The 60948-nt window shown below is 34.4% G+C and overlaps 2 protein-coding genes across 7 annotated transcripts; one reads left to right on the top strand and one right to left on the bottom strand.

The window, feature by feature from the left end:
* The first annotated feature begins 12862 nt into the window (after positions 1-12862).
* Positions 12863-18218, top strand: LOC109148848 (probable sucrose-phosphate synthase 4). 2 transcript variants are annotated; one of them, XM_019296599.1, is made up of 14 exons: positions 12863-13291; positions 13731-13820; positions 13960-14189; positions 14294-14357; positions 14473-14672; positions 14752-15232; positions 15398-15526; positions 15676-15807; positions 15885-16061; positions 16267-16320; positions 16396-16458; positions 16593-17432; positions 17508-17635; positions 17733-18218. In XM_019296599.1, the coding sequence occupies exons 1-14, from the start codon at positions 13013-13015 to the stop codon at positions 18004-18006; spliced, it is 3141 nt and encodes a 1046-aa protein (XP_019152144.1). In that variant the 5' UTR covers positions 12863-13012; the 3' UTR covers positions 18007-18218. The 2 variants fall into 2 exon arrangements, with proteins under 2 accessions (XP_019152144.1, XP_019152145.1); XM_019296600.1 differs by lacking the exon at positions 12863-13291 and adding an exon at positions 13315-13549 and having other exon boundaries at positions 13728-13820.
* A 118-nt stretch (positions 18219-18336) lies between these two features.
* LOC109148849 (intraflagellar transport protein 74 homolog) lies at positions 18337-23211 on the bottom strand. Of its 5 annotated transcripts, none has more exons than XM_019296601.1 (12): positions 23197-23211; positions 23052-23139; positions 22770-22856; positions 22048-22181; positions 21146-21204; positions 21018-21072; positions 20889-20939; positions 20654-20693; positions 19697-19806; positions 19376-19423; positions 18855-18974; positions 18337-18722 (listed from the first exon to the last, which is right to left on the bottom strand). In XM_019296601.1, the coding sequence occupies exons 2-12, from the start codon at positions 23098-23100 to the stop codon at positions 18651-18653; spliced, it is 825 nt and encodes a 274-aa protein (XP_019152146.1). In that variant the 5' UTR covers positions 23101-23139; positions 23197-23211; the 3' UTR covers positions 18337-18650. The 5 variants fall into 5 exon arrangements, with proteins under 5 accessions (XP_019152146.1, XP_019152147.1, XP_019152148.1 ...); XM_019296602.1 differs by having other exon boundaries at positions 23052-23114; positions 23197-23205; XM_019296603.1 differs by lacking the exon at positions 23197-23211 and having other exon boundaries at positions 19697-19788; positions 23052-23160.
* Between the last annotated feature and the right edge of the window lie 37737 nt (positions 23212-60948).

The following is a 60948-nucleotide window of genomic DNA, read 5'->3' as shown; positions in this document are numbered from 1 at the left end:
TATAATTTCTTTTCTCAAAAAGCTAATTGAAAAAGTTGCTAGGAGTAGCTTTTTTAATTTTAGCCTTTTGGAGTTACAAAAAGCTAATTAACCAAACATTTATATTGATATTTTAACTAAATCAAACAATTAATAGTGGTAAAATAAGCTAAAATTGACCTATAGGCCAATTTTTTACCAAACAGGGCCTCAATCAATTGCTTTACTATTTGAAGTTAAATAAAATATTTGTATTTTAACAACAAATATGTTGTGATATTTACTTTCTTTCATTTTGAGAGTTATAAATCCATCAAGGATTTTTCAAATAAACGTTAGTGTCTAATGACCCACAATTTTAAGGTCATGACTTTAATAAGCAGCATATCTAAAATTATTATGTCAATTATGTAGCGGAACTTTTAATGATATTCATCATGAGAGAGTATATCTGATTCTGGGTTGCTACGTGAACCCTTGGGCTACAGACTCACTTTATATCACACCACCTTATCATTCTTGTTTTTCCTTCATACAAACACCATTTGAAACCTACAGGGTTAATACCTCAATGGTGTACAAAAAAAGAATATATTTATCAACGAGCTGAGCTTTATATATGCCTTAATTGCTCTTTTTATACGTTAATCAATCTAGGTGTTTCTGACATCTAGCTCTGGATCCAGATTATCATATAATATGAGCGATTTGAAGACAATCGTGTTGTCGACAACTCATAACATTTTCATAATTTTCTCCCATATATAAAAGTAGTTTTCGAAGTTAACCATATTATAACAATTTCCCAATGATATTTCCGCAACCCAGTATTATGATTATTTGGTACACATATAATTTTACTGGGGTTTTCACGTCGTCTAGACGATATCGTCTACTTTTTAAGATTTTCAAGAGCTCTCAGATTTTCAAGAGTGACAACAATTCTTTACTAGATCTAGTTGTTATGGATTCTTATATATTAATGAATCTTATGCACAACCATTACAACCATTATATAATCTATAATAATGTCCACATTGTAAGTGTATAAATGATACACGTAAAAAAAAAAACCCTTAATATAAATTGGCTAATTTAATTATTAAAGAGTTAGAATTATTCAATGTGAAATACTTTATGTTATACTTTTTGGACCATTTTCTATCAACTAATAATTAATTTGAATGGCTACAATTAATTGGTGAAATTAAGATTGAAAATGAAGGAGTCAGAAATGCAGTGTGTGTTATGAAGCATTCAAAATAAAACGAGTGGCTGTGGATTAATGAAGGTTATGGAATGCTGAATATGAGGATCAATGTACAGCATATCTACTACTATAAAAGGGAGCCGTCTAAATGAACAAAGTTGCCATTTTTGAGAATTGATATATTGAGTAAAGGAATTTCTAGAAAGCTACTGCATAAATATCTATTGTTATTTTATTATTTCTTGAGAAATTCTGCCTGAGCTACACAGTCAGTACCTGGTACAGCTGAAGCTTCGCTTGAAGATTGTTATGGCATGCACGGTTCAGTCCTGAATATGTGTTAGGAAGGGTTGTAGTGGTAAAGGCTGAGAGCCATTTGTACTTACCTCTTGTAATACTCCTTGGTGAACATCTATAGTGGATTGGGCAGACGTGGGTTGCCCCGCAGACGTAGGAGAAGCGCTCTGAACTGCGTAACAATTCTCTTGTGTTATTGTTTTATTTTATGCTTTCAATTTTCGTTATTTACATTTGATTAACAAATCTAATTAATGAACGCGATTGTTGCATAACATAAAATCAATTAGAAATATAAGTTAAATCTTGCATTCAAGATTCATGGTGCAATTTCACACATAAATAATATCATTTATAACAATTATATCGTATAAAATTTAACAGATAAATATGAAATAAAATTAAAGAAATGAAATTATAAAATTAACTAAATAAATGTGTGTTCATAGATACTTAAAAAAAATTCTTAAATAAATATATATACGTATGAACTATATTAATCATACAAAATTAAAATGCTAATTTTGTTAATTTCCAAATGTAGTTATTTTAATTATAAATCTAGCAATATAAATTATAATTACGGAAATTATATTATAAAATTTATATATATACATATTAATAAATATTATGTGCATATACAACGTATTATACAATTATATTAAGAAATGCGTCCGATTAGGATTTAAATTTACTCATACTAAATTTAAAATTTACATTTTTTTAAAATTTTTAAATATAATTCTCTTAGTTATTATTTATATTGTTAGAATTATAATATATATGAAATACAATTAGAAATAAATCAATTTAACTATATAATTTTTCTCTATAAATTTATCTAAATATGTACATGATTAGAGACTATATATTTTTTTTTTTTTTGAAAGTTATGGCTCTGTTACATTGTAGAGGCTTGAACTCATAAGCTTTCAAATGGAAGTCCAACCCAGGTACCATTAGACCACATAGTCCTGGTGATTAGAGACTATATTAATCATACACAATTTTAATTTGAATTTAATTTGGTATGATATGAAAATAGTACTTGATAAAAAATATGAAAGTCCAACTATATTATTATATTGTACATTTGAACATCTTTTTATTTTTATTTTTATTTTTTTAAATTTAAATACATAATAACATATTTTTTTTAATGTATCACACATGTAAAACACTAGTTATATTTATAATTTAATAAGTACATCTATTTCTTCCAAATATTCAAAGAAAATGTGGGTGCAGAGCGGGGATACTTTCCCGCACCCGTTCCTATACCCACGCGGGTATACAAAATTTCTCTGTACCCACCCCATTACTTAAATTTTATGGACATTTAATTTTATCATCCGTTGAGGTGGAGATATAGGTAACCCGTTGAGTGCGGATAGAATTGTTATCCCTAAGAATGAAGAGTTTTTTGCAAGTTGCACCACGTACTATAATAGTGGCTTCATAGGTTAGGGATATGATGGTGACACAACAAAACTAGATTGCTAGAAAAATTGAATGGTCATAAAAGTGATAAGAGTCTAAGAGATGTGGATATTCCCACAAATATCCTATATTGTTAACTCTCTCCTTATAATTCAATATAATCCCTAGCCATCCACCCCAACGAGTGCTATCTCAATACATACATCCATATATTCTATATGCTAATGCGATGGATTGATAACGACCATTTATTTTATTTGTTCAAATTGTTTAGGTTTGCCTTTTCCTGTTAGTATAGTAGTTTCTATTGGTGGACGGTCTATAAATTTAATATTAGGGTGTGTTTATTTGAAAATTCTAAAAAATAATTTCTGAAAATCATTTTACGAGTTTTTTATGTTTAGATGTACATAAATATTCAGTCAAAGAAAAGCATTTTCTGTTGATTAAAAATAAAGTTTGGCGGGAAAATGACTTCTGCCAAAATTTGGCGGAAGTCATTTTTCAGACCGCCAAAATTTCTTTTAGGGTGCAATATGTCCTAATCTTGAACTAAAGTTACATCTCTGACCGCCAAAATTTCTTTTAAGGTGCAATATATCCTAACCTTGAACTAAAGTTACATCTTTGTGTGTGTGTGTGTATGTGTGTATATATATATATATATATATATATATATATATATATATATATATATATATATATATATATATATATATATATATATATAGGGTCAGGTTCCTGTGAGGTTAGGTCTTCCCGTGCGGTCAGTGCGGCATACACCATTAGGTATGCATAAATGCACCACACAGTGTTTGTATATACAACAATGTTCGAAAATGTACCAGAATGAAATGCCACAAAATGCACCACACATAATGGTGTATTTTCAGACACTATATGTCGCATTTATACCAACCTAATGGTACATGACCGCACGTCCGTACGGGAAGCACTGTTCACATAGGAACCTGAAATAAATAAATAAATAAATAAATAAATAAATAAATAAATAAATAAATAAATAAATAAATATATATATATATATATATATATATATATATATATATATATATATATATATATATATATATATATTAGCGCTCGTATGCGGCCGGTGCTTACGGTGCGACGGGGGTTCCAGATATACACCAACTGTGTTAACAACATGCACAACAGTGTAAGCAAAACACACCACAATGAAATGCAGTAAAAAACACCAAAAAAATACACAATACAGCCAAAAAAATACACCATATAACTCACTACCCCCAATGGTGTATTTCCGAACACTGTATGGTGCTTTTACTCACACCTAATGGTTTGTGGTGCGTACCTAATCTGTGTGTATTTTTTGTGGTGTATTTACTAACGTTGATGGTGTATAATTGCTCAATTATTGGTGACGCCGCACAGTAAGACACCGCCACACTTGAACCTTACTCTCTCTCTCTCTCTCTCTCTCTCTCTCTATATATATATATATATATATATATATATATATATATATATATATATATATATATATATATATATATATATATATATATATATATATATATAAAATGTTGTATTCAAATACAAACCCCCTTAAAATACAAACTTGTGCTCGTGCACACATTAACGTACTTACGTTCACACAAGGCGCATTGCCAACAATTTTTGGGATTAGTTCGTGCACACATTAACATACTTACATGCACACAGCGCGTAGGAGGAAAAATCACAACCATCCATCAAAGCTCATGCACACATTAACATACTTACATGCACATAGTTTGTGTTTTAAGGGGATTTGTATTTTAAAATAATCCTATATATATATATATATATATATATATATATATATATATATATATATATATGTATATTGATCCTTTTGTTCTTGATGTAACCATTACATCCCCAATGTCCATACAACAATCCCCTTTCTTTAAGCCTTTAATATAATTTTGTTTTGTTGTTCTTTCCATCATATCCCCATGGCCACCTGATCTCCATTGGCCTTTTTCCCCCTTTGACACTCTTTTTTCTATGATTCTTTTCTTGCTTTATTCGCAATTCATTTGTTTTGGCAAAATTTAAAGAGTGTGTAGATGTATCATATCGCTGTCAGCTTGAGAGCATTATTGGACTCCTCATGCATGCTGGTTGATGCCCAAATGCCCAATAGGGGTATCAGATGCCTCATATTAAAATAACATATTCACTATTACATTCATAAGCTTAGGTGATGAGTTAAATTACACAGTTGCCCATTCCATAAACGCGTTTTCCAAAAAAAAAAAAGAAGTGATTTTATGCCTTTCAAAAAAAATCCAATTAATATGATTAAAATATTATCATTTTTCTTTTAAAGTAAAGAAAATATTTTACTTTTGGTCTCTTAATTATTCCCGAGTTATAAATCTAATTCATCTTTCTCAATTATTACAAATCAGGTCCATAACTGATAATTGAATGGTAAATTTAGTCACTTAATTAATTGCATGTAAATAACTATATATAAAGTGCACTTTAACAAAACTATAGTGCTTCCGGTGATAAATCATGAAAATTGGTTGGGTGGGGTTGCTAAAAAAAAGGGAAAAAAGACGGGTCAATTTTATAAATATTATAAACTTGAAAATTGTAATAATTATAAAATTGATCACGTTATTGTTATTAAACTAAAACTCTTGATGAATTTTATGACGGCTAAGGTCAGTCATCACTTTTTATAAGAGTAGTTTGTTCTAATTTAAACTATATATATATATATATATATATATATATATATATATATATATATATATATATATATATATATATATATATATATATATATGGAGGGGTTCTGGTGCGGTAATTTGCTCGGGTGCGAACGTGCGGTTTAATCTGAACCGTTGATCAAATCTAGATCAACGGCTCAAATCAATTAAATTTTTTTTTTAAAAAAAATGCGCCTCTAGAAGGAACCAAGCAACTTAACCTTAAGTATGAAAATAATGCACCTTCAGTACACAAACCACACGTTTCAACAACTCACGCACCTTAAGTATACAAATCACGCACCTTACGAAGGAAATTAAAATCACGTACCTTAAGCTTCAGGTTGACGCACCTTAAGTTTCAACAATTACATACTCACAATCTCACATTAAGCACACAAACCACGCACCTTAAACACAAAAATCATGCACATTAAATTTGACCTAGATGCAAAAATTTCCAAATTGCCACCGCATTTTTTTATTTTTATTTTTAATTTTGTTAATCCTGGACATTGATTTAAGCAAGATCAATGACTCAGATTTAACTGTACAACCGCACGGGACACACCAAATCGCACGAGAACTGAATTATATATATATATATATATATATATATATATATATATATATATATATATATATATATATATATATATATATATATATATATATATATATATATATATATATAGGGAAGGGATCATGTGCGGGATTGGCTTCTCGTGCGGTTGGACGCACATTAAACATTAAATTGACACATTTTAAGTACACAACACACGCACATTAAGCACACAAATAAAACACATTAAGAACACTAATCTCACGCACATTAATCACAAAACTCATGCACCTTAAGCGCAAAACTCACGCACTTTATGCACAAAACTCATGCACCTTAAGTTTCAACACACTACTCACATTAAGTACACACTCACGCACCTTAAGCACAAAACCCATGCACCTTAATCACAAAACTCATGCACCTTAAGCACAAGACTCACCGCACAACCGCACGGGAGACACTCAACCCCAGAGAAACTTAATTATATATATATATATATATATATATATATATATATATATATATATATATATATATATATATATATATATATATATATATAAAATGTTGCTATCTAATGAGTCAATAATTTATTCGACACAACCTGTTTCTATCATCTCAATAATTTTTATTGTCATTTCTCAGAGACTCCGACCATTCAATTTATTCTCATTCGCTGCCCATATGAGCTCACCACTTTTCTTATATGCCCGCGGATGGCTACCGTAAATTTGGAATTAATGAGGTGAATCTGTAAGTTTTTCAAATATTTAAATTTGATGAAAATATTACTTTGAATAAAGTTATAGGGTATCTATATTATATTATAACTACCTTTAGTTCTTAAATTATTAGTGAAGTGAACTATTTATTCCTCAATTAACGAGTTTGTCAAAATTTATTGTTATTTTGTAAAATTCTAATTGATTATTATTACAAATTAAAGTTCACCTCATAATTTTTTTCGGAGTTGCACTCTTACACCATGATTTAGTGATTAAAACCGTAAAACGCTGACTACTATTTAAACTTATCCCATTTTTTTAAAAAGATCAAACTTCATTAGCGTAATGCAAGTTATTAGTTCCCCCCCCCCCCCCCTCCCCCTCCCCCCCTCCCAAAATTTTAGTCACTAAGTTGTGGGGCTGATGTAAAGTTTGAAGAAAAAAAAAACGCGATAAAATTTCATTATTAGCCTTTGAAGCGATAAAATTTCATTATTAGCGACAAAAAAAAAGCGATAAAATATCAATAAGAGTTTTTGAAGAATAACAAGTAAAGTTTGAGAAGCACTATTAAAGAAAGGACTAAAATGTCACTAAAAATTTGGGGACTAAAAGTTGAAACACTTCTAACATAGAAACTTGGGGACCAAAAGTATCCTTTAAATTTGGGGACTAAATTCACTATCACTATAAAACTTGGGGACCTAAAAGTATCCTTTAAATTGTTATTGATGAGTGCAATTTATGAAATACTATTTACAAATAATATACTTACACATTAAATAAAACATTCACAAATCAATTATGATATACATTAGATGATAATGTGCATGGCATATAATAATGATATTTACTTTTGATATTGATGATATTAATATGAATTAACATCAAATAAAAAAGTAAATAGATGAATATGACAAAAAAGTGATTGCACAGAGCAAATCTTCTTTATGATAGATGACTTCAATACAAAGAGAGTCGAGTATCATGTCTATAGGATATTTGGAAGTATGAATATTACAACTTATGACTTATTTATATATATACACATAAGTAGCAAATATCTCTACCAAAAATAATAATAATAATAAGTAGCAAATATAATTGTTAATCGCATGAATAACTTACTAATCAATTAACTCTTAGGGTGTGTTTGGTTCGCACATAAGAATCGAAATCGGAATCGGAATGGGTATCAAATACTTGGTAATGGTAATAGGTTTTGGTGAAAATATTTAACATGTTTGGTAGTAGGGTGGAATGAGAATGGTTACTAATAGTAGTGCTTGAGAATGAATAAGGGAATGAAACCCTTATTGTATTTGGGTACGGGTTTTTCAATTGATGGGGTATTCGAAACCCATAATAGTGTTCTAAAAACCTATCAACCAAACAACAACAATCACTTTCATACCCATTCCTATGGGCAAAACCCACCAACCAAACACAGCCTTAGTATTTCAATTGTAATAAAGCATCTAACAATTAGAGTAGACTAACTACTGATGACTAAGTTTTTTTTTTGGATTGAGTCTTCGAGTTGAACTTAGATCAACGCCAACCGTCTTAATTAACTATGGGAGTTTTATTTCTTTTAGAAGAAATAACAAAATTGAAAAAAAAAAAAAATCAAAAAGGAGGGTGGTGCCAGTTGATGACCACCCTCAACGCACCTAGCGGGCGTTGTGCCGTTGTTAGTGTGCATGCTTTGTTTTTTCCTTTTATTTTTTTATGGGACCCACAAAGCTAAGTTGGAAAAATCTCACATTAGCGCAACATACTATCTCTCTTCTCTCCTACCTTCTCTTCTCTCAATACCTAAAACTCACAAAAAACCTTTTAAAAAAATCTGTTGGGAAAGCCCTTAGACCAACTTTGATTGGCAAATCAAATAATTTTAGACTGACCAAGTAGCTTGTAGCTCAATAGCATATTTGTGGCTCTCCCAAATGGGAGGTCACATATTTTAACCTCAGTGGCACATTAAGGCTCTGTTTGACAAACCTAACTGAAAAACTATAAGCTAGGAGCTGAAAGCTGAAAAGGAGCTGAAAGCTGAAAAGCTATAAGCTCGGAGCTGAAAACTGAAGAGCTGTTAAGCTAGCTGTTATGATTAAAAGTGTTTGGTAAAATTAGTTTTTTGAATAGTAGCTGATAAATGTAAAAAGACTAAAAAGGACATCTTCATAAAATTTAAATTAGTTTGTTTACCTATTAAAATTTAACATTTTGTCTTTAAAAAAATTTAACATTTTAAAATAAAACTATTAGCATAATCATGATCTAACATCTCATAATGAAGTAACAATATTGTTGCAAATCTCATAATAATAATAATAATAATAATAATAATAATAATAATAATAATAATAATAATAATAATAATATAATAATAATAATAATAATAATAATAATAATAATTATTATTATTATTATTATTATTATTATTATTATTATTATTATTATTTGTGGTGAAAGTTGCGGATAAAGGATAAGAGAAAAGAGTTATAATTGGGAAGGATAAATTATACCATTTCTTTAAAATAATAAGGATAAAGATGGAAAAAAAAGTTAGGAAGCTAGGAGTTTATTTTGAAACGCTACCTAAGGTAGCGTTTCAAAATAAGCTCTTATTTTAAGCTAGGAACTTATTTTGGGAACATTACCAAACAGAGCTTATAGCTTATTAGTAGCTTAAAATAAGCTATAAGCTCTGCCAAACAGAGCCTAATTCTTTGTACCTTAATATTTTGATGAGAAAGTATCTCACTGGGGACATCGACTCTTTGTGCTTCAATAGATTGAGAAAGTATATATGAACCGATACTACATTGTAACTCAATAATAATAATAATTTTAGACCGAACCCAATCACTTGAACCATCAATATTTATACCTATAAAAGATATAATTATTTCACATCATTTACATTTAATAATACGCGACGGAGTATATCTTAAATCTTAATAATTAGATACTTTGCATGGTACAACCATGCATGCCGTCCATTCTTTTGTATCTTTAAGGCTGGGTATATGCCAAAAACACTCCCTACCTACCAACACTTTTTCAAGGTATAAGAATAACTAAAGGCTTTAAGAATGGCCAGTTGTTACGTTTTCTTGATTTTTTTTTTCTCTAATTTTGATAAATATTTCACATATATACAAAATTAATTTTTTCAACCAGCTTAGTTGGCATAAGTGGCCGTGCACTCTTATTCCTTTAGAGAGGTTGGGAGTTCGAACCCCCTCTTGTATGACGCAAAAATCAATCTGGACAACACTTTGCCCTTTAATTGGGCTAGCCCAGTGCGAATGGAGATTAGTTTGAGTATGGTACAGGCTTAAAGATGTCCCTACCGTTAGGGACACCTTGTGGTCTAACTCAACAAAAAAAAAATGAAATAAGGGACAAAAGCGTGCGTTTTAGCCCGCCCTGCTTGGGTCACGGGCCTAGGCAGGGCGGGTCAAGCTGGCTATGGGTTTAGCCCGCTACTAAAAATAAAATAAACTTAACTCATTAGTCTAGGCGCATCAAACTTTGAGCTCAATTTTGATATTGTTTTGCTCCGAATATGAAAAAAACTTTGAACATATATAAAAGTTGTAGGACACTCTCTTAGTTTTTCATAGCCACTTGAATCATCTTGATTGGACTTCATATGAAGGAGATATGATCAAAATACTATCAACATGTTGCATGCAGGACAAATTCCTCAAAATGTGTCCAAATATTATGATTTTTTGGTATCAATGCATCTGAAATCTCTCAGAGTATTCAACATTAAAGTTGTAGAAGACTTTCTTATCTTTCCTTTGACACTTGAATCATTTCATTTGGACTTCGTATGGGGGAGGTATGACCAAAATACTCTAGCATGTCAAAAAAATGTTTGACATGCTGACCCGCCCCGCCTGCGGGCTTTAGCTTGACGGGGCAGGCAAACAACCTTCCAAGCCCGCCTCGACCTGTTGGACCATTTTGACGGCTCTAACCACAACCCCATATATATATATATATATATATATATATATATATATATATATATATATATATAATTATATATATAAAATACTCCGTAGTAATAATAATAATAATAATAATAACAATAATAATAATAATAATAATAATAATAATGATAATTTCATTCGTCCATCTAGGATGATCAACATCTCAAAAATAAACCAAGGACCTTATGGTCCACTGGTACCAAGTTGTTCTCTTATGTGAGAGGTGATGAGTTTGAGCCTTGACGGAAGTGCTTATGTAACAATCATTATACCCTGCACTGTGTGCCTCCCGAGACGACGTCGTTTTAGGAGGCGCGGTAGGAATTTTTGTGTATTATGTCAAAAGTTTATGTTATATTATGTGTATTATCTTTTAAAAAAGGGTATGTGTATTTTGTTATATAATTATGTACATTCATGTATACAATTATGTGTATTCTAGTATAACATTATGTACATTTTTGAACATGAGATTTTTTTAAAGGAAAATTAACTGCCAAACACTGGGTAGCGAAATTTCAAAAAAAAAAAAAAAAAAGTAAAATTAAAACGACATCGTTTTGCATCTGGGCGCACAATGCAACGCGCGCCGTGGTGCAGGATATAAATTGCCCTAATGTAGTAGCTTGTATATGTGGATATCCACCTTCCCTTATATAATATAATAAAAAAACATGGGAAAAATAATAAGCTCCAAATTCATGAAAAAAAATTGCAATTAGCTTTATTATTATTATTATTATTATTATTATTATTATTATTATTATTATTATTATTATTATTATTATTATTATATATTCTACTAAGCATTTGACTATCTTGATGTCATGTTTTCTTGATTTTATTTCCTAAAGTGTCGGTTACTATATTTAAAAATAATACATTGTGTTTAAAAAAATTATTTTTTAGATTTTATTTTAATAATTTCAATAATTATTTGACCATCTTGATGCCAGTATGCCATGGAGGCTGTTTTTTGTTTTTTGTTTTTTTTTTTTTTTGTAAAAAAAATTTCAAAATAATTATTTTATTTGAAATTATTAAAATGAAATTTTAAAAATTATTATTTTTAAATATAGTAACCGACATGTTGTAAAAGTGTACTTAAGCCAGTTGCATTATAACATATCGGTGTGAATGCACTTTGAAGTTTTACTTAGTGCACCTACAAATTGTAATAATTATGAAAATCTCACGTCATTTTTCTTATTTTTTCTTATTTTTGAGTTGTTGATCATCCCAAATATATAGATGTGATTATTCTTTTTTTTTTTTTTTTTTTTTTTTTTTTGTTTGTTTAAAAGGAAGTATTGTTCTAATATTATCCCAATCTTTTATATATATATATATATATATATATATATATATATATATATATATATATATATATATATATATATATAATTTAGTATGGAGGGTATTACTTTAAAAAAAATACTTATTTTATTTCTATCATATTCTCTACCTATTTCATTTATTATGAAATAACATTTTTATTCTTCCAAAATCTATTCCGTGAATCAAACATACATATTGTTAAATATTTACTATTATAATTTATAACCATGTCTATGAATAAATTGCACAAGTTAAGCAAGCATTGATTCTCATTTAAAAATAAAATCAAGTACTTAATTTTAAACATTTTAATAACTCGACTCAACTTGTTCTACTGATCGTAAGTTGTAACCTTGTCATCATACATAAAGAATATTGAGGAATATGGATAATTGGCAAATATACGCATAAACCACACAAAAATGCATCCCAAAATGACAGGACGAAAAATATAAAAATAAAAAAGAAAAAAGAGAACCATTAAATATCCAAGAATGAATTTGCATAAAAGGAAAATTAACAACTAACATTCTTTTTCTCCTATAAAAGGCGCCAAGCTTCTCCCTTCCAACTCGGTTTCGAACCACAAAACAATATTCTTTCTTAGTTCCAATTAAGCTTCTTCCCAGTCTTCTGTTTATTTTCTTGCCATCTTTACTATACAAAATCTTAAAACCGGGAAGGAAAAGAGAGAAATGGCGGAAAATGATTGGCTTAACGGGTACTTGGAGGCGATTTTGGACGTGGGAGCGGACAAAAATGGCGGGCGAGGCGGCGAGGAGAGGAGCAGGAAGATGGAGAGCTTCAAGAAAACAATATTCAGCAGCAAGTTTGATGAGAAGTTCATGTCTGAAAAGCTTTTCCAGGCCCAGAAAGAGAAACCAGTATTGCAGCTGTTTAGTCCGACCAAGTACTTTGTTGAAGAGGTTGTTAACAGCTTCGATGAGACTGACCTCCACAGGACATGGATTAAGGTTAGTAAACTTTACCTATGGCTTCTCAAGAACCTCAGTGCTTGCTTAATTACAGTTACAGAAGAATGGTAATAAAGATTAGAGTATAAGCAACAAACAGAACAAAAGATTCTTTCATTATGTTGGGCAGAGGCCGGTAAGGGCCAAGTCCAGCACCGTGTGGTTAGGGATAGTTGGGCGGAGACCAGTAAATGGTCAAATCCAGCACTCCGCCTCTTGAAATTGTGATGACAGTCTGTAAGAAAATAAAATTGCATGCATTAGTTAGTCGCGAATGTGCAACTGTATTTCCTTATATGAGACAAACTCAACAAATTTTCACATTCGTGAATATGGAGAAAAGACATATTTCACATATACCCATGGGTCTAGACAACTATGCTCATCTAACCTCTGGAAACATTCAACAATTTCAAACGATGTTTGAACTTGTCACCAGGTTGTAGCAACAAGGAATTCTCGGGAGCGCAATAACAGGCTCGAGAATATGTGCTGGAGGATTTGGCATCTCTCCCGCAAGAAGAAACAGGTCTGTCTCTCCCATCTTCAACTTTTACCTATTCATCACACTATAACTTTTATGCACAATATGAATTAAAACGGAGAAATGTTGTAGTGTTTGGTGGTCTCAAGAAACTAACATTTGAGTGGCTGTCTGATACACACAGATAGCTTCAGAGGATGCACAAAGGTTGGTGAAAAGGAGGGTTGAGCTCGAGAAAGGTCGTATCGATGCAGCAGAGGATCTTTCTGAACTCTCGGAAGGCGAGAATTGGAAGGAGAAAGGAGGGGAAATGAATCGGATAGATTCCCTTGCTTATATGCCAAGAATTAACTCAGATACACAGATATGGTGTGATGACGATAAGCCAAGACAACTCTACATTGTCCTCATCAGGTAACAAATCTCATTTTTCAAGTAAGTAAGAATCAATCAGATCAGAGATGAAGGAATTGAAGTTTCATGTGATCGATAGATTATGTTTACTGTTGTTTATGTAGTATTCACGGGTTGGTTCGTGGAGAAAACATGGAACTTGGACGGGATTCTGATACTGGTGGTCAGGTACAAATACTCTATAGCTAAACAGGAAACCAGAATTCAAACAGAATAAAGAAAGTTGCAGAAATGTAGAAAGAGAATTAGGTGTGATTTCACTAACCGAGATATATGTTTTCAGGTGAAGTATGTTGTAGAGCTAGCACGAGCACTTTCCAACATGAACGGAGTCCATCGTGTTGATCTTCTCACCCGACAAATCACTTCTCCAGAGGTAGACTTCAGCTATGGTGAACCAATCGAGATGCTATCATGCCCATCTGACGGTTTTGGAAGCTGTGGTGCCTATATAGTCCGAATCCCCTGTGGACCACGGGATAAGTAATACACTAACAAATTCGTTAACTGTTGAATAAAATCATATATATATATATGCAACCATTTTTTTTGTTTGTTACAGATACATTCCAAAAGAATCGCTGTGGCCATATATACCAGAATTCATAGACGGGGCTTTAGGCCACATTGTGAATATGGCAAGAGCTTTAGGAGAACATGTGAACGATGGGAAACCGGTGTGGCCTTATGTGATCCATGGCCATTATGCGGATGCAGCAGAGATAGCAGCACGGCTATCCGGGACCTTAAACGTGCCAATGGTTTTAACAGGCCACTCGCTAGGTAGAAACAAGTTTGAGCAACTACTTAAACAGGGGAGGCTCACCAAGGAGGATATAAACGCCACGTACAAAATACTGAGAAGGATTGAAGCTGAAGAGTTGGCACTCGATGCTGCAGAAATGGTGGTCACTAGCACACGCCAAGAGATTGAAGAGCAATGGGGTTTGTATGATGGTTTCGATGTACAATTGGAGAGGAAGCTTCGAGTTAGGAGACAACGGGGAGTTAGTTGCCTCGGACGATACATGCCTAGGATGGTGGTAACCACTATATTTTCTCTACTATTATAACTCGTCATTAGCTTCTTCTTCTTTTTAAGTACTATTGACTCTGTTACAATGCAGTATCTGTTCATAGTCGTGATTAGCTTTAATTTGCTTGCTTAAATACCAAAACTCAAAGAAACTAACCTTATGAAAATCTAGGTTATACCACCGGGGATGGACTTCAGCAGTGTTAAAGCACAAGATCTAGTCGAATGCGATGCAGACCTCAAGGCCTTAATTGGAACTGATAAAACCCAAAAGAAGCCTATCCCTCATATATGGTCTGAGGTTTGTCATTCTTTTCTTCACTGCTGAAAATTCCAAAAAACAGCAAAGATTAGTGTAAGAGAAACTAAAATGGCTATACAAGATTAGTGAATTTAAGAAAATCATTCACTAGTAGACCTCTTTCAAATACCAAATTTTGATTGATGCAGATTATGAGATTCTTCACAAACCCTCACAAGCCGATGATACTTGCATTGTCCCGTCCCGATCCTAAAAAGAATGTCACCACTTTGCTCAAGGCTTTCGGTGAATGCCAAGCCCTTCAAGAACTAGCCAATATGGTAATGCAGAATCTTTGGTAAATAATTTTATATGTGATGTCAAGCGCCATTAAACAAGAAGTGAATATGCTTTGCAGACACTCATACTAGGCAACCGAGATGACATAGAAGAGATGTCAACTAACAGCTCCGCTGTTCTCACAACAGTACTTAAGCTCATCGACAAGTACAATTTATACGGTCAGGTGGCATATCCGAAGCACCACAAGCAACATGAAGTTCCTGATATATATCGCCTGGCTGCAAAAACCAAGGTAAATCAACCATCAAGAAATCTGCAAAAATATTGTTGGCGATAACCCAATATGCAATCAAAGAATAAATGCTAAAGATCAGATTTTTATTTCATAACCGTATAAAAAGCTACCACTTCCTGCAGAAACAACTTCCCACTATAGTGGCATTTTTTCTTGAAAACGCTAACCAATAACAGCTCTATGGTGAACTTGTATCTTGAAGGGAGTTTTCATCAATCCAGCTCTTGTGGAACCATTTGGTCTCACTCTTATAGAGGTATGTACAATGTAGGAAATTTCGGCCTGTCTAAGCCTTTCTTTAAATTCATAAAACTCCGATCCATTCCTGCAGGCTGCTGCTTATGGATTACCAGTAGTTGCAACCAAAAATGGAGGGCCTGTAGATATAATCAAGGTAAATACTAAACCAAAACCAAATCCTACTTCTTTGAATTAATCAGAATTTCTATTTCTGAGAACTTGATATATAGAGAAACCAAGAAACAATGCCTTCAACCAATAGGTCTAATATGTGAAATTGTTGATCAGGCACTTAATAATGGGCTGCTTGTTGACCCACATGACCAACGAGGAATATCAGATGCTCTCCTAAAGCTTGTTGCTGATAAAAACCGGTGGCTTGAGTGCCGTAAGAATGGTTTAAAAAATATCCACCGCTTCTCCTGGCCAGAGCATTGCCGTAACTACCTCTCCCATGTCGAGCATTGCAGAAACCGCCACCCTGCAAATCGTCTTGAAGTTATCACGCTTACTGATGAACCCATGAGTGAATCGCTATGTGGTGTTGAAGACCTTTCCCTTAAGTTCTCCATGGATGCAGCAGAATTTAAACCTAATGGAGAGCTTGATTTGGCCAACAGACAGCAAGAACTTATCAAGATATTAACACCAAAGGCGACTCTCAATTCCAAATCGAACATTGGTTACTTCCCGGGAAGAAGGCAGGGGCTATATGTTGTCGCTGCAGACTGTTATAACAACATGGGAAATGCTACTGAAATATTATCTCTAATTATCAAGAATGTGAAGCAAATTACAGGTTTAAAGTGCAGCCAAATAGGTTTAGTATTAATGACGGGAATGAGTCTGCAGGAGACAAAAGAAGCAGTAAAGAATAGCCAAGTAAATTTGGAAGATTTTGATGCATTAGTTTGCAACAGTGGAAGTGAAATTTACTATCCATGGAGGGACTTGATAGTGGATGAGGACTATGAAGCCCATATTGGGTATCGGTGGCCAGGCGAGAATGTAAAATCAGCCGTGACTAGGCTGGCCAAAGTAGACGGTGAGATTGAGAGAAATGACATGAAATGCATGAACCCATGCAGCTCTAGATGCTACTCATACAGCATTAATGCAGGAACCAAGGTGAGCTTTCTAAGCAGTAATATACTTGATTTTACAATATTTTTTTTTCTGACTACTTAATGCATTATACTTAAGACTCGGAAAGTGAATGACCTTCGGCAAAGGCTACGCATGAGAGGATTCCGCTGCAATATTCTATACACAAATGCTGGATTAAGGTTGAATGTGATACCATTATGTGCATCAAGAGCCCAAGCAATCAGGTATATCCCTTTACTAACATTGGTGTCTGAATGATTCTGTCTAACATAAGGAAAGCTAATCAAAACCACTAAGTACCCAATTTTGGTTCTTCTATAGGTATCTCTCTATTAAATGGGGTATAGACCTTTCCAGAATAACAGTCTTTGTGGGAGAAAACGGGGACACAGATTATGAAGACCTGCTCGTGGGCCTCCACAAGACCGTTATTCTACAAGGTTGTGTGGAATATGGTAGTGATATGCCTCTTCAGAATGAAGATAGTTTCAAATGGCAAGATGTAGTACCCCAAGATAGCACAACCACAGCCATAGCTGAAAGTTATGAAGCCCACGATATCTCTACTGCCTTGGAGAAGTTAGGCAGCATGTGAGGTTTGTCTTTATTTTACTCTCTTTAGGGTGAAAGAGTAAAGGAAATATTGAAGGGCACTGTGGGTTGTGTCCCTAAATCAATCAAAAGTCATATAGTGGTATACAAGTTCATTGAGAACTAAATGTAGGTAATCACAAGTTAGAACTGAGATGTAATAACGGTACATAATCACATATGGCAATAATTATCAATTTTAGCATTTCCAGTATATATATTGAAGCAACATTTGAGATATGTTCAGTTGAGTGAGAAATCAAAGCTGACTTCAGACTATGGTTGTACATATATACACACACACATGCATACGTTTAAGCAACAGAGGCAAATATTTCCAGTCTAGATTAACAATGTTGTTTCAAATTTTCACAAAGAAAGAGTTACAAATGTTAAAAGACATAATGTTCATTCTAACAGCAATCAGCAGGGAATTGCATGATTCGTAAAAGAAAAAGGATTTTTTTTTATAGGAAACCCTCCATAAAGATGCAGACTCTACTTACACAGACTATGCTTTTATGATAGTACTTTCAAGTTGCAGGTTAGCACCATTTGCTGAGATATTTCTATCCACAAGCAACTCTCCAATAGTCCCATGACTCCTCCAATACGTTCATATCAAAATTTCTTTCTTCACCTCTTTCATCATCGTGCAGAACAATCCATTTCTATCTTGTACTCCTCTCCACAGCAACAATTGATAGTATGTGAAATTCCCTGAGATGTTTGGAACTCAGATTTCAGCACATCATGCACTACTATCATAGTTATGTTGACTTTAGAGGTCAAAAAGTGCTGACTTTTTGACATTGACACGTTTGCCAATAAACAGTAGAGAAATATGCTCACCTTCAATTTCACAATCTGGAATTGTAATGACTGCACATACTCAGTTAGTTCAACTTTGTCTCCTGAAAGTGCTTGATGCTCATCTTCCAAGAATTTTACATCCATTTCCCTCAGCTCTGGCTGTAAACATCAATATTCATCCATATTGTAAGCTGATTCAAGATAAGGAAATTCTTTTATTTGTTATTACATGTAAAAAAAACTTCAATGGAAATGCTTCTTCTGAAATCCCAGTAGGGAGGTTATATATTCTGGTGTGCACATTTTATGCACCAATACATTAATGTCAAATTGTTAATGCATTCTGATAATGAATTGAAATTATTCCACTGTCAGGTGGAAATAAAAATAGTATTATTCAAAAAATAACTCAAGGTGGCTGCATAATGTGAATATTGGAAAAAATTCATCCAATTTGAGTCCATGTAATGTGCCATGAGTATATCAGTAGTTAAATAAATCAAAGTGGTCTTAGAAGATTTACTAAACCGATCCCTGCCGATCATATGTTCATAATTAACCTTAAAATCATTTATCTTCTTCTTCATGAACTCAACAGATTGCATCAACTGCAACAAGCAAACAGAGAAATTCAAACTCAATAAATACTGACCATTTAGAAATCAACTATAAATATCTAAAATATCATCTCACAGAAACTCTGTTTCCTTTCTCTCAGTGGCTCTGCTAAGCTTTGACTTGTGAAAAAAATAGTCATAACACTAAAAAATAATACTCTGTAATATCTAGTAGATAATTCTTCAACTCTTAAGTACAGACTGAAATTTGTACTTGAGACTGAACTACTGTTAAAAGGAAGACTCAGGACTGTATAAGCAAACCTTGGTGTTCTCCAAATCAAGTTCAAACTTCAGTTGTTTCAACTGGCTTAGCTTAGTGTTCGCTGCTTCAAAATTCTTTGATAGGCTTTCAACTGCATTATCCTGATATACTGAAGATCAACCACACTTTATTACGGAGTATTATCTAAAGAAAAAGAATTATATTATACAGGGCCACTTATAGCAGACTCATTTCCATCAAGTGCATCTCAGTTTACGACAGTTGAATAACAGGAAACCATAGTCCTATACTCCTATTCCTAGTAGGAGTGAGCTGGGTTTCCTAATCTTGGCAAGTGTAGGCTTTAGCCAATGTTCCTAAAAATATAGGATCCCTATACAGTTCAATACACATAGAAGACAATTTATTTCCATCAATTATTATAATATATTCTCTCTTTCTTTGGTTTCTCACATCTTGGTGACTATTCACTACCTGCTAGGTCTTGCAATCCCTCAATTTCAACAACGGCAAACAGCCAACAGCCGACTTAAATAGTTATATAGCTGAAACTATGCAAATTATGGCATAGAATCTACAAGGCAAGGTGCAACACAATGGACTTAAGTATATACACCTGAAAGCTAATATTTAGCCAAGTTCTTTTAGGTCAAAGTTTATGCATGTTAGTCAAAATGTAAAGGGACATGATTAAGAAAAATGGACTTTCTATTTTTGCCTACATGTTCGACTTTCTGGATCATAATTGCTAGTAGCAAGCAAGTTCTTGTGTTTTTCCTGCCAAGCATAATGTAGTGGCAATGATATTACCTCTTCACTCTACTACTCTTTTATTAATAGAAACATCATTTTAGGTTACTTGTGTATACCATGTAGTGATTCATTTTATGTTACATATGATCATAACTATGCACAAATCTAGTATGAAGTAATATGTGGTAAGGATCGTTTCTTTACAGTCAGTCAACTGAACTACAGAATTCCCTTACTCATACCTTCAGTTTCACCAGTTTTCTTGAAAATTGTGTCCATTGCCTGCAGGATTTAATGATTAGTCATAGCATAAGAATTATCGTATGAAACATAATCTGGAGTGCCTAAAATCTATGATTCTAAAAATGACTCAAGATCAACTAGAAGAAACTCCAACTCAACTGTGAGCTCAGTTAAATATTTTGATGTTACAGAGAAAAGAAAATACAGTAGATGAAAATTTCAGAATAAAATTACCTGAGAATTCACTCCAATAAATGAGCCACATTTGTGATCATCTATCCAATGCTAGATAGAATAACATCAACTACAAATTAAAAACTGTAAAGTATGAAAAAAGAATGGTGTATACCAAAGATGTCAAACCTGCTGCTCTTTCAAGTGAGTAGTAATATCCTCAGCAACTTTGGAATAATATTTTCTGAAACAATAAATTACATATAAATCTAACATCTTTTGCCAATTGCAATCTTTGACTAATGCTCTTAAATTACCTTTTCTCCAAAAGTTTTGTTGACAAGTTGGTTCTTTCCTGTTGACTGAGCTCCAAAGTCTGGAAAACAAAGATACCAAGATCAGAAAAATAATATTTATATCATTCTCAAGAAAAGAAGGTTAGTTTAGAAAAGAAAAAAAAAACTAATCTATATCTGTTCTTTGATTGGTAAAAATGAAGAAAGAGAAGACAACCCCATCTATTTGAAAGTAAAGACTTCTTGTATAAAAGTGAAAGCACACGGTGGAGACTCTATTTGTAAAAATTTTATGTACAGGTAAATGTAAAAACATAGAGAATAGCATTTGTCTGCCAAATCTGTTTAGCCTATAGAGCAACAGAAATGCTTGCAAAGATGTATAGCTGTGGATACTGGATAGTAGTTTGTGAACAATTTTGCATTAAGTAATTTCTAATTTGAGATCTTAATTTTATAGCCAGTCCACAACAATGAGAGAAGTTAAACATATTTATTTTACTGTTGGTGTTGAGACAGGTGATTACATGTAAAACAAAGATTTCCACTTAAACCTAACCTCCAGCCTAGATATGGATGCTTTGCAATGTCAGTTAAGGTAGAACGATATTCAAATAAATCAAGGAGATAAGCTATAAAATAACCTAGGCCAACCATCAAACTCATACTCATACATAAAAGATGATAGGAAATACAAATACACATCCACAATATCTGTAGCATCTAATTCATTTACTCTGTTCAACCTCCTCTAAGGGATAACTGGATTGCATAATATGCATGAGCCCAGAAAATTGAGAAAGAGAATTTTGACTTATGGTTTCAATTATTTAAATTCTGTTCATTGCAAACAAGAACCAAAAAGCTTTTTCACAACTTCTCTGGTTGCGTTTCAAAATTAGAAATCTAATAAAAATGGGTACCTGATAGAGAGTGGATGAATTTCCTTCCAAAGAAGAAAATTTTCTTCGCTTTTCCAAGATCAGGGAACAGATTTCTCCCTTTGCCTTCACCATTTTATCGATATCCTCCTTGAGCTGAATTGTCTGCCTTTTGACTGCAATTATGTAAGAACTTCATAATTCCTCTTTTAAGCTAAAAACATGTTTTCCATTAGCTGTAAAAATAAAACACTATCCACAATTCAGTACAACTTTTAGTTTACCATTAGATCATCTAGATAGTGTCCTAGCTGTAGAGTCACTACAAAATCATCTCTATGGAAGATCGAGAACAGCACTTATTCAAGAAAGAATTCCACAATTTGCCTAACTAGGTCCTACACATTTAAATGTTCAATCACATAAGTTTTCCACACAAATGTTCATTACTTAGAATGTATCCACATCTATTTTTCACAACAAATTCAAATATTCTTTTTCAATATTTAAAAAATGAGCCCAACTCTTCCTCTTTTTTTTTTTGGGGGGGTGTTACTTTCCATCTTTGCATACTAGCAATACCAGAAAGAGCATCTTCATGATGATTTTATTGATAAACATACAAAATCCGTAGATGCTTGTACTAAATCTGCAAATCAATATACAGAGCAGAATATACACTACTTATTTTAAAAATAATTATTGCAGCCCAGCCGTTGACTGCAATGTAATCCAACATAGAGAGCTTTGAACTGACAGAAAACCTGAATTTAGGTCTGCTTCCAGCGTTTGAAGGGTAGTGAGTTGCATTTGCTCTTCCACTGAAATTTTTGTCGCTTGATCCTCCACATCTAAAGTTACACAAATACGTATCAAAAGGTTTCATCAATTCAGAAGTATACAGTGAACTCATCATATGTTCGTAACATGAACACAAACGCGCGTGTGTATATATACATAAATATAGGTATTATTATTACAACGAGTAATCGAGTAAAATTGTAAGAAAGCTAAAATTGTTAGACAGAGAGCAAGGAATGACAAACCGTTCATCTGAGAGCGCAGAGTCTTCATGCATTGCAAATACTCATCCATTTTTACCGATTTTTCTTTGATTACCTGAATTTCACAAACCTGTGAAGAAAAATCTTGCGATTGAGAGAGAGAGAGAGAGTGATCGGCTCAACTTACTCAGTAAAGTAGCGGCATGTATAGGAGGGCGGTTGCTTGAAGCTACCACTGCGTGCTTGAAAGTAGGAAATGGTACAGAGCGTTGGCTTTCAGTTTCAGATATGGAGGGAAAGGAGAAATGTATGCTAATTTAATGATGGGAAAATGACTGAAATATGAAGGAAGAAGTATGTATTTTTTAAAATGTGACCGGTCATTTTTGTGGACAAAAATATAAAAAAGACATTTGGGACATGTATTTGATGTCGGACCATAAATGCAAGTCTCACTTGCGGTTTTTTTTTTTTTTTTTTAAAGAAATTTGGTCGCCGGTGATCGGTGTCGCCGGCGGACATTTGGGATTATGCTTTTGAGACTGTGGTTTATTTAATTAACAGTATGCCCTCTACTGTGTTAAATAGCTCCAGTCCTCATCTTCTATTGCATAAATCTCCTCCGTCTTATTCTTTTCTTCGTGTCTTTGGTTGTCTATGTTATCCTTACTTGCGTCCCTATAATCGTCACAAAATGTCTTACAGGTCTTCCTCTTGTTTCTTCATTGGCTATCCTGAGTCATTTAGGGGGTATAGGTGCATGTACCTTTAGACTAATAAGATATATGTATGCAGACATGTTCGGTTTGATGAAGGAGTGTTTCCTTTCAGTAAAAATGTTTTGCAGGCACCACCAGTTCAGACGATTCAGCCATGGGCTGAATCAGTGATTGTTCCAATCCAGCCCACGGCTACGGTTCAGATTACTCAACCTGAACCAAGCCTGGCTCTTGCTATCCAGCCGGAACCGGTCCAGGACATACCTGCTGCTCCCACGAAGCTATTGCTGTCGCCAGCCCTTGAGGCCGCCCGTGTGAAACCCCGGAAATTCACTCCTTAAACCCGACCCAAATTCTTAATTAATTCCTTTTGGGCCTTACAATTCTTTTCTTAATTCCCATTGAAATTAGTTAAGGAACCTATTTTGACCAAATCCCTTACCCTTTTTAATTTTGGTCAATGGGTAGACCTTGTGCTTTATTCCTTGTACTCTAGACTTTAATTCCCTCCTAGCCTTTATGTGGAAAGAAGGGGCCATTTTGGTATTTTCACCATTTCTAACCTTAAAACCCTACCCTAGCCAAGACACTCCAAGACATTTCAGAATTTCTCCATCTCTCTGCATCCCCTTCTCTCTTGCCCTCCACTCCTCCTTCTCCTCATGAAACCCTAGGAGTTCATATTCACATTTCTTCAAGAAATCCAAGCTAAGACTTCAACTTTTTAACACTCCAAGACTAGAAGTGGTAAGATCTATCCCCCTACACCTTATCTATTCAAGATTCCTTCCTCTTTCTCTAAATCTTTCTTCTATCTTGTTGGTATTTGAGAGTTTGTAGAAGATTAAGAAGTGGGTGAGTTGTTAGGTTGATCTAGAGGAGCTTGTGGTGTTGCTTGAAGGTGTTTGCTGAGCTAAGAGGTAACCCATGTCCTACAAAATCTATATTATACTTGCTACATATTGATGATTTCTTAACATCTTTGATGCTATTGAGTGATTTTGTGCATATTCTTGTGATTATGCCATGTTAGAGCTTGTATTTAGGGTCCTTTAATGCTATTCTTTGAGCTATTCTATGTATTCAAGTCCCTTATGTTGTTCATGTGAGTATGGAATTGTTTGGACTTGAATTTGTGCATTCTTGGGATTTTTCCCGAAGTGATTTCTTCTTCACAGTCGCGTACCAGCGGGACCCTGGCGGGTGGTTTGCTACCCACCATACCGCCCACTGGTACGTTGTATTTTGGCCTCCATTTTGTTGATCCGTTGTGCACTTGTGTGTCTTCATTGATGTTTCGTAAGTCTAGAACGATGTCTAAGTATCCATGATAGGATTTGTGAGTCTTGAATCATGTATGTGATCCAACTTTGTGATTCGTTGGACTGAAACGAAGTCTATGATGTTCGTTTGAGCATTAATGATTATCCTGTTGATTTGCATGCTAGCTACGTTGTTTGTTGGTACTAGTATGTGCTTTCTTGATGAGGATTGGTAACTTGTGTTCACCAATTGTTGTGGTCCCTTGGTTGAAATCTATCGTTATTGTGGCAATACTTTGAAATGTCTCCTTCATGTTCTTTCTTGAATTCCTTCGATTGAGCCTATCATTGTGAGCTTGTATAAATGTTGTACCTTATCATGATTGTTCCTCGATTAAGATATTGTTGAGCTTATCCGTTGTTGTACACACTTCGTGTGGAATCTATGTTTTGTTGTATCTCTAGATTCCGTGTGTATTGACTCTTGTTGAGAGGTTAGATTTGATATGGTGGAACAGTGGACAGTGTGGGGACTTATGTGTTACTGATATGTGTGGCGAGCCTCTGGCTATGTTTACAATGAGTCATGTTGGTGTGGGAAGCCCTTGACAGGTCGGTGGCGTGGAAAGCCTCGATCAACCATTGTGAACTGATCCGGTAGTGAGTTTAAAGCTCCGGTTTGCCGTTTGAATATTTATGATTTGTGGGCAACTTGGGAAACGTATCCCGGTTGATAGAGATAGTAGCTAACCCGTTGGGCTTGAAATCCCAATAGGGGGTGTATACACTTAAAGTTGCAAGATCTGTTTCCATTGGGTTATGATTCGAGTCGTTGCGATGACTCTATGGCATGTGATTGTGGACTTGGAGCCCTCCACACTGATCCACTATGATTTGAGTCATTGCGATGACTCCGTGGCATGTGATTGTTGACTTGGAGCCCTCCACACTGATCCACTATGATTCGAGTCGTTGCGATGACTCCGTGGCATGTGATTGTTGACTTGGAGCCCTCCACACTGATCCACTATGATTCGAGTCATTGCGATGACTCCGCGGTGAATGACTTTGTTTGACTATGTCCTTTGTGGATTTGGAACCTTGTCGGGAATTGACGAATTGTGATTGATTGATTCTTATGTTGTGAACCATCCTTTGGTTGATGCTTGATTACCTTACCTTTTTGATTATCTTTGAATCCTTATCTTTGTCTCTTCGAATTGCTTCTATTGATTAGCCGTGTGTTAGTCGGTATGATTGAGTGTATCTTTCGATGAGTCTAATGATACTTCTATCTCTCTTGTTTTGAAAGCTAGAGTTATTTAGGAATATATGTATGTATTCCCAAGCCTCAAATGATTTTTCTCTATAAAATATATCTATATTGTACTCAACGCGTAAGAGTGGGTTACTTAGCAATTTTCGCTAACGGTTGTTATACCTTAATGTTTTCAGGTGCTAGTCAGCCCGAGAGCGCGTAATGGAGCCGGTTTAGACTAGATTTATCTTTACTCTAGTTTAGCTGTTATGGCCTGTGTGCCCTTGTTCTTTGACTTGTGGTTAGTAGTTGTTTGTTAAGCCTGTGCATCTAGATAGAAGTTCTAGATGTGGCATAACACCCATTGACTTTGTTAGCTTCCCCTGGAATTCTTTATGTTAATGGATAGTCGTTATCTTTATTTCCTAAGTTAAACTGTTATTGTTGCTTAAAATCGGGGGTGTTACAGCCCGAGGGGGCGGCCTACAGTCTGGATACACACCATGGCGACTCGGAGTCGTTCTGAGGGTCCCCTTTTAGCTCTCTCTACTCTGGTTTATCCTACTGAACCTACTTGTTATACACAGGCAGTCAAACATGATGAGTGGCGCAAGGCAATGAATGATGAGTTTAATGCACTTCTTCATAATGAGACTTGGTGTCTCGCTCCGTCACATTTAGATATGAATGTTATTGGGTGCAAATGGGTTTTTCGCACTAAACGGAAAACTGATGGCTTAATTGAACAATACAAAGCCAGGTTAGTAGCCAAAGGGTTTAATCAAGTTCCTGGACAAGATTTTTTCGACACATTCATCCCAGTACTCAAACCCACCACAGTCGGGTTACTTCTATCTTTGGCTATATCCTCTGGATGGGCTGTTAAGTAGCTTGATGTGCACAATGCTTTTTTGAATGAGAAATTGTCTGAAACTGTTTATATGTTGCAACCACCTGGATATATTGATAAGCAGTTCCCTAATCATGTTTGCCTATAAACGTTCTCTATATGAATTAAAACAAGCTCCTAGAGCTTGGTTTAATCAATTGCATGCGTTTCTGATGACATCAAGGTTTAAAGCTTCGAAAACAGATGTATCTTTATTTTACTACTCGCAAGGTTCGGGCTTCATTTATGTTCTAGTGAATGTTGATGATATTCTTGTAATGGGCAATGATCAAAATCTTGTCAGTACTTTACTGACAGCATTATCCTCTACATTCAAGATTAGGGATCTTGGTGCACCTGATTTTTTTCTTGGGATTGAAACTGTTAAATGTGGTGATGGAATTTTGCTTTCTCAACAACGATACATGACTGATATCTTAAAATGTGCTGGCATGACGGACTATAAACCCTTAACTACTCCTATATCAGCTTCGAAAACCATTGCTTTTAACGCCAATTTATATGATGATGCTACACAGTAGAGGAGTTTGGCTAGAGCTTTACAGTATCTTACGGTTACTCGTCCAGATCTATCCTTTGCAGTCAACCAATTCTGTCCACATGCATGCTCTTACGGTCTCTTATTGGAAGCAATTGAAACGTGTACTGAAGTATGTAAAGGGAACTACTATTTATGGTCCGTGAATACGAAAGTCAGTATCCAGAGAATTACATGCTTTTTCAGATTCTGATTGGCCTGGCTGTCCTGAGGATCGTAAGTCAACTAGTGGGGACGTTGTTTTTCTTGGTTCCAACCTTATATCATGGGTGTGTAAGAAGCAAAAAAATGTTGCTAGATCATCTACTGAGGCTGAATATAAAGCTTTAGCAGATGTCTGTGCTAAGGTAATTTGGATTCTCTCTCTACTGCGTGAAATTGGTGTGACTAGTGTGTCTATTCCCAGGCTATGGTGTGATAATCTTGGTGCTACATACACATGTGCCAATCATATTTTTCATGCTCGTACTAAGCATGTAGAAATTGATTATCACTTTGTTAGAGACAGGGTTGCGAATGGAGATATAGATGTTAATTTTATTTCAACAAAGGATCAACTGGCAGATATCTTTACCAAAGCTCTACATGTTCCTATATTTTCTTTTCTTAGAGACAAGCTACAAGTCACTACTGTACCTTGTGCTTGAGGGGGAGTATTATGACTCTATGTATTTGAGTTAGATTATGACTCCCAATCCAGTCTCCCTAAGACTCTCTTGTTATATATACTTGTAATCTGCACTATTGTAATTATCTCATTCAATACGTACAATTCTATCAGTTCTCATCCATATAACTAGAATGGGTGGTAGGTTTGCTTCTTTCTAGCTTCTGAGGTTGGCTTTTGTCCTTTCCACTATATATGATATTGGAGGAGATGGTGATGTTGTTCTAGACTTTATCGTTCCTAGCCATCCAAATAGACTAACGTATAGTGTGACACCCCGAAAGGATTAATTAAATAAGGGATTAATTAAATAATTAATCCTATTTCAATTGGTAATTTAATTCCTAAAATCCTGAAAATTCAATAGTCGGGGACTAGTAATTGACTAGTCAACCCCAAAGTCAAAGTTGTACCTTGAGCTTTATAGGGAGTTCCCTTGTTCCCTTACACCTCTTCATGTTAGTAAGGGTATTCTTGACTTTTCACCTTGTGTTAGTATTGTAAGCTAACCTAGTAGAACACCCTCATTTATCTCCTTACACTTTCCAAATTCTAGCTCTACATTCTCTCTAAAAAGGTAGATAGCTTTTCTTCCAAGCCAAGTTGAAGCTTTGTCAAAACTTCAAGAGTTGTCTCCAAGATTCTACCTTTCATACATTTGGGCATCTAGGAGGGTAAGATCCATGTTCATCTTGTGTTTTTAGTGTTTTCTAAGGTGTCTTTTCTTAAAGATAGAATCTTTATGATCTTTTGGTGTGTTCTTGAAGTGGGTTTGGAAGGTGAGCTCTGTTAGGAGCTTGGTGAGGTGTTAAGAGAAGGCTTTTGTCTACAAGAGGTAACCCATGCTCTACAAAATCTATTTTGCTTACCTATTTGATGATTTCTTGGATTCTACATGTGTTTTGCTATGAAATGTGAGTGTTTATGCATTGTCTTGTGAAAATGCATATCTAGAGCTTGTGTTTAGGGTTCATGTATGCCATTGCTTGGCTATTCCTTTGATTCAAGTCATTTTGTTGTATTTGGTGAGATTTGGCATGTTTTGGACTTGAATTTGAGTTTGGAGATGAAAATCCCCGAAGGGATTTATTTTGGTACAGGTGTGTACCCGCGGGGTACATGGTGCTTGTGGGTAATGTACCCGCAGGTGGAACCGCGGGTAGGGGCCTACCCGTGGGTCCACCCGCGGGGTACGAAGTATGGTTGTTTGGGGATTTGTTCCCCGTGATTCTTTTGACTCGGTATTTGGTCTTTTGACTTCCCAATGTTCTTTTGTGGGACTATTTGAGTGTCTTCTTGATGTTTCGTATGTCTAGAACTATATGGTAGGGATCCATGTAGGTTTTGGTGTCTTGAATCGTGCTAAGTGTTCAACATTGTGTTTCGTTGAACCGTGATGAGTCTTGTGTGTTCTTCGGAACTACGTTTGGTTTACCCATTTGTTAAGCATGCTAGTTCGGTGTTTAAATGCTAGCGTGTGTGTTGTTTGTACCTTCTTATTGGTTGATGATAACTTGTGTTATTCATCGTTGTTGTTATTGGACTGTGATCCATTCCTTGATTGAGTATGGTTTCATATCTTCGTTGTGATCCGTTGATTGATTCCTGTTGTGGTGTGATGTGTGTGTGGCTTTACCTGGATTGCACGATTAGTGGTATGGGACACTAGTCACCATGGTATTGCAGTGGTCATCGTGGTGTGTTGGTCCCAAAGGGGTGAGGTAAAAGTCTAGAGGGGGGGGGGGGGGGGTGAATAGACTTTTAAACTTTTTCGCGAATACAACAATTGCTAAGGCAACAGAGAGATCAAGACTCTTAACTAGATTGTTAGAGTCTTGTACGCAGCGGAATAACAAAGTAAGTGTGTGTGATGAATGTGTCAAGTATATCCACGTGATAGCAGTAAGTAAATAAAGCAGTAAATGACACAAGGCAATTTATAGTGGTTCGCGAGGTGATGTAATCCTCATACTCCACTTGCTCTTATCATCTAAGAGCAATTCACTATATCCACCACTTCTTGATTCCTAGATACAATGAATTTCCGTGATCTAGTGCTTTGATCACTAAGCCCACACTAATCACACCCAGTGCCTCCAACACTGCTGCTTCGGATTTCACAGCTCCGTGCTACTTTCCAGGATTTCACAGCTCCGTGCTACTTTCCCCCCGTCTTCCACAATCCGGTCGACGTATCCCGTGATCTGGTGCTTTGATCACCAAGCCCACACCAATCACTCCCAGTGTTCTCCAACACTGCTATTTTGGATCTCACAGCTCCGTGTGACAATCCAGGATTTCACAACTCCGTGCTACTTTCCCCCCGTCTTCGACGTATCCCGTGATCTAGTGCTTTGATCACAAAGGCCGCACTAATCACGTCCAGTGTTCTCCAACACTGTTGATTCACTTGTTTGTAGAAAAACAAGTTTCACTGACTTTCCAACTTTTGAGACTTCTTGAATGGATCTTCAATATGCAGCAAGTCTCTCAATGATGAAGAATTAAGCACTCTTGAATATTTTCTCTTTGAGCTCTCTGAGTATTTTTCTCACTTGAATATATTCTCACTTTTGAGTATAGCACTTGTTCGTATGTACTGCTTGTTGCTTTTGTTGGAAGTGAGTTGATCTGCTTCATTCTTCATCCTTTTATAGCTGGTTTTGAGAAGTTGTCTGTTGGAAAAAGACAATCTCAAATTTGAATTGTAGATCTCAAATTTGAATTCTAAATCTCAGATTTGAATTCTTGTAGCCTTTTGCAGAAGATCTGTAGCTTTCTTAGAAGATCATATTAAAAATAATATCTCTGATGTTTTGGTCATTGCTTAGCTCTTGGTCCATGTGAATAGACTTAAAATATTTCTGATGCAGATCTTATCTTCACGTGAAGGGCTTTAAAATAATTCTGATGTAGATCATGCGCCTTCTGGGACTTTCATCTTCTGTGTATTTTATTCTCTCTGCCTTCTGGGACTTTCATCTTCTGTGTATTTTATGAAGAAGTGTTTCGGCCAATGAGATTTCTTGATCTCTCGAAACCTCGATTTTGAAGGTTTCGAAACTGCCTTCCAACTTAGTCTCGAAACCTCTTTTATTTAATTGATTTCGAAAGGTTTCGAAACTGCCTTCCAACTTAGTCTCGAAACCTCTTTTATTTAATTGATTTCGAAACTGCCTTTGAAACCTCTGCTCCAACTTAGTCTCGAAACCTCGATTTTGAAGGTTTCGAAACCTCAGCTCCAACCGCTGCTCTTACCTTGTCTCCAAGTTCTAAGTTCTATTATTTAATTGATTTCGAAACCTCTTCTCCTACTTCATTTCAAAACCTCTTCTCCTACTTCATCTCCTTCTTAGTTTCTTTTCTTCTCCTACTTGATTTCGAAACTCTTCTCCTACTTCATCTCCTTCTTACTTTCTTCTCCTACTTCATCTCCTTCTTAGTTTCTTTTCTTCTCCTACTTGATTTCGAAACCTCTTCTCCTACTTGATTTCGAAACCTCTTCTCCTACTTCATCTCCTTCTTAGTTTCTTACTTTCTTCTCCTACTTCATCTCCTTCTTAGTTTCTTTTCTTCTCCTACTTGATTTCGAAACCTCTTCTCCTACTTGATTTCGAAACCTCTTCTCCTACTTCATCTCCTTCTTAGTTTCTTCTCCTACTTCATCTCCTTCTTAGTTTCGAATTAATTTCGAAACCTCAGCTCCTACTTCATCTCTTGGAACTGATTTAAGGCTTCTTTATAAAATTGTAAGGAATGAGTTTTGAACCTGAAACCTTACAGTTTATACATCAAGCTTTCATCCATTTCAGCTATACAAATTATTAGTTATTATAGCATTCCTCTTGATGTACTTCTTTCTTTCCATAGATGCTTGATCTTCAAGATAACTTCATGAATTTTGGTTTGCTTCTCGTTTCTTCGTATGAGATACATCAGTATGACTTCTTCTTTGAGTTGGGCGTGTGGGCTTATTTTGTATACATATCATACGCATACATCTTCTTCTTCGTATTTTTCCCTTTCTTCATATTTGTTAATTTTCCTTTCATGGTCTATGACACGCCTAGACTTAACAAATAAAATTGGGGATTCTAAAATACAATTTGGCATATCAAAAACTATCACAATATATTCCTAACAATTTCCCCCCATTTGGTAATGCCAAAATCCTATACTCAGTCATTGGCTTTAAGTCTTTTCAAAAAATATTTTTGCTCAATTTTATTTGACAAAGCCATGATGAGTTTAACAAATATGTTCTAGGAAAATAAATTGACTCGTGAATTAATTTTAGACAAGTTCCTAATAAGCATATTGCTTTTTTAATTCTAGTCATTTTTCTCTTTTGTTATGCGTTTTACATGCTTGTCTTTTAATTCACATACTAATTACAAGTGAAGATATCAAAAACAAATATAGACCACTTTAGGAAATTAACATAACTTGTACGATCATAATAAGGGAAAATACTTGATAATTTCGAAACAGTAGTTTTACAAAACAAAAAGTTTCGAAAATCATAGGATTAGATTACCTCTTTTGCCTCTTATCACTTCTTCCATTTTTCAGGACATCTTTGATGTGTTCCCTCATCTTGTACACATCATTCTTGATACATTCACAGAACAGAAGAATTCTTTGTTGACTTGTCCGGCGAGGTAATTTTCATATGTTTCTTTCAAAGTTGTTCCCGGTAGAACTCCAGCTTCGATCCATTCAATGCATTCATTGAAGCTTCTACCGTGGCCAAGAGAATTTCCTGTGGTTCCAGTGAGTTTTTGCAAATCAAACCACATATCCATCTTCTTTCTCTTTCTCTGTTCTTCCTTATTCTTTTCAGTTACCCAGTGAGCTACTTCAGCTGGGGATTGCTTCTTGATCATGGCAGGTGCGTTTTCTTTGGTCCATACGGTAGATGGTATATCAGTTTTGGAGCAATTGAACCAATCATCAGATTTTCCTTTAGATGAACCTGCACCTAAACCATAGTTAGAAAATTGAGCAAAACCCAAACCACTTGGAGATGTTTGGCGTCCACGGCCTCGGCCTCGGCCACTTGGTGGTGTAGCTTGTGGTTGCCCAAAAAAGTATTCTTGTTGTTGAGCTGCCATATGACTGAGATATTCTTCCCCCCTTTTGGCTTTATCAGCAAGGAAATTAAGAACTCGGGTATCTTGGTCTTGGTTGGCTTTCACAATCTTGATTCCTTCACTGGCTACGTCAGAAGTATTCTGCAAGTTTTCCAACTTCTGAATCATAGAGGATAGCTCAATTTCAAGTTGATTGATTCTTCGTTCTTGATCTTGTATGGCCTTCAGTTGCCTTATATGACGTTCATAATTGATCTTCTCGGCTTCCTCTTTCTCTTTCTTTAAATTTTTGATCACTTCAATCAAACTGGCAGTGATGTCAGCCTTCAAACGGCTTTCTATTCTGTCGATCTTGGACTCCAAAGATATGTGCTTTTCAAAGATTTGCGTGAAATTTGACCTTGTGTTGTCAAATTCTTGCATCGCCAAATGTCCTTGATCCTTCAAAGTGGTTCCGATTTTGTGGCAAATTGTATCTCCAGATTCGGATACTTTGGCAAACAAAGTTGTTAGAATATCATCTTCATCTTCTTCAGGCCGGTGGTGTGTTGTCCAGTTTAGATTATGCAAGGATCTGAGAAACTTCATTCTTGAATCTGCTAGAACTGGAGATTCCACAAGTTGTAAGCTTCTTCTTTCGGATGATTCGACCATAGTGGTATTTTCTTGACAACTGGCTCCTTTTTCAAGATTTTCTCCTTCTGTATTGACTTCCTCTTCTCCTTGATAATTATCAATATCTTGAGAGAAACTTGGATTTGAGAGAATAGGGTGCTCAGACAATGGTCTGTCTTCTAGTGGGGATTGGAAGTTTGTAGTAGCTTTGACAGAACATTTTGTACTGCCACTTTAATTAATTGTTCCCCCCAATAATTTTTCTATTCTCATTCAAAACTTCTTCTCTCATTGGTTCTCCAATCTCTTCTCTGACCACGTCAACATCATCTCTGGCAGAGTCATTTACTTCCATTTGTGGACCATCAATATTGCTCAAAATTTGGTCAACATTTGTGTCAATATTTGTCTGTGTTTCGGCTTCAGTGACAGGAATATTGACCAAATTTAAATCACCAATCACAGCAGTAGTTTGGTCACCATCAGCAATATTTAACACGGGTGCACACACAGATATAATCTCTTCTTCATTCCTTTCTCTTAATGCATCAAGAAGATTATCAGCAATATTAAAAGAAGGTTCACCTGGATTGTGATGAGTGTCCACAGTAGATCTTTGCAATGCAATCTGTAGCTGAGCTTTGTTGATCTTCTCCAATTGAGCTGGTGAGATTTGAGTTACGTTTTCTTCGGCCACAGCTGCAGCAACTTTGCCTCTTGCATTTTTCTCTTCAAGTTTTGATCTATAAACTTGATCGATATTCATCTTGAGTGCCTCTAGTATAGAATCTGTTCCACACCACTCCAAGGCAAATTCTTCACTTCCTATCAGTTCTGAAGTAGTCTTTTGGATGAATGAATGATATTTTTCAGTTCTCCAATTCATCCATTCTTGGACTCTGTACTTCTCGTTCATCAAATTTGGATCATCTTGGATAGTGTTGAACACTACCGGTCCGGCACTTGCTTCACCTGTTGATTGACTTGAAATTCTTCTTTGCAGCTCATTGGAAACTCGCACTTCAACTCCTGCTAGTTTCATCCGTGTTGTGTCATCAATTGGTTCGGTTGGCAATCCCGGATGACAAACATTCTGAGCTTCATTTTCAATCACTCCTTGAAACGGTATAACTGTCATGGCTGTGCTCGTGGCTTCTTGGTATCTGATGGTCGGATTACTAGACCCCATAAAATTGCTTGCAGTTGATGCGACCCTGTTGCTTCTGATTTGAGATCCTCTTGATTGAGGTGTTTTTGTGCTTGCAGAAGTTCTTCCTTTGGATGCCTTTCTCTTCTGACTTTTCTTCCCATAGTCTGGTGAGAACTTCCAGAATAAATACCTATAGATTCCAACACTTTTGTGTTTTCTCAAAGGTATTCTCTTCTTCCTCAAAATTTCTCCAATGACAAGTCCATAGCCAACACCTTGAAGAAATTGATCTCCTATGAGTGGACTTCCAACTGGCTTTGCGGCAAGGATAAAGCCTATAATTTTGGTGAAAATGTAGTTCGCCCAATTGAACTTGATTCCACTCATGATTACGTTCATCAAGCAAATATATGGAGCAGAGAATTTATTCAAAGTTCCCAATTTATTGTCCAGGGCTTTGTAAATTACATCCAACAGCATCTCATATTCAGGCTTCAAGAGATTTTTCTCATCGCATAAGTCTGGTATTTCTGGAGCTTTTGGACCTCGGATTTCATCCCATAAATTTTGAAGATCATAATGATGAGTATCCACAAGGATTTGAGAATTTGAAAAGTTGAAACAACTTCTGATGTCTTCTTCTGAAACTTCAACTTGTGTTCCGCCAACAGTAGATAAAATTCGACCATTCTTCACGTTTGCATGTAGGTAGAATTCTACCACATCTTCTCCAAATGCTCCAGAATACTTGTAGGAGAGAAAATCATAAAGTCCACAGTTCTTCAATGCTTGGATGATCTTCACTGCTAGAACTTTGTCTTGAGCTCCATTCATGAAATATTCTCCGTTGAGAACCATTCCCACCGTGAGTTGTTTCACAAGCACGATTAGATTTTTGGATTGTTCTATTTGCGCCATTGTGATCGATTTGGACAGTGATTGAGCCGGTTGGGAGAGAGATTTAGGATTTCTGAGTGATCTGAGATTTTCTTTTGGTAGAGAAGGTGAAGAGTTTTGTATAGAGGGGGTTTTAGAAGGTTTTTCTCGGTTAGACTAGAGAGAGAGGGTATGGACGATTAAGTCCTTTTGTGTAAGGGTTCTAAATGTGACTTTTTAAGGATAGATGTGTCTTTTTAGTGAGGGTGAGTCAGGAGAGAGAGAATGCAATCATTATTAGACAACAGCATTTAATGCTCACAGTTTCTTAGAAATCCTTTAAGCACGTAATTGATTCTCGAAGGGACACATAAGGTGGAGATTGAGTAGGAGAGGAGGTTTAGGATTTGAGAGGAGATTAGGTTGGAGAGACGGTTTAGGAGGTGGATTCTCGAACAAACAGGTTAGTTCTCTCACAAAATAAATAATATAAAATAAAATATCTCCATCTTTCAGAAATTGAATTTTCTTTAAAAACAATAACAACCACACGATTAATAAAAAATTTAAACACTTTGGTGGTATCAAAAGTATTTTGGGATTTAGTTACCAAAAACAATTAGGAAACAATCACCTTTATATATTTATATATATACACACATACACGGTAATACATATATAAATAGCACAAATTTTGGTAAATAATTAAATTTGTAACTTCTTCCCAAAAACAAAATTTAGAAACCAAAAATAACTTGATACCAATTTTGAAAGACCTTTTTCGTATGGCAATTTCCAAATCAATACAAACAATAATTAAGCATATGCAATTTTTGTAACAAATAAATATTTATCATGCCACAGATAATTTAAAAACAACTTAAGAGCAATTAGGCATGTAAATAAATCATTCAAGAAGATTAATACACATGTACGAAAGATTTACTTGCAACCCAAGTAACAATTTGAACCAACATGCGATTAACCTCAAAAATTCCGAAAATTGCATATTTATTAAAACAATTTTGCATGGCACATTAACACACGTAAAACATCACATGCAAATATATAAACACATAGATAACACATATTGCAAGATTATTCACGTAATTTTCAAACAAAAACATGAACAAATAATGCTAAATAAATTAAATTGAGCACATGTATCAATTATAATACGGAAATTAAGTCCAGTGATACTTAGCTCAATTCGATCATTCCCAATTCGTGCCTTAAGGTAGCATATCTCGTTTCGCATAAAGGCTTTGTGAGAATGTCTGCAACTTGATTCTCCGTAGGGATATACTCGATTTTTAGATCTTTCTTTTCAACATGATCCCTTATGAAGTGATGTCGAATGTCGATGTGTTTGGTTCTTGAGTGAAGCACCGGATAGTGAGTAATCGCAATTGCACTAGTATTATCACAATAAATACTAACGTCATCATAGTTCACTCCATAATCTTTCAATTGTTGCTTCATCCACAATATTTGAGCACAACAACTCCCTGCAGTAACATATTCGGCCTCGGCGGTACTAGTTGCGATGGAATTTCGCTTTTTGCTAAACCAAGAAACAAGCCTTCCCCCCAAGAATTGGCATGTCCCGGAAGTGCTTTTTCTGTCTATTTAACCTGCAAAATCCGCATCTGAAAAACCCGTTAGAGTAAAATCTGTACCTTTAGGATACCATAATCCTACGTTGATCGTTCCTTTTAGATATCTTATGATCTTCTTGGTTGCGGTGAGGTGGCTTTCTTTTAGATTTGCTTGGAATCTCGCTCACACTCCCACACCATAAGATATGTCTGGCCGGCTTGCCGTATCATTATCCGAGCTTGAGCTTTCGTCGCTTGATGATTCATCTGATTCATCATCTTCATTTGGCTCATTGCTAAGTAGCGCCTTTCTTTTGTCACGTTTGAATCCTCGATCTTTGTTATCGAATTTATTCGGTGTAGATTCAACGTTTTTGCCTTGATATTTGCTAACGATCGGATGTGGACAATTTATTTTAAAATGTCCGGGTTTGCGGCAGTTGTAGCATAGATCTTTCATTTCATCAACTTTTTCTTCATTCGGCTTCCATGCGCCATTTTGATTTCCACGAGAGAAATTTTGATTTCTTCGTGATGAATATTTGTTGTCTCCTTTTTCGCATGAATTTCCTGAACTTTTTAACAAAGAGAGCAAATTGTTCATCAGTCATAAAATCAATATTATCTACTGACCTGGAGGTTGACGGTTGTTCGGCCATTAGAGCTGGATTTCGAACTTCATAATCTTCATCATTTTTTGCCTTCATTTCGAACTCATATGCTTTAAGATCACTAAACAATTTGTCGGTTGACAACGTTCTTAGATCTCGGTGATCTCGCATAGCCGTAACCTTCATGTCCCATGCGGATGGTAAGCCTCGTAGAATCTTGAGATTAATTTCTTTTTGGCTAATCTCTTTGCCAAGATCATTAATCTCTCCAAGAATTTTGATCATTCTTGCTTCCATATCAACAATGCTTTCACTTGATAGCATTTTGAAATCTTCGAACTTCTTCATGGCTATCGTGAGCTTGTTGTCCTTTTCTTGTTCATCGCCTTCACCGATCTTGATGAGAGTATCCCAAATTTCTTTCGCGGTTGTGCATTTTCGAATTTTTGGGAATATTGTATCATCAATGGTTTTGAATAGAATATCTTTGGCAATGTTATCAAGATTATTTCTTTTTCTATCGTCTGATGGCCATTCCGATTTCGACTTTGGTACATATTGTTGAGCATCGGATGATAGAAGAAATGCCGTGTTGACTTTCAATATTTCAATCGGTTCATTTGAAATGACTTCCCATATTTCATCGTGTAAGGCCGATAAATGAACCTGCATACGAACTCTCCAATCATCAAATTTATCAAGTGAGAATAATAAATTCTGTGCCAAATCTTTATTCATTTTCACGTGGGAAAAGAATAATACAATCCAATCACACACTGGTAAAATGGATCTGTCTAGCAGTCAGAAACAAGGTTGACCCAAATAGCCAACTTGCTTTGAAACAAATTGACCCAAATATACAGCCTGCTCTGATACCAATTGTTGGTCCCAAAGGGGTGAGGTAAAAGTCTAGAGGGGGGGGGGGGGGTGAATAGACTTTTAAACTTTTTCGCGAATACAACAATTGCTAAGGCAACAGAGAGATCAAGACTCTTAACTAGATTGTTAGAGTCTTGTACGCAGCGGAATAACAAAGTAAGTGTATGTGATGAATGTGTCAAGTATATCCATGTGATAGCAGTAAGTAAATAAAGCAGTAAATGACACAAGGCAATTTATAGTGGTTCGCGAGGTGATGTAATCCTCCTACTCCACTTGCTCTTATCATCCAAGAGCAATTCACTATATCCACCACTTCTTGGTTCCTAGATACAATGAATTTCCGTGATCTAGTGCTTTGATCACTAAGCCCACACTAATCACGCCCAGTGCCTCCAACACTGCTGCTTCGGATTTCACAGCTCCGTGCTACTTTCCAGGATTTCACAGCTCCGTGCTACTTTCCCCCCGTCTTCCACAATCCGGTCGACGTATCCCGTGATCTGGTGCTTTGATCACCAAGCCCACACCAATCACGCCCAGTGTTCTCCAACACTGCTATTTCGGATCTCACAGCTCCGTGTGACAATCCAGGATTTCACAACTCCGTGCTACTTTCCCCCCGTCTTCGACGTATCCCGTGATCTAGTGCTTTGATCACAAAGGCCGCACTAATCACGTCCAGTGTTCTCCAACACTGTTGATTCACTTGTTTGTAGAAAAACAAGTTTCACTGACTTTCCAACTTTTGAGACTTCTTGAATGGATCTTCAATATGCAGCAAGTCTCTCAATGATGAAGAATTAAACACTCTTGAATATTTTCTCTTTGAGCTCTCTGAGTGTTTTTCTCACTTGAATATATTCTCACTTTTGAGTATAGCACTTGTTCGTATGTACTGGTTGTTGCTTTTGTTGGAAGTGAGTTGATCTACTTCATTCTTCATCCTTTTATAGTTGGTTTTGAGAAGTTGTCTGTTGGAAAAAGACAATCTCAAATTTGAATTGTAGATCTCAAATTTGAATTCCAAATCTCAGATTTGAATTCTTGTAGCCTTTTGCAGAAGATCTGTAGCTTTCTCAGAAGATCATATTAAAAATAATATCTCTGATGTTTTGGCCGCTGCTTAGCTCTTGGTCCATGTGAAGAGACTTAAAATATTTCTGATGCAGATCTTATCTTCACGTGAAGGGCTTTAAAATAATTCTGATGTAGATCATGCGCCTTCTGGGACTTTCATCTTCTGTGTATTTTATTTTCTCTGATCTCTATTATTATTTAATTGATTTCGACCTCTGCTCCAACTGCTGTTCTTACCTTGTCTATCTCTGTTATTATTTACCTCTGTTGTTCTTACCTTGTCTATCTCTATTATTATTTACCTCTGCTATTATTCGAAATAGCCTTTGAAACCTCTGCTCCATTTAATTGATTTCGAAACTGGATCTCTGCTCCAACTGCTGTTCTTACCTTGTCTATCTCTATTATTATTTACCTCTGCTGTTCTTACCTTGTCTATCTCTATTATTATTTACCTCTGCTATTATTCGAAATAGCCTTTGAATCGAAATAGCCTAGATCTGTAGCTTTCTCAGAAGATCATATTAAAAATAATATCTCTGATGTTTTGGCCGCTGCTTAGCTCTTGGTCCATGTGAAGAGACTTAAAATATTTCACGTGAAGGGCTTTAAAATAATTCTGATGTAGATCATGCGCTTTCTGGGACTTTCATCTTCTTTCGACCTCTTTTCCAACTGCTGCTGCTGTTCTTACCTTGTCTATCTCTATTATCTATTATTATTTACCGTGCTGCTGCTGTTCTTACCTTGTCTATCTCTATTATCTATTATTATTTACCGTGCTGCTGCTGTTCTGTTCTTACCTTGTCTATCATCTCTATTATCTATTATTATTTACCGTGCTGCTGCTGTTCTGTTCTTACCTTGTCTATCATCTCTATTATCTATTATTATTTACCGTGCTGCTGCTGTTCTTGTTCTTACCTTGTCTAGATTCCTTTTCCTTCCGCACCTTTTCCTCGAAATGAGAAAGAAGATGGTACACTTGAATTGTATTATTTAAGTGCTTATTGCTTGCCAAAAATCCTACTTCTACAATTGGTAGGTCACCGGGTTATTCAAATAAGTCGTGTTTTCCGTGGTTTTCCCATGTTACAACTTCCGTACCAATTCGGTCGATCCGGAATGGATCGGTTAAACATTCCATTAGGGAGCCTGGTCTTGACTCTTCTGTGTGGTATTCATTCTCGTTCGGCTCTTGGAATCACATCCAGCAGTGGTTGGAACAGCTCGAAAAATTTAACCACTTCATTGCCCCCAACCGCGAAAAATTTAACCACTTCATTGCCCCCAACCGTTTCTCGCACCTTGTCTATCATCTCTATCTCTATTATCTATTATTATTTACCTCTGTTGTTCTTACCTTGTCTATCATCTATTATTATTTACCTCACCTTGTCTGCTGTTCTTACCTTGTCTATCTCCCGTCTATCTCTCTCTATTATTATTTTACCGCTGTTCTTACCTTGTCTGTCTCTATTATCTATAGCTCCTACTTCATCTCTTGGAACTGATTTAAGGCTTCTTTATAAACTTATAGGGAGTGAGTTTCGAACCTGAGACCTTACAGTTTATACATCAAACTTTCATCCATCTCAACTGTACAAATTATTAGTCATTATAGCATTCCTCTTGATGTACTTCTTTCTTTCCATAGATGCTTGATCTTCAAGATAACTTCATGAATTTTGGTTTGCTTCTCGTTTCTTCGTATGAGATACATCAGTATGACTTCTTCTTTGAGTTGGGCGTGTGGGCTTATTTTGTATACATATCATATACATACATCTTCTTCTTCGTATTTTTCCCTTTCTTCATATTTGTTAATTTCCCTTTCATGGTCTATGACACGCCTAGACTTAACAAATAAAATTGGGGATTCTAAAATACAATTTGGCATATAAAAAACTATCACAATATATTCCTAACATGGTGGCCATGACGTGATTATGGAGTTGTGACCTGTGTGTCAGGTTCACGTATTTCTAGGGAGGCATGTGTTGCCGTGTGTGTGATCGGTACCCTCGTGTACTATGAAATCGGTTGTTTTGTTGGCGGTTTGTCGGCGGATGGGGACGACGATCCTCTGAGGGAAAAGGTTGGACTTGGTTGTACAGGGGTCCTGGAGGTAAAGGTTGGAACTAGATATAAGGTTGGGGGTAGCCATAAGGTTGGAACCGGGCATAAGGAAGGCATATCAACTCGTGATGGGTGATGTCACGAGGGCTTGTGTAGCCGTTGTTGTGAGTTATCTTCTTGTGACGTGTGTAGTCACAAAGGCATGTGTTGCCACTTGGTGTGTCTTTATTCCTTGAGTTATGCATGTCGGGTGATAATCTATTGTGTGATGATAGATTATACCTTGAGACTTCGTGTGAGTCGTTGTTTTTCCTTGTAGTCTTGGGATGTGTTCCCGTGTTCTTGTTGAGAGTGTTTGAGTCTTGTGTTGACTATTATTACTCTTGGTTTTGGACTTATATATATGTATTACAATTCGAAAATGGCTTTACAAACTTATATCTTATCTATGTATGATATTTCACATGTATTGGTGGGTTACCAGCATTATTCGCTGACCAGACGTCGTCCCATGTTTTATATGCTTCTTTCAGGTGATGCTTAGACGAGTGCGCGGTTTAGTGCCAGCTAGATTAGCTCCTCCCTTATGTTTTGTGGCCTGTGAGCCAATTTAGACTTAGTACTTTGTTATGTTGGTTTTAGATGTTGAACAATGCAGATTTAGCCTGTGCGTTCACCTTTGGGTGAGCGTGGCATAGCACCTCGTTTCTTCTATTTTATATATTTCATCTTTTCATCTTCCGCTGTGTTTGATGTTTTGGTTTAGATATCTGCATGTTTAAGGCTTTAAATAGCATGAAAATTAGGGGGTGTTACATATAGCAACCAGGCCAGCAGACCTCCTTGTTCCTCTTCCAAGGCTTTAAGATCATGTGCAAACCACTACGCAAACGCAAGTCCAAAATTATTGTATGGATCATGGTCCACACAATGTTATGTGCACTATAACAAAAAGTACATTTTTAATATACAAAATGTATATTATTTTTGTACTGTATGTACATTATACAATATAATGTACACTCAGTACAAAAATAATGTACATCCCCTGAATACAATGTACATTATTTTTGTATTGAATATACATTATTTTTGTACTAAATATACATTATTTTACAATATACAAAATATGGTCCACACAATAATAATTGAAAGAGTTTCTTAAATTTATGATAATCTTTTTTCATTTTTCATTTTTTTTTTTTGCGTGAAATATGAGACGCAAGTATAACATATGTTTCTCGTATTTTTTTGGGTGTTAACCACACATTGTGGTCCGGGTCAACGGTCCAGGTCCACCCGGTTCGCTCCGGGAGGCACAGAAGCTGGCCCGAAAAGGGATCGTCACTTGTGGGAATCAAACCCGAGTTATCCCAGAATCCTCCCCACAAAGAGAGCTCTTTTGCCACTTGAGCTATCCTGTTGGGTTATGTTTCTCGTATTTTACTCCAACATAAGAAATACAAGTTGCACCTAGGGCAGTAACCAAAGAACTGCTTTCAACAGAAAATATATTAACTGGTATTTGGGAAGATGAAGCTCGCATATCTTCAACTAGGGCAGCAAATGAGCCGAGCGGCTCGCGAGCGGTTCGTGAGCCGCTCGGTCAAAGCTCGGATCGCACCCGGTCAATTCGAGTACGAGCCGGCACCTCCTTCTACCACTGTAAGGTAATTAATTTTTTTTTTTTTAAATATGATATCTATGTTGCTGAGTTAGTGCAAACTAGTGCAAACTCTAAGGTAAATTGCCGAGTATGTTTCTGTTTTAAGCTTATTATAATATATTTCTGCTCTATTTTGTGCCTATTAGAGTATGTTTCTGTTTTGTGCCTATTTTGTGCCTATTAGAATATGTTTCTGCTCTATTTTGTGCCTATTAGAGTATGTTTCTATTTTGTGCATATTTTGAGCCTATTTTGTGCCTATTAGAATGTTTCTGCTCTATTTTGTGCCTATTAGAGTGCAATTAAGAAAACAGATGAAAGCCTTGCTTGTCATGTCTTGTGAGTTGTCAGTTGTCACTACTTTAAACATGATTTAGAGCCTGTGTGAATTTGACTAAAAATTCACAAATTTTCCTAAAGTTATGCAGTAGTTTATGAATTTACCATATTCTAACATGTTTTAGCAGGCAAGCAGCATCACCAATATAAGGAATCACCAATATATGGAATAAAATGTGCTAATTTCTGTTTAGAATAGATGTTAATTGCAACTAAAATCCTTCTATGTTTAGAATAGATGTTAATTGTATGTACATTTAGAATTGTCTTTTGTTCACTCACATTCCTTCTATGTTTCATTAATCTTTAAATAGATGTTAATTGCAACTAAAATCCTAACCAAATTTCAAATTAATTAAACAAGTTATTGATTTTATTATTGTTTTCCATTAGTTATGTCTACCGAGAATTCATCTATCCCGCAAAATCTACCTACTTCAATCAGTATGGTTGGTGAAAGTAATGAAGTGCGACAAATTGAAGGAATTGACTTAGATTTAGGTGATCATGATACACCCCAAAATGAAGATGTAGAACAACAATCAGATTTTCAAACAAACAAGAGGAAAAAAACCTCAAGTGTGTGGTTAAATAGGCAATTCTAAGTTTACAAATGCAAGATAATATAGTCAAGATTGATTATAATTGTCAATGAAATAATTCTATAGGTATGGTTGAAACCAAATACGGGACATAAGGAGAGAAAATAAAAATTAGGGCATAAAATATTAACTATATACTAATATCGAAGAGCTAACTCCTGATTGTCAAACAAAGACATTGCGAGATAGTTTCCATTTCAATTTGTTGTGTTATTTGAATACTTTTTTTGTCAATAAATCCACAAAGTAGTTAATATGATTGATTTAATTATATTTTTTTTTATTTCTTTATTTTTTTAAACAATTATTATTATTATTATTATTATTATTATTATTATTATTATTATTATTATTATTATTATTATTATTATTATTATTATTATTATATATTTTTAATTTTTTCATCGTATTAATAAAATACTTGGTAAATAAATATATAGCACTATTTTGTATTATAACTTTGATATTTAATTAAAAAATAGTGTACAAAAAAAGATAATAGACAATGTAGTGAATATAATCAATTGATGAATTTGTACATTGGAGAAATATAAAGACAATATAACTAATAAAATTATTTCTCTTAACTAATTTATTGATAATGAATAATTTTTCTTAATAAAGACATTGTAGGGACAATGTAGCGAATATAATCAATTGATGAATTTGAATGTAAAGAATTTTTATATTCGAGAAAAATAAATACAATATAACTAATGAAATTATTTTTCTTATTTAATTTATTGATAATGAATAAGTTTTTTGAATAAAAACATTGTAGACACATAATTCTAAATTAAAGAAATGCATATATATTATTTTTTGTTGTAGCTACTAAATTATTATTTAATTTAATAAGAGTAAAATAGAGTACTAATTATGCCAACTTTGATTGGGATGGGGTTCGAACCTAAGACCTTTCTTATTGTATTCAATGAGTAAGTTAATGGTGAACTAACAGAAATTAACGGAAAAGATAATATTTAACTGAAAAGTTAACGGAAAATGATATTCATTAAGGATAAATTAGGAAATCTTAAGGAAAAATTAAAATCTGATCAATCTTAGCCATTCATTTGATTAAAAAATTTGACCGCCATTTTTTCTACCCATTATAGGCCTAACTCTCTTGGCCTCTTATTAGTATAGTAGATATAGTAGATAGAAAATCTAATTGAAGGTAAAATAATAATCTTTACCGATCTTCTCAGCCGCGCTCACCCATCGCCACTCTATCAGCCTCTCACTTCTCTCATCGTCACTCTTTGTCTTGCAGCCTCGGCTTCTCTTCCCTCGGGGTCTTCGCTCTCTGCCTCGTCGCTCTCATCATCTCTCCCAGTATCGCAGCCTCTGCGGTTCCGGTTATCCGCCCTAGGCATCTTCGGCTCTCTGCCTCCGTGCTTTTGAGTTCGAAGTCCCTTTACCAGGCTGTTTTATCCTTCCCTGATTATTGTTTTTATGAGTTACATTATGTTTACCTCCAGGAATAAAAGCTCCAGACTCTCTGTGCATGCGAATTGGGGCCTCCGGCAAGAAAGAAGTGGCAAATTATATCGTGCATTTGTGCACAATGCATTGTGTGCCCTAAGAGTTTATGTGTATTATGTTAAGATTTTATATGTATTACATTAAGAGTTTATGCGTATTATGTTAAGAGTTTATATGTATTACATTAAGAGTTTATGCGTATTATGTTAAGAGTTTATACGTATTATTCCTTGGTTGCTCCCAATTTTTGCTTCCAGCGATTCGCCAGCATCCAAGTTATTCCCGAATTTATCGTCACTTTGTTTAGCACCTCCTTCTGTAGTAGGGCCTGTGACTGTAATGGCTCTAGGCCCTCCACTATATATAATTATATCTACTTTAATACAAAGAGTATTCAAACAATGTAGGGAGGGCTCAAAATGCACATTAAACAAACATCTGATCATTAATTTATATCAGTACATATTGTTTAAAGATACGAACAGACACCTTCGATCATCATTATTTTTTATCGGTAAACTTTGTCTAATATACGAAAAGGCATGTTCATAAATACTATTTGGCTATAAAATCTAATTCTGGAGTGTGCACCCTTAATAATATTTTTATTTTAAAATTATATATTCCAAATAATGCAAAACTACGTAGTTTTCATTGGGCGGGAAACTTTTTCTAATTTTAATTACCAAAATGTTGTGGCTTTACTATAATAAAGGACTAGTATTTTCGCCCGTGCGATGCACGAGATAGATTTGTTATAATATATTAAAAATATTTGGATTGATATATAATTATTTAAATTAGAACATTAAATATTATACAGTGCAATGGAAGATATGTTTTGAATTATTTATGTGTTTTGATGTTATCATTGTTTTAATTTGAGCAAATAATTTCTCAAATTAATAGCTTATGTGTAAATGTACGCATGCGATGCTGTAACTTTGGAGATTTTATTTGTCATTGTTTAGTATTTTTTTTTATAAATTAGGCAAATGTGTTCGTTCTCTAGCAACTCAGTTATAGGAATGAATTGCTATCTTAATTCATTTGTATGGAATATATATATATATTTTTGTCTAGATATATAGCAATTTTGCCATTAAAAAAAATACATAATATCAACGATTGTATTTACACATTATTGAAACCTATTTGTAGATGACATCAGTTGTAGCAACGCAATCCTGTCCATCATCGTATAGAGCTAACACCTTCAGTCTTTCAGGATAGGTGACTCGGGTGAAAATATATAATGGTAGAGTATTAGTTAATTAGTGATCCTTTTATATTTTAAGTCAATTAGTAATATCAAATTCATTTTCAGCAAATTATTCTTTTATATTTTTAGTCAATTAGTCAATTAGAATATCATATGCAGTGATATTTTTACCTAATTTTTGTTCTATTTTTAATTGATGATGTATAATATTATTATTAAAATATTTACGTTCCATTTTTAATTTATCTTTAATATTGTTTAAAATATGCATTTACTATTCATGATGTAGAATTATTATTGAAATATTTCCGTCATATTTTAGTTTCCGTTCCATTTTTAATTAAAATGCAATGATCTAACCATTTTTTTTCTTATTAATCAATTATGGATCATTTTTTATTTGCAGTCAACTATTAGTATTCATTTCTTTTTATATTTTAGTCAATTTGTAATGCCATATTCATTTTCAGCCAATTATTCTTTTTTTTTTTTTTAATTTTCATTCAATTAGTCAATTAGAATATCAGATGCAGTGATATTTTTACCTAATTTTCGTTCCATTTATAATTGATGATGTAGAATATTATTATTGAAATATTCCAGTTTCATTTTTAATTTACCTTTACTATTGTTTAAAATATGCATTTACTATTGATGATGTAGAATATTATTATTTAAATATTTCCTTTTCATTTTTAATTTACTTTTACTTGATGATGTAGAATATTATTATTAAAATATTTTTGTTCTATTTTTAATTTTCATTTCATTGTTTAAAATTGTGAAAGATTTATGACATAATTGTGATTTGATGTATTATACTGTATAATATTATTGTGAAAAATTAAAATGCAATGATCTGACCATTTCCTTTTCCATTTTAGTCAATTATGGATCATTTTTATTTCCAGTCAATTATTAATATTCATTTCCTTTTCCAATTAACTTAACTTCAATTCTTTTTTTTTTTTTCATTTTTAATTTTCAGTAAATTATTAATATTCATTTCTTTTTCCAATTTACCTAATTTCCATTCCATTTTTAATTGATGATGTAGAATATTATTGTGAAATATTTATGTTCCTTTTTTTTCCTTTTTTTTTTAATTTACCTTTACTATTTACTATTGTTTGGACAGGAAATCAAGTAAATAGGATTTTGTTTTTAATTATAGTATAGATTTGACCGTGAGGTTGTAACATACATATATGATGAATTGGCTATATTATAAATTGTTTAAATTTGTTATATAGGGTATTATGTTACGTGAGAGCATTGAATATGGAAACAATATTACTAAGATTTTAGTTGATTTCTACTTTACATTTGCTTACAAAATAAGTTGTATTAAATTAGTTGGTGATAAACATCCAAAAATTCTACACGGTAATACCATACATAATATTACCAATTATGCTATTATGTTATTACCTAATTAATTAATGCCTTTTCTACACGGTATTATAAATATATAAAAAAAAATACGGAGAATTTGCAAACAATAATGTTACCAAAAATATTATTATATTAAAGAATATAATTAATATATCTGGAAGATCATATAGGGCACTCTTTGATCCTAAATCAATAAATAATTAGTTATATACACATTTAGCAGTACCAATGTTATTACTAATACTTTATATATATATATCTGCAGTATTGAACCTTTAGTTTGAGATAAGAAAGAAATAATCAGTTAAATGATGCCTTTATTTGGATGCACTAAGACTATTACTGTGCTCCATCACTTTGCAAACATGTACAACTTTGGCTTTATTTTATACTTTAAATTATACTTTGCTTATCCTTTAGATTTTAATGTATTATTTTAAGCTAATTTATTTATTAACATTAAAAATACATTTTAAAGTGTGACAATTTATACTAATAAATCATTTTAAAAAGTGGCAAAAGATGATTTTCTAATTTGTTGCCACTGCATCAATTAAAAAAAAAAATTGTTGCTATTGTTTACCTCGATCATCTCATAAATATCCATAATTTTTATTAGAGGGATCTAATCAAATGACAATTATAAACAAAATATGTACAAAAATAAATGATAAAAACATTATGATAATGATTAAGACATAATAAATTTAAATTTCCAAAAAATCACAAAACTCTGGAAATCCTGATTGAAAAGGAACTGTGTATCAAGAGTTACATATCTTGACATAACTGGCTAATCAAAAAGAACATTCATTACTTGTCCTTATTCAAACACTTTCAAATATAAAGAAAAATTAAAACACTTGTGTTTAGATTAACTCTTCGTATAATTCTTAACTGTACACAATTGCATAAGAACAACCATAGGATTTGCAAGGCCAAAATTTAAAAATAAATAAATAAATAAATAAATAAAAGATTTCAACTCTTGGCCTTGGTATATGTTGATCCCACACTGTAGCTTTCAATTGATTGTCCCTATAAACAAATAAACTACGGAGTACTTAATAAAAAATACATATACAAAATATAATAAAAATAACAAAATTAGATAATTTACTTTGTATCCACGTACAATTAGAAAATCAATAAGTTAAGAAGGCTTCCCTGCAATGATTTTATCCAATGGAGAGTATATCTCAACGACCCTACCAATAACGTCAAACATGTTAATAAAAAAATAATTCAGATGTAGATTAAAATTGTAAATGAAACTTACCAACGAATTGTTTATCATCTACAGACTTCAAAGATGAAAATGATTTCAATAAATAAATTTGTCTAGAAAAGTTGTCATTTTTTTTATATATTATTTAACCAAAGTAGCATAGTGAAATTACAACATAAAATAATGAGTGCATTTTTTGAAAATATAGAAATTACTTATCACCATAAAATTTTTAATGGCATAAATTTTTCATTGTTTGAAAAGCTTACAGTACTTACCAACATGTTCCCTTGGTATATGAGCATGAAGTTCCCTACAATGAAGTAAAAAAGAAAATTGTTATTTTGTAATTTATTTTTGCAGTATAGGAAGCAGCTTTGTAATGCATCTTTTTCCCAATTTCATATACAACACAAGTTCTAGAAAAAAAGCAAAATAAAAAAAAATACCATTTGATAGGAAAATGTGCACTCTCTAGATTTTATGAAATCATCCCCTTTTCTCTATTGGACTTCATATAGGTGCACACAATCACTATCTAATAGCTCTGAAAGTCTTAAATGGAGAAATATCATAGGCAAGAATAAACATTGGAGTCGTATAAAAAAGAAAAATTGAAAGAAAAAAAAAAAATCTTGATCGTGAAACATGCACTCTCTAGATTTTACAGATTCACTCCCCTTTCTTTATGTGACTTCATATAGGTGCGCACCAATTGCAGTCTAATAGCTCTGCAAGTCTTCAATGGAGAAATATCCTGGGCAAGAATAAACATTGAAGCCGTAATAGTTGTATGTTAGTATACATATCTATATCTCTATATCAATATAAAAGAATGAATAAATGAATATAAGGAAAAAATATTATCAATTAATAGATTTACCAATTAGGTTAATACGTGAATATGGAAACAATATTATCAATTAATAAATTTTAATTAATTTATATTTTACATTTGGTTACCAAATAAGTTTTACAACAAAAGTTTGGGCGGGAAAATGAAATAGGAGAATTTTACTTTTATATATACTAGTATTTTCACCCGTGCGATGCACGGAATGGAATTGTTGTAATATATTAAGAATATTTAAATCGATATATAATTATTTAAGATTTAATTTCACCAGAGGTCGCTTATTTTTTCTGATAATTCCAAATTTAATCCTAGACTATAGTTATTAATTATTACGATTTATTCTATATTATAATTCTTACGTTAATATTCTTACTATTATTATTAACACTTAACTACTTTTAGATATTATTTTTACCACTTATATTATTATTATTATTATTATTATTATTATTATTATTATTATTATTATTATTATTATTATTATTATTATTATTATTATTATTATTATTATTATTATTATTAGTTTTGTTTCAAGTTTTGTTAGTATATAATGGCCGTGAGGCACACAATAATAATATAACCATAATTAAATATTCTTGTATTGTAATCCGTGAGTCACAATAATAAGGTAATAATAATTAAGCTCGCATGGGTAGCTCAACTGGTCATAGAGGTGAAACTTTGGAAGAATGACCAGGGATCGAGTCTTATCAGCGGTAGTGTGGGAGTAACCTCTTAAAGTGAGGGGGGTTTCTTGTGCGCAGTGAGCACCGGTCTAGCCTCTGTAGGGCCCTTAGGGTTGGGGTTTTTCCTTTTTGAAGAATATAACAATAATTAAATATTCTTCGAGGATTTCTATTACCATCATTAATTATTCCCTAATTTACCATAATTAAATAATTTGACCAATTATAAAGAGAGATTATTAAAAAATGCACGGGACAATTTTTTAATTAAAAAATTTAAAAATTCATTAATAAAACATAAGGTTCACATAGTTTTTTCTTAGAAACAATTTAATAAAGCATTTTTTTTTAGAAATTGGTGGGCCAAACCGCCTACGGCAGTTTGCGGTGGATAGATCTCGAAAAAATCCGCAATTTCAAAAAAACATTTGTCCAAAATGGACAACCGAGTCAAAAGTTATGCCTTGCCGAACTTTTGACATTTCACATCTTTTACCCAGAAGTATTGTACGAATGGGAAAGATCAATATATTTTATTGGGAAGAGAGATTTTTTAGGAATTGGGCGGGAAGTTAAAATTTCAGGATTTTGTTATATATAGTATAGATTAGATGTGTAAAGGGAATTGTATTACACTATTTTATAATTTTAGACTAGAATTTTTACCCAGAATTATTGTACAAATGAGAAAGTAGAAGTTAATATATTTTATTGAGAAGATAGATTTTTTAGGAATTGGGCGGGAATTTTTTTTTTTTTTTTTTTTTGAATGTGGGCGGGAAGTTAAAATTTCAGAATTTTGTTTTTATATATAGTATAGATTATATGTGCAAAGTGAATTGTATTACACTATTTTATAATTTCAGAATAGAATTTTTACCCAAAATTATTGTACGAATGAGAAAGTAGAAGTTAATATATTTTATTGGGAAGATTAATTTTTTAGGAATTGGGCGGGAAGTTAAAATTTCAGGATTTTGTTTTTATATATAGTATAGATTATATCTGCAAAGTGAATTGTATTACACTATTTTATAATTTCAGAATAGAATTTTTACCCAGAATTATTGTACGAATGGGAAAGATCAATATATTTTATTGGGAGGAGAGATTTTTTAGGAATTGGGCGGGAAGTTAAAATTTCAGGATTTTGTTTGTAAATATAGTATAGATTAGATGTGCAAAGGAAATTGTATTACACTATTTTATAATTTTAGAATAGAAGTTTTACCCAGAATTATTGTACGAATGGGAAAGTAGAAGTTAATATATTTTATTGGGAAAAGAGATTCTTTAGGAATTGGGCGGGAAGTTAAAATTTCAGGATTTTGTTTTTATATATAGTATAGATTATATGTGCAAAGTGAATTGTATTACACTATTTTATAATTTAAGAATAGAATTTTTACCCAGAATTGTTGTACGAATGGGAAAGATCAATATATTTTATTGGGAAGAGAGATTTTTTAGGAATTGGGCGGAAAGTTAAAATTTCAGGATTTTGTTTTTATATATAGTATAGATATAGATTAGCTTAATTAACATAATAATTCTTAGATTTTATATAGTAATAGTTTGGGCTGGAAGTTGCAAAAGTATGATTTTTTTTATTTATTAGTAGTATAGATTACCATGCACATCTATACACAATATCTTTCCTTATATTATTCAATATGGTAATAATGTAGGCTGGTATTATATATTGGAGTAATATAAGAAATATGCTTGATTTAGTTTATATTTTAATTAAATGTTATTATAATTATATTTAGTAATTTATCATATCTATAATTCTACTTTGATAATATTAATCATACCATAATTATTACTCAAATGATCATCTATACTTTAATATAATATGATGAATTCTACAACTAAGAATTAATAAAAATTTAGTACACTATTATTTTTAAAAAAAATATTTTAATATAATTTACATTGAGTATTAATATTGTGTATATATTTTTGCATATCGTGCATATAAATCAACATTCACTAGTTTACAAACTTTTCAATGATCAAATCCCTTTATTACATTCGATTGATCAATTTATCAAAATTTGATTTCAGTATTTCACAATTTTAGGGTGAACTTTGAATAAATTAAATTGAATCCATCTTTTTTATTTGGCATCATATTACATACATCTTTTATCTAAGTTGTTTTACTTGTTTGTATAGACAACGAAATTACTACAATCATTTTTGATAGAATTTGTTACATATGGCATTTCTAATGCGATTTATTTTTATTTTTATATGATTTGCAAGTTATTACACAATAGTGGAATTTACTCAATGCATGCACAAATTTGTGTAGTGATTGCGAGTTTCTATTGCAAACCATAACTATATATATTAGGATTGTCTCCTATTCATGTCTTTCGCCTTCCAATTCATAAGAAACCATTTCATTTGAAAATTTGTTTTGTGGTGACAATATGTCTAAGTAGAAAGTTGAAACTAATAGTTTGAAGAAAGATTGTAAATACTTATGTGAAATCAATGAGAAATATGCAACAATAAAATCAACATGATATATGGAGATCAATCCATCATCTATCATAATAAACAAATATATGACTTTTTATTCAATATAAAACTTTCATAAAGATTATGTCATTACATAAGTGCATATCAACCATAATTCGGAGTTCTTCGAGATGGACTGGACAGAGGATAATGATTGGGAAATGCACATGGGAACATCAGAATTTTGCATTTTTGGGAAATGCATACACGGGAACATCGAGATTGTGGATTTTGTGAATGGAAAATGCAGACACTGGAACATCTAAATTGTGGGTTTTGTGATTGGGAGGAAGTGCAGACACGGGAACATCGAAATTGTGTATTTTGTGATTGGAAAATGTAGATACGGGAACATCATAATTGTGGATTTTGTAATTGCGAGGAAGTGCAGACAAGGGACGACCATCGAAATTGTGGATTTTGTGATTGGAAAAAGCAGATACGGGAACATCGTAATTGTGGATTTTGTGATTGGGAATAAGTGCAGACACGGGAACATCATAATTGTGGATTTTGTAATTGGGAAGAAGTGCAGACACGGGAACATTGAAATTATGGATTTTGTGATTGGAAAATTCAGACACGGGAACATCTAAATTGTGGATTTTGTGATTGGAAAATGCCGACACGGGAACATCTAAATGGTGGATTTTGTGATTAGGAGGAAGTGCAGACAAGGGACGACCATCGAAATTGTGGATTTTGTGATTGCGAGGAAGTGCAGACAAGGGACGACCATCGAAATTGTGGATTTTGTGATTGGAAAAAGCAGATACGGGAACATCGTAATTGTGGATTTTGTGATTGGGAATAAGTGCAGACACGGGAACATCAAAATTGTGGATTTTTTGATGAGAAAATGCAGACACGGGAACATCATAATTGTGGATTTTGTAATTGGGAAGAAGTGCAGACACGGGAACATCGAAATTATGGATTTTGTGATTGGAAAATTCAGACACGGGAACATCTGAATTGTGGATTTTGTGATTGGAAAATGCCGACACGGGAATATCGGAATTGTGCACTTTTTGATTTACATTTCCATGTGTTGAAAGTCGAGTCAAAACTTCAAATATGTTCATACTTGTTCCTCGTGAAGTAGCCACACTTGAATTAAGAAGATGGCAAATGAGAATAAACAAGACGATGAGGTGCAGTGAAGAAGGCATGGTTTTTAATTTAGACGAAAAATAATAGGACATTGAGATTTTTAGGATTTCTTGAGAAAAGAATTTCGGGTGATGTTTTTGTGTTGTGATTTCTTAATTGCGAGATATTAAGACCAGAATTGAAACCATTTTATAGGCCTAGATATGCCACGAAAAAAAATTAATCAAATGGGATAGCTATGATAGAAATTCAGGGAGCTATATATGGAATTTTGTTTAATTCAACCAAATTTAGAAAGAAAATGAAAACATTCCAAAATTTCAATAATCCATTTCAACTTAATACTTTTTTTCTTTTTTGGGAACTCCACAAAGAAATTGTTAAAATCCACATTTCTTTTTTAGTAATAATCCTTATTAATAAATGCATTTACTTTACAATTTTCTACGACTCATTTTATTAATTTAAATTTTTTATATAATATTCTCTTTATAAATAACTAGTATTTTCACCTGTGCTGTTGGTCCCGATAGAATGAAATGAGAGTCTAGGGGGGGGGGGGGGGTGAATAGACTCTTTTCGTGAAAAGCCCTAATCGTCACCTTTCGGTGTCTTGGCGCAGCGGATAAGAGAGATTCGTTTTAAAAACTTTGCACCAATTTGCGTTATTAGACAAACTCTCGGTATCGATAATAAATGGAATGATATGAATGCAGAAAAGAAAAGCGTAAGTAAAGAGATAGAAGGGACACGAGATTTTATAGTGGTTCGGCTAATGTTGCCTACTCCACTCTTCTTCCACAACTATTGGAAGGATTGCACTATCACTCTTAGTACAATTACACAAAGACTTCCTTGATCACTAAGCCGGACAGCCTTCGTAGGTTTTTCAACTCCTCGAGTTTACTCCGCCTCTATCAACTTCTTCTTCTAAGTTGAGGTTGGTAGAAAATGATTTCTTGAATTCTCCAACGATGAGGTCTTGGCTCTGAGATATGATTGCTTTAAACAGATGGCAAGACTTCCTTTGAGGTGTAAGAAAGCGATCAATAGTCTTCTTCAAGTAACTTAGCACCTCAAAAACTGGTTCACAAAAGCTTTTTAGAAAATTGTAGGCGTTTCAAGAGCTTTTGTAAGAAAGTAAGTCGAGTGAGAATGAACCAGCACCTTCTTAGTTGATGAAGGTGGGTTTATATAGGTGATGAAAATTCATCCGTTGGAGGGAGATGAACTTTTCAAACCTTTTAACCATTGGACAAGGACCGGGGAGCTTCATGCATTAAATGCTCCATTAATGAGGTTGTACCATGTAGCCGTTGGAGGTATGGAAAGCATTAGGTTTTGTCCTATAGCTTCAGAAGATGGTACATCTTCATTTAATGCTCCTTGAAAAGTGTGTCCCTTAAGGTGAGGTCCTTATTATCCTAGGATGTTGTCAAAACGGACAGCTAGAACATTCTTCTCGTTGTTGAAGAGAAGTAATGTTTGATACAGATCATCTTCATAAAGAACTGTCTTTTCGTGTTTGTTGACAACTCCTTCTTGACTCTCGTTGATGTTCTTCATGTCTCGTGTCTTCTTTCGTCTTGGGGACCCTATCATCTAATCATAACTCATTTTCGTGTGTTTGTCTAGCTTAACACGAATTACATAGGAGTTATGGCAACTCTCGTCTAGGACGAAAGCAGCGATAAAAAAGGCTAAAGGTTAGGGGTCTACTTTTCTACATTACATTGGTATCATCAAAATCCTAATACAATGTTCCTAACAATTTCCCCCTTTTTGATGATGCCAAAACCTATACTCTTCTTATAAGGCTAATAAAAGTTCCATAAGGATTTTTTTATTATAAAAACAGCCATACTTGAGAGTTTACAAGTCTTTTTCTAGATTAAAGCGTTAAAAAGGCGAGACAAGGACAAGTAACTCAGACAAGTGACACGAGATGTGTGACAATGAGAGTTTCATATATAAAGATGTGATCATTACAAAAACTTTATGAAGAGAAACAGAACGAAAGTTAACTTACATTTCTAAGAGCTTTGATTTCTGTTGTTCAACTTCCTTGAGTTCTTGGTCATCCCTTTCCTTTTGTTGCTTTAGCATCCTGTTGAAGTCAATTTTCTCATTGATTTTTTCTCTGAAGACTTTAATAGGATTAGACCTGACAAGCTCTTCATGTTCTCCTTTGATATTCAGGCCAGTGTAATTGTTGTAGGCTTCCCGAATGTTGCTTCCTTCAACAATACCATACTTCCACCACGAGATCAGTTCAAACGAATTCATGCCTTCTTGGTAGCTCTTTCCTGATTCCTTGTGTACTTTGAAAGCTGCATTGTGAATGACATTCTGTGGGGAGTCTTTGGTTACACTAGAAAGGTCTTCAATGAGATTCCTGATCCTTTCTCTTTCCATTGCTTCATCTTCTCTTCTTTTTCTTTCTTCATCATGCTTCTTCCACAGATCTCTATTTTCTCTTTTGATCCTCTCGTTTTGGGTGCTGATGTGATCTTGTCTAGTATGATTATCCTTAGTTTTGAGCCAGATAGGGACATTGCAACCCTCAAAACGTTTGCCACTTCCTTCTTCATATGGAACAAAGTCCACAAAGTTTCCTATGCCATCCATAGTTACTTTGTTGTCTTTCATAAGTCTTTGCCTTAGCTTCGTTTGCTCTCTCTTGGGTAAACCCGTGAAGATATACTTGGCTTCAGATCTGAAGGATTGGCGAGGCTTAATTGGTTTGGATTGGTAACGACCATGATATCTTTGATTTGAAGAGTAATATCCACGAGACTTGGAAGGTGGATGAGATGGATTCGTGTTCCTTCGGCCAGAGTCTCTTGGTGTCCGAGAAGGAGAATGTCTTGCTTCTGGAATTTGATCTTTCGTGTTGTCTCTTGGCTGATCATCATCCTTATCTTTGTCATCATTTCTCTTTTCCCCCTTTTTGGCATCATCAGCACAGGCGGTAGGAGGAACAGAGGAAACCTTGTTGATTGCAATCAAGATATCCTGAGCATACCCGAGAATTTGGAGTGCATATTCTCCCAGTTGGTACGAATTGTCCTGATATGTGTCAATCTTTGTACAGGCCAAATCAACACGCTTTTTGAGACCAAAATGAGAGTGTTTGATTTCGTGCTGTTGCCGCACAACTTTGTTCAAGGCAGCTTCGAGATCATAAAGTTTCTTTGTCATTCTCTCAAGAGTCTTGTGATCTGATTGGCTTTGTTGCTGCGGTTGAGGCTGTGCCGGAGATGGAGGTCGAGGTTGAGATTGTGCTGCTATCAAAAAATCGACCTTCTTGTATAGATCATCCATAACTTTCGTGTCCTTATCTCGTAGAGCAAGATATTGCTTATGGATGATTTCGGCAGAATGAACAGTTTCTCTCATGAGGTTCATAATAGTCCGTGGGGACTCTGCATGGGATTCTTCTTCGATGTTTGTTGGTGATGTGTCCATGTGATCTTCTTGAGGTGGCGCTTCCCATTTTCCACCACTGGCTGAGCTAAGAAGAATTGGTGAGGCTTCCAGTTTGCCCTCTCGCACACTTTCGTTTCCTTGCTTGATTGGAGTCTCGTCCATGGGTTGGATATGCGGAACAATGGCACGAGATAGATCTTCGAAATGAGAAGTTGAGACTTCTTCCGAGTCATCACTGTCAGAGGGGAGTTTCTTTAAGGGAGATCGTTGAGGGTAGGTGTCATAGTCAGGAACTCTTAAGAAAGTATGACTATCTTCAGGGTCGGCTTCTTGAGCACCTACATTACCCAACTGATCATCATTATCATCATCGTCATCATCATCATCATTCTCATCATCAGCATCGCCAGCATCATTATCATTATTTTCATCTTCATCTTCGCCTTCATTTTCAGCACTTTCGTCTTCGTCAATTTCTCGTCCAAGCTCATCTTTCGTGCCACTGACATTACAATTTGGATCATTTTGGTGTTCCTTCTCTAAAGTGGTCTTGATCTTTGATAGCAACAAGGCATATCGAAGTTGCTTCATTTCTTCTTCAAAAACTGGATCCAAAGGTGGCTTGTTAAGTTCGATGCAAATTGGAGCTTTATCCCTCCCGAGAGTGCGATTTGACATTTTGTAAGAGAAAACTCTATTGATTTCTTCAATTCGAAGAGCTTTCGAAACATCATCAGTGCCAATCCACTCAAGTGCAAAGATTTCTTCGTCCTGCATTGCTTCAAAAGTTTCAATGAACGTCCTTAGGGGGGCAGTGCGCCACTGTTGCCATTGCAGGACTCGTTTGTAATCCTTTTCAATGGATTCTCTAAGCAACTGATCTCGTGTATGACGAGAAGCTTGTTCTTCAGGAGCTGGAGCTGAAGGATTCGGTATATTCGGAGATGGAACTTGCACAACGGCTAACTCGTCTACCAACATAGGTTCTTGTGTCAGAATTACCTTCTCTGTATTGGTAGGTTCCTGTGGCAAACAAGGCAAAGCGATCAAAGCATCAGTCGTCTCTTTCGTCTTTTCTGGTGACCCAGGTTCTTGTGGAAGACTTAAGCGACTGGCCTCCATATCTACATTAGCAGGTTCTTGTGTTAGCTCTCGAAGGAGTTGATCTGCCAAAGTAAGTTCTTGTGGATGGTGGTCTTGAAGAGATCGAAGATCAGACCTGGGTTCTTGAGCATCAGAAATTTTCTCAGGAAGAACATCTTTCGGTTGAGCTTCCCCCTCAGAAAGTGCTCCTTTCGTGATTATTTCCCCCTGTGGGGATGCATCTTTCGTGTCATCTTCTTTCGGTGTAGAAGGCTCCTTTGGGAAAGATTTAGCCTTGACAGGAGATCGAGAGAGACTTTTTTTGATAATTCTAGAGAGAATCAGATTGTCCTCTTCTTCGGATGAATCTTTGACAACTATTGTTTTTGGTAGAGGAAAGGGTGGGATTGGATCTTTCTTCTCTTGTGGAGATTTTGAAGAGATTGGAACAGCTGGAGTTTCTTCTTCCTTTTTCGCCTTACTCCGAGAGGAGTGTTTTTCTCGTTTTTGTCGTTTCGGCTTGGGTTGTTCATCTTCTGAAACCCTGGGTGTTCTTGACTTCCTCTTGGCTTTGACCTGCTCAATAGGGATTCCCAACTCCAATGCCTTTTGCTTGTCATACCCCGATGGTTTTTGTTTCATGTGACATGCTTTCTGTCCAGACCGAATTCCTGGTCGCAGAATGACTCCTTTCGTTGCCAGAAGATGGCTTATCACAAAACCATATCCTAACTTCTTTGCAATGTCTCCTGGACTCTTTCGATGAAAAGTGATGGTGTGAACAATGTTGTTGAAGATGATCTTTGACCAGTCGACTTTAAATTCTTTTAAGAAGGCATGCAGCATTTTCAACTTCTTCTTTGTCATATCATCTGTGCCCGAGGTCTTGTGATCAACAAGTTTATTGAAAATATCAACAGTAAACTCATAATCCAGCCGGAACCACTTCTTCTTCAACGGCCATG

The sequence above is a fragment of the Ipomoea nil genome, unplaced genomic scaffold (genome assembly GCF_001879475.1).
Source record: "Ipomoea nil cultivar Tokyo-kokei standard unplaced genomic scaffold, Asagao_1.1 scaffold2144, whole genome shotgun sequence".
NCBI lineage: Eukaryota > Viridiplantae > Streptophyta > Magnoliopsida > Solanales > Convolvulaceae > Ipomoea > Ipomoea nil.
This window is presented reverse-complemented; position numbering and strand designations above follow the sequence as displayed.

Bases quoted from the DNA above. Each gene is read 5' to 3' on its own strand.
- LOC109148848 (XM_019296599.1), top strand. From the start codon at position 13,013: ATGGCGGAAAATGATTGGCTTAACGGGTACTTGGAGGCGATTTTGGAC. The intron at 13,292-13,730 runs GTTAGTAAACTT...ACTTGTCACCAG, and splicing joins TCCACAGGACATGGATTAAG to GTTGTAGCAACAAGGAATTC. The intron at 15,233-15,397 runs GTAACCACTATA...ATGAAAATCTAG, and splicing joins GATACATGCCTAGGATGGTG to GTTATACCACCGGGGATGGA.
- LOC109148849 (XM_019296601.1), bottom strand. From the start codon at position 23,100: ATGGATGAGTATTTGCAATGCATGAAGACTCTGCGCTCTCAGATGAAC. The intron at 18,975-19,375 runs GTTAATTATGAA...TGATGTTTACAG, and splicing joins AGAAGATAAATGATTTTAAG to CCAGAGCTGAGGGAAATGGA. The intron at 18,723-18,854 runs GTGAGCATATTT...CAAACATCTCAG, and splicing joins TCCAGATTGTGAAATTGAAG to GGAATTTCACATACTATCAA.